The following is a 71738-nucleotide window of genomic DNA, read 5'->3' on the forward strand; positions in this document are numbered from 1 at the left end:
AGCAATGTCTTTCAGCTCTAAAATGATACCCTTCATCCACTTTGATCTGAAGAAGCATTCAGTACAGTGCAGTTCTCATCCTGTGGCAGCACAACCCAGTCTGACTATAGTGGGTCAGAAGCAACTGCTGTCTATGAATTTACCATCCTTAACAAATGAGACTTATTTTAAAAGAAGTAGTATTCCAGGAAGTCATTTGCATGAAAAATGTTGTTATGGCTTTAAAAAAGGAGAGATTGAAAAAGAGCAAAAATATTCTGAAAATCTGCCATTTGTAGCAAAAAGGCTGTTTGAGGGTTGAAGTGAGTACATGTTTGGTACACAATTAAGTAGCCTTGGGAAAAAAAAACTTAAGAACAAAAACTCTAAGCATCTTGCTTCACCAATTTTGAAAGCAGAACACAACCCCAAATACTTCAGGCTGCTTCACAGTGGTCTGCACTGATGAGTGGGTCTCATTTAAAACCAGGATATACAGTCTACCCTGAGCTCTGACACAAACAGCAACTAATTGAACATCTCAGGAAAGGCCAAGAGTGTGACAGAGAGATGATCAAAGATCATCTACAGTCCACAGTTACCAGTTTGGCTCTCCTGACATTATGAAGCTCTCTATCATGAGGGGAAGAAGTTTTCTTAGCAATGCAATGAACTTCCCTAAGAGGCAGGCTCATAAACTTCACCTTTTCTCACTTCATCTTGAAGGCCTGTTTCTTTGGGGTTCTTTGATGTAAACACAAGACTTTTTTTAAAAAAAATGCTTTGTTAAAGCAAAAACTGTTTTGTCATCTTTCCCTCCTCCTGCAAGCAGTGAAGCAGTGGGGAACAACAAACACAACTGGCCAAATATCTATTAATACAGTTAGTTAGTTCCACCTGAACCAAACTGCTTCAGAAAAAATCTTATGAGCAAGACTTCCTTGGTCTCCATCCTTCAGACTCTTCCCCATACTTGTTTCTGCATGAGGGAATAATGTTGGTATATATTTTGATTTTGTCCCTAAATTGCCTTAAAATGTAAGCTATTATATGCTACTGAAGGGAAATTTAATTATTTCTGCTTGAAATAATGATTGCTTAAAATATCATTACGTTAACAACTTAGCTTTTATTTCCCTTGTTTCAAGCAATTATGTAGTTTGCTTCTACTGGCTTATGTGTGAACTTAGGCAGTGCTAAAAGCGAGAAATAATATGCTGGCTGCAAAATGAGACAGTGCAAAAACAGCCTTACGTTTCATTACCAATAATTCTGCTTTGCCACAAGTCACCTTTTCTTCTTCTATGCCTCTTCTGAGGGAACATGTCCAAAGTTATTTCCACAGACTTTTACATTGGCTGTCTCAACTCTAACTATAAAGTAATTTTTTAAGGGCTTGGAGCGGTTTATCACTGCGGATGGCCCATTACCTTTACTTGGTGGTTTCTGCCCACATGGTTATAAGGTTCTTTTTTCCTGAAGAAGTCCACTCCTAATATGATGGGGAGAAATGAAAAAAAACCCCAACATTTATGCTTTTCTTCCCTTAAAATATGGGGGTATTATCAGTACTTCAGCAACAGCTTCATAAACCAAGCCTTTCCCTAAGCAGGGGTGAGACCCTTCCAGGGGAGGGTGGGTGATACCTTTCAGAGTGCTCCAGTTTTCACCTGTCTGTATAAGTCACAATGCTTAGTTATCTACTCATGTCCAGATGTGATTTTGGAGTCTGTGGGACAATGGCACATGAATGAGGGAGAGTGAAGCCTGCTCTACCAGAGTTCAGAACAGCTGACCTTGCACTTCCTTTGACCACTGCTTTCATTAACAAATCATGATTAAGAGGCAGAAGTGTAATCCAGCCAGTGTGAGCTTGGGTTCCCTCTGTAGATTTACTGCTGAGTAGGCAGAATTGTTTTGGAAGAGAGAGAGTGTGTTTTACTGTTTCTCAACATGATAATTTGACTTCTTCAGAGAAGCTTTTATGTTTTTCCTGAAGTACTATATCCATCCCAGAGAAACTGCATATCGCCGTGAGTCCAATTTATGTCACTATTTATATAAAAGTTAATTTGAAGTAATGGATTTTATTTTTTCTACTCCAGATAGGAAAAACACAGGATTAAAACAATCACCATTATATCTGATTTTGCTAAATCAGTTCTATCACTGCTAGAAGAAAAAAAAAATCAGGTTGCAACTTTAAATGTTCCTTTAAACTTCTTCCTGAGCATACCAAAGGGCAATTTTCTAGGAAAAGCCATGGTATCACTCTCATTGCACAGGACATGCTAATTTGTGTGTAAGAGAAAGGAGTTTCAGAAAGGCAGATACACAACTCTGGTATGTAATGTAGATTAGAAGTTAACATGGAAGACTATTTTAATGTCCCTTAGCTATGCAAATGACCAAGTAGAGCAGCAATTATCTGCCTGTGACAATGCAAGTCTTTCCACTACTGCTAAGGATAGCTTTTTGAGAAGGTACCTGCTGCCCCTAAGGGCACTGGGTTGCCTGAGGATCATTTTAACTATCTTTGAACTTGAAAAAAGTTTATTTAAATGTAGTCCTGGAACCTGAAATGCTTCATTCACCCATTCATGAAAAGCTGTCTGTAAGATGATGCAAAATGCATACAGTAAGAGCTATTCTAGTAAAAGTTTACATCCATTTGCCAGTTTTCTCCCCTCACTGTCTCAGATGCTACATGTTGCCATGTTATCACCAGACTTTCTGCTACTGCCCTGCATTTACTAATTGGAACCCATAGCAGGACATATTCTTGTAACAATGCAGACCCAAGGAGAAAGTTGCGTTTTCTCTCTAGTAGTCACCATTTATAACTTATAATATACACTGTGAAAAGACAGGAAAAAACCATTGATTGATTTGAATCTGCCTTCATTTTTGACCAAAGGCAAAACCTCCACACACTGATGCGTAATCATACTTTGCATCAAGTACAAGCATGCAGTTTTCCATACAAATTCCATAAGGTGTTTAATCTGCTATTGCAAAAATACTTATTTGCATACAATCACACCCTGTTGTGGTTTTAAATGTTTTCTGAGAATACATTTTGAGACTATTATCTTAACCTCACTGCCTTTCTACCCACATACAGACTAACAAACATGCAAACCCTTTAATTTTTATTCAGGCCTGACTGTAATTAAGTTGAAGTACATTTGTTCTTTAAAACTATAGGACTCAGCTTATTCCATAAGTATTGCTGATGAGGTTGTTAAGTTGCTGAGCTGTGGCAGGATCTTCAGCTTACAAATAAAAGTTCTTATTACAGGACAAAACAGTGATGGGCAGTTTTGGGTGTTGCTGTAGTATGAATTGTTTGTTCATGCCATGCGTTCCAGGTGTTGAACAGAAGCAGTCAGCCACAAACAGCATTATCTCACTTTTCAAAGATCTTAGCCCAAGTACTAAAAAGCACTGACCCTAGTTAGACATATCAGGGTGAAGAACATCTTTTTACTGACTTTCTTGCTGGAGACAGGTTTGATCCAGATGCAGAGAATATGTACCTGTACAAACACATCATGTGACATGGCAGCACATGGTATGCCAGGTTAACTCTTCCCCATCATTCAGTGTCTGACAAATGAATTATGTCATTTGTTTAAAGAAGACATCGGAAGTAAAAAACCAAAAAGAACAGACAACAAACAGTACTACTAACTGACTCCTGCTATAGCTGCACCCTGACAATCAACTCCTCTTGCTGACATTTTACAAAGTATTTTAATACTTTGTCGAGCCACTAGACAGAAAGTACCATAGCTGACTCTTGCTTTGTTCATGCCAAATCCAAAGGGTCTTAGCCCCGCAATGTTCTTGAATTGAGTTTTAATATGTAGTTGTTAACCTGGAGCAAATACATTCCACTTCTGTCATGAGTATGCCATCTGAAATAATGTATAGCTAAGCACAAGCACGTGGTAAGATCCCATCTTAAGAAGCCAGAAGCCATAGGTTGCAATGGGCCTCTGGAGGCCACTTGGGACAGCTACTGCCCAAAGTGGTACCAGTCAGCCTGGATTGCTCAGGAACATGTCTACTCAGACTCTGAGTATCTCCCTGGAAGGAGGTCACATGCCTCTCTTGGCAACTTCATACGATATTTGACCACCTTCTTGATAGAAAGAAGGACAGAAAAAGACAGAACTAGAGATAGAGAGACTGAAAGAAAGAAAGCAAGAAATATAAATAAATAAATCTCTGAATCTAAGCAGAACTTGGCAGGATGCGTCCATTCCCTCTCAGCTTACCACTGTGCACCTCTGAGAAGAATCTGGCACAGTTTTCCATGTGGGCAACAGCAGTAAGTCCTTCCTGTAGCTGGCTCCTTGAAGCAATACACCATTTTTCCAGCCCCCTGACCATCTCAGTGTCTCTGTCCCATATTAGCTGCCAAATGGCCGTACTGCATCAGGTTACACAAGTATTCCCAACTCACTTCTGGACTTAATGACTAGGACTAAACAGTCAAGGGTAGAAAGAACAGGTCAGGTACAGCACAATCTTTTTTGATATATATTCAGCTTTTTTTAAATCATTGGCTAGGGAAAACCAGAACCAAAAGGCCACTATATTCCATTCCATTTACTAGCTGCTAATGCGCCGCTTTTCTTTTATTTCCTTTATTGGTTTTGCCTGCATTACTTTATTTTAGAAACCAAATTTCCACTTCTAGTCTAAGACCCATGCTGTTCAGCAGAAAGAGATCCTTTTGAAACTCCTTGCTGTCAGCTTTGTTGTAGACTGCTGCACGGGATTTTGCATCAGCAGCAAACTGTGCTGCTGCTTTTACTCAAGTCTCTTTCCAAGACCATTTCTGAGTATGCTAACTAGTGCAGGTCCCAGCATGAATCCCTGTGGGAGTCCAATCTACTCTCCCACATTGTAAAAAAATGACTATTGCTACCTTGTTAACCCTTCTCTTTCAGCTAGTTACTAATTCACAGGAGAGGCTTCCTTCCTAGCCTGTGTCAGCTAGCACTCCTTAGCAGCACTGCTGAGAGACTGCCAGAGGCTCTTTTGAAATCACTACAATGAATGTATCACCCTGGTTTATCAGTTTGTTGATTTCGTCAAAGAACTTAATAATTATGACAAAGCTCCTCTATCTACGAAAACCTATGTTGATTTTTCCACAGTCTGACGTATTTGTCTGTATGCTGAAGCCTCACCCCACCTCTCTGTCACTGGTTAGCTTCTATGACCTGACATAAGTCTTTCTGACTATTCCAACAAGAGGACTCAGATGCTGAAAATGAACGCTTATGTTCTTTAAATCTCAAATTATTGTCTCAAAAATTCTCACTCAATTGTTTTCCAGATATGGAGGTACTTATATTCCATAAATTCATGTACCTCTCAGCAAGATAATTCTATTCCTAAAAGTCCAGCCCACATGATCAATTAAACAATTTCAGTGGATTGATTTCAGAGCTGAAGGAAGCTGTAATAACTCTATGATGGCTGTAGTACACCCTGAGTATGTGGAAAATACTAATTCATAAGTTCACAGATTGAGGATGAAATGAAACCCATGTCCCACACAGGTGAATTTCAGGCTTTCTAATCACTGAACTACAGGAAAAGGACAGGATGGTTTCTCCCAGCCTTGAATATACACATTCTGCACAAAAAGTGTCTAGTAAAAAACGTTCACTAACATTAACTCCTAGTGGAGCAAGCAGCTCTTTCCAGCTCTGTTATTTTGAGGATTTTGAGGGACACACTTTAGGTTTTGCATCTGTACTTTCCTGCCTGCTCTGCGTCTGCACTGAAACACTGAAATACTTGCCGTGTTGGCAAAATGGAGTGTTTGTCAGTGTCCTGGTTATGAACTTGCAGTGTGGACTTAACTGAACATTTCTGAATTAGCATTGTCATGGCTGAGGCAAAGGTGCACAGTCCATCCACAAGTTTTCCAATAGCAGTTGTAATACTGGCTCATAGGGGACAACTGACACAAGTCCAGCATTTGCTAAGATTATTTAGCACTATTCCCCAGTCACTGTGACTTCAGTCACATAAATGTCATTTCACAGTGAAAAGTTTAGCCAGCATCTTTTTCAGAGTGGATCCCAAGTGATCCTTTTGTCCACTTTCTTCCATCACATACCACATAGGGAACCTGGACAGAGAACCAGATGCAATTGAATTCACCCAGCACCAAGGTTATTCAATGTTAACTGCCACAAATCTGAGCTGTGCAGTACCAAGATCTGCTGCAGACCTAACTCACATTTCCTTGTAAACAAAATGAATCTCTATTGTTTCTCTTGCCAAAGAAGCACAGACATAATTCCACTAATGATAATGAAGTATCAACTAACACAATGACAAATGCCCTAAGAATATCTAAGTATTTACTCACTAAATGAATAAGGTAAAAGGCACTTGCTGCATGCAGAGATTTAAAATAACCAACTGTTTCCTCCTGTGAGAGGCCTCTATTCTGTCCCCCAAGAGACACAAAATAGAAAAATGCTGTATTATAGGCAACCTAATTTTATCATACTTGGTGCCCACAAGGAAGTTAAAAACACAGCTGCACAAGTTGCCTGATTTTTAAAAGTCTGCCATTATGATGGTGTTCTTTGGACACTCTTTTGTACATAGCACATAGTCAAGTGTACGGGGTTCTGAGGGCCTTAATTAGATTTATATCCCACTTATTTATTATAGGCGTAATAACCTGGAAACAGACGTGTGTACATTCAACAAACTGATGATTCTCCGGGGAAACAAACACCAAAAAGTTACAGAAACTGCATATGAAAGTCTTTTTGGGAAATGAAACCAGTTCAATTTGGTTACAAAGAACATTAACTTGTGAGAACGGAATTAGTATATATACTCGTGAGGCCCAAAAAGCACTTGGAATGATGTTTTTCAGGCTCTCAATATTCAAATGATAAAGGAGCAAACATCTAGCATCTCTAAGAATAAACTACGTAATACGTCAGACAGCAAGCTCAGACTAAAATGAGGTCAGAGGAGGTACCGAAGTTTAAAGTCACATTTTTGCAACTCATTGTACTACCTTTCAAAGTTGTGACCAACTGTCACAACTACCCTGTCATTCATAGAATATTACTTAGAACTCATGGGTCCTTTAACTTTGTCAGGGGTTTATTTGTACAAGGACAAGACAGTTTATAAAACTGAGGAAAACTGGATTGCAATACAAATAGTCATCAGAAGAAATCGTGAATGACCAGGTCTGCTCCACTTTTCCCTGTATGAGCAGAAAGTTTGTCATATTCCAGCAGTCATTTCAGGAAAAAAATCACTATGTGAATTAAAATGTCCAGCTGCAAGATACCTTTATTTACTATTAGATTTATACTTTCTTTTTTACTTTATAGTGAAATCAAAACTAATGACAATATTCAATGAAGCTGTAAACTACTAGTTTAAACTAGCTCAACCTTGCACTTCCTTCTGAAAAAATATACCCAAATATTAACTATACTGTGGAGATGTGCTTTCATAAGAAGGGCAGGATCTGGCCATAAGTAGCTGCTGTATAGTCCTTACTGTATGCAGGGGGTTTGTTTGGTTGTGAGAACAAAAACTTCTTGATGTGATGTACAAAGGGTTATTCTACTTAACATACCACACATGAGGGGACAAAGAATGTGATGTGACTGGAGTTATTATGTTCAGTTAGCACACTCCCTTTGTAAATTTGTCTTCCAGCTTCTGAAATGTTTTCACAGTCAGAATGTGTGGGTTTTAATTTTTAATGAGAAGGGTTTGTTAGTGTCAAATGGATTTTGGAAAGTGTGGGTCAGAATACAATCACTATAGGTAGCCTCCTATAGCAGAGAAAGTGCACAAGCTTCTGCACTGATTTCAACCAGAAACATGTTTTTGCTGCAGTCGTAAACCAGGAAAGAGTATTTATAATACAGCCCTCACCTATAGCTGTGTTAGGTGGTGCCTACAGCAATATCAAAGGCCTTCTGTGTTACAAAACAAAGCGACTGCAAACTTCTGTGATTTGTCATGAGGCTGTTCCTATGATTTCTTTTAAAGAGAAATGGTATACTCTCCTATGTTTACTGCAAGAGTAGAAGTTATAGTTGAAACATTAAGGATCTGAGTCCATATTCATCTCCGAAAACACATCCAGGCTCTGTGCTGGTGTAGACATATCTCATACCGGTCAGAAAAGACTTCCCTGAGGAGAAGTCAAACTACACATGAAATGCAAAAGGTTCCAAAGTTCTTGAAAAAGAGATGTAAGTCTCCACTTCATGGCTTTGACAAGTTTGTTGCCATGAATCTCTGAACAGCCTATGAAAGGAAATTGCAGAAACAGAAAGAAGTAGTTGGCGTTCTATTCCCCAAGAGTCCTCTCTTTGACAGGTCCAGATATTAAGAGAGAATACAAAATAAATGAGAAAACACTGTTTTAATCTGATAAATCACAGACTCAATTAGGTTGGAAAAGACTTCTAAGATCACTGAGTTCAACCTGTAACCAATCACCAGCGTGTCAACTAGACCATAGCACAAAGTGCAGTTGCTTCTTGAACACCTCCAGCATTGGTGACTCCACACACCACCTTCCCTAGCCAGTCCATTCCAATGGTTAGCAACCCTTTCCATGAAGAAATTCTTCCTGATGTCCAACCTGAACCTCCCCTGGTGGAGCTTGAGGCCATTTCCTCTTGTCCTGTTGCCAGTTGCATGGGAAAAGAAGATGACCCCCACCTTACAACAGGCTCTTTTCAGGTAGTTGTGGAGAACAATAAGGTCTCCCCTGAGCCTCCTTTCTTCCAGGCTAAACAACCCCAGCTCCCGCAGCTGCCCCTCATATGACTAACCCTCTAGACCATCCCCCAGTTCCATTGCCCTTCTCTGGACACACTCCAGCACCTCAATGCCTTGCTTGCAGTGAGGGGCCCAGAACTGGCACAGGACTCGAGGCGAGGCCTCACCAGTGCTCAGTACAGGAGAAAAAAATCTGCTGTTAAAATGTATGTGACTGGTCTGCGCTCCTGCTTACAGAATTGAATACTGCCTAAATCAACACAGACCAAGGGCATAAGCACTTGATCTGCAGAGTCCAGATTTCATTATAAAAGGCACCAAAATGTGTCAGGTATCATCTTGACCTAATGACCTAATTTTTAAATTCTGTTGCCTCAGAAAAGCCATGCATTTAGCATACCCTGTAGTGGCTGTATAACACCACATAAAGAAATGCTGAAGCAAACAATTTGAAAAATTTAGTTACTAAAATAATAATTTTACAAATTTTATCTATGGATGAAACATTTATGGAAAAGCTTTAAAGATAGTAGTAGCACCTAATTTTTAAAAAGAGAGAATGTGAGCTACAATGAAATAACACAGAAGGCTTTTGACTTCAAAGTTGACATAAAGAAAGCTTAGCAAGATCTAATAGAAATGAATATGCCATCAAAGGACGTAAAGCAATAAAAATTCATAATTTACAGAAGTCTGTAAGCAGCTATGTAATCTTTGAAAGACTTGTAATTGATGCAGCATCTGGACAGAGCTGCAATAATCTCAGTTTGGGATGATAGAAATGATTCTAGATAGGAGCAGCAAAAAATATGTCATGGATCCAAAATGTCTGTGTAGTGAGAATGAGAAGGAGCAACAACAGAACAAGAATTCCCACCTGGAATCCAAGACAGCAAGGTCTCAAGAAGCAAGAAAATGCCCTGGAGAAAGATCTATAACAGCCACAAAATGCAGGTCCAGTATCTAAATGCTGAATTGGTCTGTCAGTAAATCTGAGTGAGCTGGGTAAGGTATTGCTCAGGTAAACAGTAAGGATGACGAATTTCACACATGAACAAACACAGCACTTCACCTTTGATGAAGATGTTGAACTTGACTGTCAAAGAGATGCTGTGCCATCCTAATTTAATACAAATCCTGACATAATTTAAGTGCAGCCATTTGAATGAACTGGTGAAGGCGTGGTGAGTGCCAGAGGGAGGAGAAAATAAATAAATTACCCAGAAGAAGAGACACGTCGAAACTTTGTTCTTTGCTCATCCAGCCACTGCTGAAAAGACTAGTGAAAAATTGCAAGGCACAATACTTAGCTGAAGGTGAACTCACAGATCAGGATCAACAACTGCATCTGAACAGACTTTAAGGCAAGTCCTGTGACCTGAAGGTCACAAGGAATCCTGCAGATGTTTAAGAACAGCCTGCTGCTTTGTAGCCCATTGGTATATTCTGTTTATGGCATATGAGCAGATACTGTATGTTAGATGACAGCATTTGCTATGTGACTTCTCCTATTACATAACTCAGATATAGGAAAATCCCATTTGCTGTGCTTTATCCATCTAGTCCTCTGGGTCCTGACTCACACGCACAGGAGCCAATAGCTGCGGTGGTACAAATGTTAAACCCCAGATGTGCTCTCTCCACCCTTTTCCTTCTAGGTATTATCACCTTTCTAGCATGTCCAGCTGAAAAAAATTTCTGCATGGACTTCAGCTTTTTCAACTCTCACACAACCTACAGATTAAATGAATCTTAGGATAACAGAGTACTGTGATCCATTTACTTTCATCATTTCTGCTACAAAACAGTAACTGTCCAGGGAAGGGAAGAAAGTGAGCAACTGTGAAAGCAAGATTTTCTATTCTCCTTATCATGAGGTGACTGAAACAGAGTCAAAAGAGGAGTTGCACAACTCCTGAGAAAGTCAGGGACATAGAAGACCTGTTCTATGAAGCAACTTGGTGAAAGGCATTGTTTGGTGAAGAGTTCAGAAGTTAGATTACAGCCAAAGCAGGCGGATAACAAGAAGAGACAAAGCTGAATTTCATGCAGGCTGCTGGCTGCTCTGACTGTGAGCAGTGTGTTTCTGTGTATGTTGGGACAAAACCTACACATTCAATATTCATTGTAGATCACAGTGTGATCTGTCACACGCATTGGTCTATAAAGAGGCAACGGACACGGTGACACGGAGGTAGCGAGAGCAAGAACAAACGTGTGGGCGCTTTTGCATTGCTAACAGGAGCGTTAAGTGTTTCCACAAACCTGCACAGGTGTGGCAGCTCCTCTGGTTCTTGTTTCCCGCATCAATTGTGCTGTATCTTTGTTTTTTATGTGCACAGCGCCTGCCTTTGCGTTCAGCCGCATGTAGTACAACCTTATTAACACAGCCCAGCTCCGACGGCTGTAGGTGAGGAGTCACCGCGGCAGCGCCTGAAGTAGCAGCGTGACACGGAGTGCTCCAACAGTTAGAGCAAACGGAGCCAATTCTTCCCAGAGCTGAGAGTGCAATTACAGCTTTATTTTTTATTTTTTATTTATTTATTTTTTTTTAACCCGAGGAACCAGTAAGACACGCTTCGCAGCCGCCTCCCTCCCCGCCGGCCCCGCGGCCGCCCCGCCGCCCGGGCGGTGCCGGTGCCGGTGCCGGTGCCGGGACCGGGACGCCCGCCCCGCCCGCCCCGCGGCTCCCCGGGCGCTGCCCCGGAAGGCGATCGTGCCGCGCTCCGGAAGCGGAGCCGGGCAGGGTCCGGCCCAGAGCGCGGCCCTGTCGCTGCCGCGGTCGGAGGCGCAGCTGTGCCCCGGCCCGACGCGGGGCCGCCGTCTCGCCCGTCACAGGCGGCCCGGCCCGGCGGCCAGCGCGGGGCTCATGGCCCAGGTGGGTGCTGGCCCTCGCCCCTTCTCCCGGCTCCTTTCCGTGGGGTGCCTGGCCGGCTCCGCTGCAGCTTCCTCCTAGTGGAGTCCCCCCGGCCCCGGAGCAGCCCCTTGTCTGGCCTGCTCCCCCGGGAGCCGGGCTGGGACGTGCCCCGCGGTAGGACCTGCTTCTCTTTCCCCGTGGGTCCGGGCGCGGGAGCTCGGTGGCGGCTGGGCCCCCACGGGCACGGGGGGCTCCGGCCCGGGGCTGTTTCTGGGCGGGGAAGGCCGGGCACGGAGGGGGATCGCTGCCTTACTCTGGGGCTGGGGCGGGTGCGCGGGTGGGCGAGCGGAGTGCGAGTTTAGAAACAAAAGACGAGGCGATAAATTTGTCCGTGTTGTGGCTGTGTTGGAGGCAGGTCTGGCGCGGGGAGCGGTCCCGGCTGCCTGACCGCCTACTCGGTTCTCGGCGTGTCTGATGGCTGTGTCTCTTCTCGTGTCACCTGTCAGGCCCTCGCACCTTCCTCTAGGGCAGCTCTGTCCGTCACATGCCTCCCAAGACAAGTGCGTTTGCTATTCCACGGCGCTCGAGGTGCGAGCCCTGAGACTCATTGAGAGCTCTGTCGGGTCAGTGGGTTGGCAGACAGAGCCTGCCAGGGGAAGGCGTCCTCCCGGCCCTTGCGAGGGATGCTGTGCATATGAATGAAAGCGATACCGGGCTCACTTCCTCGTCATTTTACACTGCCCTTCTTCTGACATACCGCGACACGTAAATGTAGCAAGGATAGATCTGAACACACGCAGGTGTCAAAAGATGTCTCAGCACTGATTTGGCTTGAGTGCTCATCTAAACTAGAAATTTTGGAAGAAAAACGCATGTTTTTTCATCTTCCTGGTCACTGCATCTTGCTCAAAGTCATTGCATAAAATGTGATAATCATAATTAGAAATCATTAGGGATGTTGTTGGACTGTGAGTTGAAAGTAATGCTATTATTGCAATGAAGAAATAGTGTAGAAATCAAGATAGATTTCAGCAAGTATTGCAAATATTGCCAACTGTACTTTGATATTAATATTTTTAACAAGTATTTTATTTGTCACTTTTAAGTACTCCTGGAATTTTTTTAAGGCCTAGTGACAAAATGATGCTTAGTGTAATGAGCAAAAAGAGTTTTCTGAATAAATCTTTAATGATGTTAACATTAGCAGTAATTCCATGTCATGAGCCTGTCATTTAATCTGTTCTGCTGATTCTACAGTGTATTTGTATTTGGCAAAATGAAAAACTAGTTTTTGAAGATTTATTGCTCTGTTAAAGTGTCTTGGTATTAAGATATGCGGGTTCAGATCCAATAAGCATTCTGGTTTTTTGTTGAAATCAGCAGAACTGCCAGGGAAATTCATTGTCTGTTTTCCTTGGTTAGCAAGTGCATTTGAACAGCACACCTGTCTATGCCTGCTTGAAAGGAAACCTGTATCAGTATAAATCACCAGTTCAGATCCAAGTACTGCTAACTCCACGCTAAAGGGAACAAAATGAAGAACCTTATTCCTTGACAGAAAGTCCCTGAGTGTATTTACTTCCATGTCAAGAATGCTTTGAAAATGCTTGTTGAAACAGTGTGTTAGCAGTTGTATGAATATATGGTTAAATAGCTTTTCAGGGTTTTGCTCACTTTCCAGTTCAGTGTCTTGTGTCAAGTGTTGGTGGTGAATTGTCGTAAAAATGAGCTGTTGTTCTCTAGAATTTTTATAGGCAGAGTACTTTGCAACACTTTTTCATCATACAAGAAATTTCTCTTAAAGAGAAGATCAATTGTCTTATAAAATGCTGTGGTAGGCAGGTGGGTAGTGTGCAAAAGAATCTAGCTTTGTAAGAGAGTTTCATTAACTGGAAAAATATGATGTATGGCACTTGGGAAGACTGGTTTTCAGGAAAAAGCATTTGCTTCTACACTTCAGTTCTTGAACTATAATGTTGCTAGGTCTTATCTTTTGAATTGATATGATTATATTTATTTTCTTTGTTAACTGGATGAAGATAAACATTAATTTACTTTGCATGGAAATAGTTCTCTGCTAAATTTAACAATTCAGTTATAAATCCTATTGTTTATAAGTTAAAAAATCGTTGCTAGCAGTTGTACTCCTACTTATGATACTTCGTTGCTCAAAAGTTAGTTTGAAAGTAGCTACATCAATGTTTATTAGGTGTCTGATTATGACCTCATTGAAATTGATTTTATTAATTTCTGTGATCATTGGGACTTGTAGTTTAAGCAAAACAACTTTTTGAATAAGGGGTGAAATTCACTCCTGAGTGGAGAAGTTTGTTAGACTACTTTAATCACCAGAACCATTTAAATTCCTTGTAAGTACTAAACTATGGTTAAGATAATACTTAACATGACTGCAGTGGTTTTATTCCATGTATGTTCTTTGTATGCAAATATCTGAGGTCACTTAATCAGTGATGTTTAAAACAATTATCTGGTAAAACTATCATTAAGTTAGAGAAAGTAATGCTCCCTCTTTGTTTTATTGAATATGAAGGGTGAAGGTGGTTAATGTAGTGAACTGGCCTTGTTTCTTGTGCCCAAGTCGATTATGGCTGCTTAGGCTCCTGCAAAGATTGGAATAAGGTTTAATTTTAGGAAAAAAAATTGATTAAAATAGTCACATTGAGCTCTGCAGGCAAGTTGAATTTAAATGTGGTGGTGTCTGAGTGTTTCCACACCATCCCAAGCTGATAAAGATTGGACCTCCCATCTTCCCAGCATCCTTCCTTCTCTTCCTTCCTTTTGCTGGTAAGGATGGCACTGGGAACTGGTTCACGAACCTGTACTGGCTTAAAATTAGCAACTTTTTTTTTTTTTTTTCTTGGTAGAATTATTTTTCAGTTGACTCGGCACCCTGAACCGACTCTCCCGGCAGTTGCACAGCTGTCGGTGGCTGTGTGAGCGGAGGGGTGGGATCCCAGAGAGGAAGGGCAAGAGTGGCACACCACGGGCCTCCATCTGTGAGGCTGCTGCAGACAGATCTGTTGGTGTTGCAGGACTCCAGCCTTCGACCTGCTACTGCTTTGCATTGGCCTACAGCTGGCACAGACCAGCTCCACCATTGAAAAACATGGTTCTGTTTGCTTCCACCCTGCTCTGCTGCTTCCTCCTTTGTGCAGGAAATACTTGTATGGTTATGTGGTGAGCTGGGCTGAGGATTGAACTAACCTGGGGGAGGGGCAGGCAGGGAAGGGTTCGCTTTGAGCTGGATCAGTTTGCTGCACAAACATTTGTGCTGGCGCAGAGATGGGGATGGAAGCAAGCAGTAAGGGGAGCAGGGTGTGTCTGTTTCTTTTGGTGACATTGACACATGATGCCAGTTTCAAGTATATTTGATACTGGCCTAATTCTGTGAAGTTGAGATGGTACAGCATTAAGGGTTTGAAGACATCATATGGTTATGGTTCTTCGGAATATTTACATCTAAGACCCCTTAAACCAGAGTTGTTTGTGTGTGTGGTTTCATTCTGTGCTTTGAAGAGATTTTGGAGGAAGAATCTGGCCTTTTGTATAGTAACTAATTAAAAAAAGTTATTTGGTACCTGTTGTTTCATATAACTGATGTTCATCAAATTACTGCACAAATGAATTTGTTTGGCATGTATATTGAATTTTTAAATTTAAAAAACTTAAATAAGGAAAGTTAGTGATCAGAGTGTCCACTAAGAAAATGGCAGGGTATTTTGCAGTAACAAGTAGCTAAAGAGACAGAACAAATATATGAAAATTGTGAGGCTGATGTAAGATACACATTCTGACTTCACACAGTTTCTGGGGAGGCAGTCTGTGACTTCCTAAGTAACTATAATGGATAGTGGTTTTCAAAATCTGTCTTATTCAGCCTGTCGTAAGGGTTGTAGTTAATGTTTCAGCATATGGATAGGCATTGATTTTTATATGTTTTTTTTCTCCCCTAATATCTGTGAAAATTGTAGAGTGTCCCGCATCCATTTGTCTCTCCTTCTCTGCCATGGATTACCATGTGTAATAATCCTTTCCACCAGAGAAGCCATATGCAGTGTTACATGCTTTAGGCATAATGAGCCATTAAATGGACAGTATTAGCTCAGCCTACCTTCACTGGTCAGTTACCTTGATTAATTTTTCCCAAAGTGGATAAGTGTGCTCTTACATGATTCACTCTGTTGCTAGTCGGTATGGGCGGTAGTCTCTCTTTGCTCAGTGGTGATGAGTAACTGGGCAGTAGCTGCTGCTGGAAGAGATGACCTATCTGCAGCTCTTAAGTAATATTTTCTGTAAAAATGTAATGGGTTTTATTTTTGTCTGCTACTGGTTTTTTATCAAAATGATTTGAGGAACTGTTAGCTGAAAACTGCTGTCCAGAGATGTGTAGTTTCATGTAGGGCATGCAGATGGTATTTTGGTTGTGTATGAGTTGTAGAACAGCAGTTGTAATAGACTTTCAGTTTTCTGTTCCTAAACATCACCTTTTGTTGTTGGCCCTTCTGTGTAATCAGTGCTAAATGTGACGATTCTTTTTAAACTTGAACTGGTGATAAATAGGTGTGTGGTGATTTCTCATATGTGTGCATACAAATGTCTGAGTATGTATGTCATGTATTCTCCAAATATAGTGCAATGTATGTATGTCATGTATTCTCCAACTATACTTTTCAAAGCTTAATCTTCACTGCATCTGGCAGGGTGGCAACAATCACGATGGCGAATTTAGTTCACTCTTTATTGATTTCCCTCTTCCTGCAACCATGGGATTCTCCACAATTTCAGTTTTCCCCTCAAGCTTCAAATGACAACAGAAATAATTACCTCTTGGCTTAAATAAAAAGAACTAATAACTTATTTCTGATGTTTATACAATAAAAATTCATGATTATTGCATGCTTGGGACTGACTATGTGCATTCTTTTCTAATTAGTGGAAATGGCATTGTGATTGCTAACTGTTTCCTTCTCATGTCTTAGAGTACTTTAATTTCATGTTTTATTTTGTTATTTTTCTAAAATGCTTTTACGTCCATATGCGTGGTAGTGAGATGAGAAGCTCCTTGTCACAGGAGTGATATATAATATGTCACTGACTTCTCAGGTGGTCCAGGGTAATCCCTGAACTTTTGCTTGAATCCCAATCAACAGAGTAATATTAGTATCTGTGTCAGGCAGTGTGTTCCTCTCAGATACTGCAAATGTAAAATCATTGTGTTGCATGGCATTACAATCATACCTGACCATGCTGGATGGCCTTTATTCACTTCAGCTTCTAGACTCAGCCAGTTACTAGACCTGCTGTTTCTTCTCAGAGAAGTGGGGATTTTTTGTTGGTTTTGTTTGTTTGTTTTTTTTTAATAGATGTTTAGGTTCTGTTTCAGCTGTAGATAGAAAGACGTCTGAGTTGTTATATTTTTGGACCAGGAATTAAAAAAATACCCCAAATGTAGGTTTTAAGCTTATCCTTTTTCTTTCCTTTATTTATGATAAATGTGTATCTTACGGAAAAGATGTTCAAGTATATCTTGCTATTAAGCTTTTTCTTGTACATGTGTTTATTAATTTTCTGTTTATAAAAATCTAATTTACAAATATTGTATTAATTGTGCTTGTAGCAAAAGTAAAATACTATCGGGCAGTTGGCATATCTGAGATAGTGATAGTTTTTCTGTATGGACGCTCAGGTCATCATAGACTAGAGCCCCATGTTGTCAGTCTGAAGAACTGACTTTTCCTTGGCTTTTCTTCATCATGATTTTGGTCCTGGCAGGGTTGAGATGCTGCTGCTGTCATTCATACAGTGGTGATGGTTAGTGTAAACCCCTGATCCATACTGAGTGCTGCTGACTCGGTGGTGAAAAGTTGCTTTAATTTCCTGCCTTTCAAAGGGTAAAATAAACTCTCTATCCTATTTACCTGGATTCCTGTGTTTTTAATGCAAGATACAGATCTTTGATCTCTCATGAGAGCTGCAGTTTAAAATAGTGTGTTGGTATTTTCACTGCTCTCCTTTCACTGCTGCCAAAAAAGTTAAACTGCATAGTAGTTCTTATCTGCTGGGATTGCACACCTTGACACAGATGAAGCATTTGTCTTTCATAAAGATTTTCTTAACTGCTTTGCACAGGGATATTACCTTCTTGTGTGATAGTTTGACACCTGGCACAATATGCAGGTGGGGACATTTAATTCTTACCATTATTTATTGGGCAAATGTGATTGTAGTAATACTGCTTGCTGAGAATCATAAAATATGATTTGGAAAAGACCCAATTGTGTGAATATTGGAAAAATATTCATCAGCACAATACTAGATGAATTTCTGAGATGAAATGTCTTTATTTCATTACTTGCAAGATGTTTGACAGGGTGGAGAGTTGACTGATTTTGCCATGTTTTAGGGCAGTGAGACATTTTTTCCCTGATGGAGATGTTGAAGCAGTTGCTTTAAAGAGGGAACTCACACTATTTCCTCTTTTTCTCCTGCAGAAATGCAAACTTTAGTTTATATTTAAACTTGAAGTGAGAAATGAATGATCTAGTGCTGTGTTCAATCTTGGTAGCAATGTATCAATCTTATGCTGAGCTTGTCTGAGCTGACAGCGGTAGCTTTTTGCTTAGCAGCATGGCAGAGAAAACTGAGTTGCAGCAGTTATCCATCAGACATGGCTAAATTTTTCAGTCTATTTATGAGTATCAACAAACACTTTGTGCATACTTTTGCCATGCATTGAATGCTTCTATTTTCCTTTAATTTAGCTGAAAACTAGTAATGGAATTCCTGAGGTTTCGAATGGAATAGCTCTTGGCAAGCCTAGGGTTTTGAAACCCGAGGCAAATTAAGATACCAAGCAAACACAGGGAGGGCTACTTCTTCAGGGAAGTATGTTAAGATTCTTCTGACATCTTAGCATTTGGTTCTTTTTTTTGGGTTTTTTGTTTGTTTTTTTAATCTCTTTGAATTATTCCTTTAAAGCACAGTTGTTTTTCTTTTAAGAAAATCTTACTGAAACATAAGGGGACCTTTTTTCCCCCTTGATGTCACTCAACAAGTTTAGCCTTTTCAGGCAACCATCACAAGTAGAAGGTGTTAGACTGCTTTGTAGCTGTTGGTATTTTTCAGTAACTCCACACTGATTGAAGCATGTAGTTAGAACACAAATTTCAGTTTAAATAAAATATGATCTTGCTTATAAATCACCACAAAAATTGTAATTGAAGATAGTTGCTGTTGTGCATCTGTCAGGTGGTACAATAATACAATTAAAAAGAACTTAAATTTTCAAAGTGTAGTTGGGCTTTTTATAAAATGTGTAACTGAGCTGCTTTAGGTTTGTGGGAATGAGAGGACATATGATGTTGGGAAACTTGCCTGGCTGTCACAGCCTTGACCCTCTCCTGCCTTTGCAGTGCTGCTTAACTGCAAACATCTTCCCACTTCTGTACCCTCTTCCCACTAATCCCAAAGTGTGCAACATTCATAGAAATCTCTGCATCTCCTGTATTTTAGGTTGCTGTAAATTTTGTAGAGTTTCATGGCTCTTTATGCATCTTCATTCAGTCCTGCATTTCCTTTAAGTGTTCTTTATCATCATAAACATTTTGAATGTTTCAGAGCTCTTTATCTTCTCTCTCAAACTTAACTCATTTGCCTGCCATTTGCAATGCTGCTGACAGTGTAATAATCCTCCCTCACCCAGGGAGGGCACTTGTTTGGGAATAGCCCTTTCCTTTTCTTCGTCTCCTTGAGTCCACAGTCATGTTTTATTAATATACTCCTTCCTTGTCCAAATAGCATTTTCAAGACCACATTTTCTTTTTCTGTCTTTGCAAATGGAGTTTCTGTATCTGCCATCTGGAGTACTTGAAGTACTTTCTCCCTCTGCTGATATTCCTATCTCTGCAATCTGTTCAAAATACAGCTGCTACAATTTTTCAGTAGTCTGACAGCTACTTTCCTCATCAAGCTAAAGCTCACTTATTGTCTTTGAATTCAAAGACCCGTGTCTCATATTTCTGCATCATAGTCATTTTCCTTGCTACTTTTGGCACTTGAATCTGTCTTTTCTTCTCCCCCAAGTCTTTACTTATGTTTCATCTCATATACTTTGATTTACAAAACTTCTGAGATGTTATATGTGTTCATACTATTACAAGAGAAAACGTCTGCACCTCTGACCTTTCTTCTTGGGTATTAGAGTTTCCTGTTGTCTCTTTGCTTATACAGATACATAACGTTTTAAACCTTGTAAATGGTCAGGGATACATAATACCTTTATATCTTTTCTTGTAGGTACTTGGGAAGTGTATATTGCTGTATGTCTTTTAAATCTGATTTATTTGTCCAGTGATTTTACTTTGGAGTAAAGTATACCAGTGGCATGCTTTAAAATCTGTTGTGTGAATACGGTGTCAAATTTTGTGGACATTTAGTATCATATGTGATTTCGGTAAGTAAATATTGTTTTCTGCACTTGGCAGGTTTCTTTGGTGAGGCAGATGTAATCTGCAGCTTTTATTGAAATAATATAAGAATTGAAGTAAACTGGCAATCAGAGTAGTATTAAGTGCTTTGTCATATACTTGTCTTATTGTAGAACTAGTGCTAATATTAACAGAGGTAATACTTTTTTTTTTTGTTGTTGTTATTAAGGAAAGCCAAGTCACTCTTAAATATTTTTTTCATGCTTTGTGAGGCTTTGGTCCCAAGGTTTCTGTGGCTTTTTTTTTTTTGCATTTCGTTTGTGATTTTTTGGGGGTTTATTTTGGAGAAAGGTAAACTGCTGTGGCTACTGGTAATTTGAGGTTTTTTGTCTGGTAATACCATGAAAAAGTAAACTAGTTATAATAGATAAAATAATAAATTTTAATGTATAGCTTGCTGTATGTGTCTTAGAAATGTTTTAGGATAGTATTGTTAAATCGTTGTGACTCTCTTCTGTGTCCTGGCAGTTTCCTTATGTTTTCTTCTCTTAAAATCTGCTGAGTAGACTTTCATGCTTGAAATTGAGAATGTAGTCTATGTGTTGCACATCAATTTGTATTGTCATAAATGTAAAAGGACAAGGGCAGTGATAATTAGGGTGTTAATTCTCTCAGGTGTACCAATGTTTTGCTAAGAGGGATGCCATTATGTTAATCTTTGTTGTTAAAAGGTATTTAGTTAAGACTTTTTAGATCTTAAAAAGAACAAACAAGCTAATATTAAATCCAGGCCAATAAATTGTTCTCTAAGCTTGAACTTTGTGGTATTTATTTAGTATTATATTAACAATATTGTTGTCCCTATAGTTGGAGAAATTCTAAGTAATACATGCTAATTGGTCAGCCCTGCTACTTCAGTCCTAAAAACTGCTGGTCTAGAAAAGAATGTATAGAGGAAATGAAAAAGGGAAGGTGCGACATAGACCTCAGACAAACAATTTAATTTTTTTATATTTTCTTCCCTCCTCTTTTTTTTCAGTAGAGAGGTGAACCTTTCTTGTGCAGTATTTATATTCTCCCTCCCTAAGTTCCAGAACTTTTTCTGATAACAGAGCTTTGGAGAGCATTTCCAGCTTGTCCTGTGGCTCTTTAGTTCTAGAGCAATGTGTGTTTTGTCTCAGAGGTACAACATACACCAGAAACTTAGATAAGCTTCTAGTTTCTGTAGGACTCTTTGGGTTTAAGTGTACATTATGGCTCTTATTTTTAGATACTTATGGACACTTAGGTTCTTGAAATATTTCTACTAGTAAAGCGCAACGAAATGCTCTTCAAAATCTAAAGTTCAAGTTATATGTCTTGAATTTTCGCTGTCTACAGTGTTATGTTGATCATCTGACCTTCACAAATTGTTTTCTTTTGTAATTATTTTAGTCCCTAAGTGTCAGTACATTTGCTTAATAAATATTTATTTCTTTCTGCTTCAGAGTTCATTGTTCTGTTAAGTCCCTATTCACTAGTCCCATAGAGCACAACTTCATGTATCTCTGCTAAATTTAAATTTACTTCTCTTGAAGAGTTTGTATTTCTTATGTCAGCTGTAATATAGAATTCTGTTTGTTAAGTGGATGTAACTTAGTAACTGTAAATTATATGGTTCTAAAATAGTTTCATATCAAAGTGAAAAGCAGTTTAACATTCTCAGTAGTATCAAATTAAAACTACCTCTCTAAAAGTTTGATTGTGTCATTACCATATCACTTTAGCTTTACTGGTTATAAGCTCTCCATAGGAAGGATTGTTTTTTAAGTTGTAGGATGATGTCTGAAGAGAAGAAACATGTTCAGCTGAGGCCTTGAGGACAGACTAAAGTACTTAATGATAAGTGGTGTACTCTGGGGAAAGCTCTAAATAAATGATTAAATGTTGATTACTAGGAGATACTTTATGCTGATAAGTAGAGATAGAATCAGTTGTTATGTGACATATCAGGCAGCTCTTGCATTGAGGACTGGATGCAGTGGCACCATTTCATTGATTATGACTTCTAAAGTGAGCAGTGCATTAAGGAGGGTGCACTGGATTCTTATCAGTAGTGTCCTATCATAGTGTATTAGTGAGCTTTTAAAATAGTTACACTTTAGGTTTATTCTGTATGAAATATTATTTCTTGAGTGTGCTGTACCAGGGAAATGTACCTTCTATAATCATGACTATATCACAGAAGAATACTTCTGATGATGGAGTAATAAAGTCTAGCAGTGGTGAACACTAGAAGTCGTTTTTTAATGTAGTACTTTGAATACTAAATATTGTGGTCTGACAGTGATTTCTGAGAGATTTTGGTTGACATTCATTGCAAAGGCTTTCTATGAATTAATTCCAATACCGGAATATTTCAGCGGTCACATCTCTGATTGCCTTTCAGTGTGAATGAATTGTTTCGAAGTGGGTAGTTGTAGGAAATTTTGTAACTACATAGTGACAGGTAAAAAGAACTTAGAACTAGAAAGAGTAAGGGAGTGTTGTCTTTGAAATACAAGTCTAGAGTTGTGAATAAAATACAACAAAAATTGTTACTAAGAATTGTAACCAGAAATGTTTGACATTAATTTTTGTATGTTAAACGCTATTTGCTGAGCTGCTGATAGGCTAATCCTAATAACAGAATTTATTTAAACTTTTTTTGGGCTTCAAAACTATTTGTGAATATATTGCTCTTATGTTAGTGGTGAAAGTAAAACCATTGTTAAATGGAAATTTGGCAAAAATAACTGAAATCTGGAAGCTGGATTTCCTTTGGTCATTGCTAAATATTGTATAATTTGGGACCAGGGACTTTTGCCTTTTTTTTTTAATATTTTAATAGAAACACTTTATTTCCAAGGCTTGAAAGTTTTATACTGGTGGAGATGCACAGTGAGTAGAGCATCCCCCCTTTCTCTAACTATATTTTTAATTTGTTTGATTAGCACATTTCTGCCCACCAGCTGTACACTTGTGTGAAGTGGTGGCAGTGAGTATCAGTAGGTTTGGGTTTTTTAAGTCAGAAATGGCATATCTGGGGGCAGGTAGTAAACTTTTTTCTATAGTTTGTTTTGCAATCCTTTTGCACACTTATGATTGAACTATTTGTAAATGAGTTTACAGTATGGCCTTATGGTATTTTTTTGTTTGTTTGCTTTACAAGGCCATGGTGTAAACTACAGCAGTTTAGCAGCTGATTCGTGAGTGCCTTGGGGTTTTTCTCCTGAATAAGGTGGGGATTTTGGTGGGAGGCTGGCACCTAGTGAGTACAGTGAATTTATCAGCTGGCTTTTTGGTGATGGTGGTTGCTACTTCCCAGAACTTCATTTTAGTTCTAAGAAGACTGTAAATGCTTTTCTATGAAGTGTCTGCATTCACAGGCCCACATTAGACCTGTGCCTAATGTAATGAATTGTGCTAGTGGGTTTTGTGGTGCATTGCAGCTTTTCATATGGATTTTAAGCATTATTTATAAATCTATTTTAGTATTTTTTTTAACTAACAGAGCTACTAGATGTGCTTCAACGAAGGTCATATTTCACAATTGATGGCATAAGTCTATAGTAGTGACTTGGCAGAGATTTTAAACACTTAAAATATAATAAGACTTCTGATAAGTGTCCACTTTAGAAGATTCCCGAGGGAAACTCTCAAATGAGTCATGTACAGTACCACACAAGTAGCAGACTGAGTTCTTAGAATGCTATGATTGCTTCTTGTTCGCTAAGCTATCTGATGACCATCAAGGAAGCCTAGGTTTGCTAGAGGTTAAAGAACTCAGCTCTTGCTTCGATACATAGTAAGTTACAAAAATGGCATTAACATACGCATACAAATTTGTCCTATCCAATTTGGTCGTAGTTCAGTGAATATAACAGACAAAATGTATTGCCTCAGCAGTCAAGAATGAATGCAATTTAGGTTGAATAATTGAAAAATTACACCATTGGGTTAATTGATTCATGCTGCTGCTGTGTGGGGTTGTTAGAAAGGGCAAAGTTAACATGCTCACCTGTTTGAAGGTGTAATAGGGCTGTCTGCAAAAGTCACTCCTGTAGTAGGAGAATTTATGTCAAGCTGCAGCAATAGGTAGGTTTCAGAATTTGACAGCAGCCCTCCTTGCTGCATCATACTATAGGCTTTTACTTGCTGGCACAGCACAAGCAGGGTATGAATATAATCTTGTTGTGGTTCTATCATGTATTATTTAAAAGTTTTCTAACTACTTCTTTTCCAGTTTGCACTACATTTTGCATCCCTCTCACTTGGGACGTTACAGGTGTGTATAGAATGACTGAAATAATGTAAATTAAAAGTCCTCCTTGTTAAACAGTATTGACTTCCAGCTAAATTGAACAGTTTTCTCCTGCTGTAGTTTAGGGGGTAATGTACAGAAATTGAACTACATATTCAGATAGACAACATAAATGGGTTGGAATTTATATGAAGGAGTGTAGGGATGTTAGTTTACTAATACTGAAAATGTTCAGAGTCAAGTAATTTACTTGGAGTTGTACAGTGGTATCAAAGCACATATGTTAACAAACACAGTAACAATTCACTTATTTTAATGATCAGCTATTAGAGGGAATACATCCAATTCAGATGTAGAACTGGACTTGTGAAAACTTGCAGTGTTTTGCACAAGTGAGCAGCCTAAAGGTTGGTGGGTTAAAACAGAAGTTGTACGAGCTGGGGAAGATAAGGTAAGGCAGTGAATCAGCACGGGGAATTGTATGGGAACTGATAAAGAAAGGGGCCTTGAAATCAGTTAGGAAGAAGCTTGATTTTTGGGAATTTTATGTTCTTGCTTTAATTTATCCTAATCTTGCCTGTTACATATAGAATTTGCATTATGGTGTTTTACTGTCTTAACATCAGATAATTATCATGTTTCTTAGTTCTAAATTGCTTTCAAAATCCTTGCAATATTTTTAGGCAGGGATAAGTGGCTTCTGTGCTTTTGGGTGTCTTCCAGTATATACAGAGGGGTTGCAGTAAGTGGATGGTGTATCTGGGATTAAAGTACACTGTAAGTAGCATAATGGTTATTTTACACTGCTTCTTTAACTGCATCCAAACTTCCATCAGTTCCTTTCTATTTCTGTTCTAGAAAATAACGTAACTTTTGCTGATTTTACTGTTTGGTTGCAGTTTCTGTAACATACTCTTGTTGACTGATTTCATTATTTATTGATAATGTTGCTCTGACAGAAACTTGTGTTTTGTTTGCTTGTGCAGTGTTAGACGCACCATTTTCATTTACTTTTGAATTTTTACATTAACTGGAAAGTACAGAAAGAAAGAATAGGAATCATGGTTTATCTTGGCTATCCAAACTTGCTTTGGGACATTACTGCCAAAGGCAATTACTCTTAGTGATTATTATGTTTACGAAGTTGTTGTGTTTTCTCAAACCACAGTTCTTGTAAAAGAGTAATTAAGTTAAAGCTTGGGCTATTCTTTGCAGATTCTGTGCCAGTGCCAAAATATTTTCAGACAATACGTAGTTATAATTTCAAAGATATCCTTTTAACTTGAAAGTTAAAAGCCAAGTAGTATAAGTTTTTAAACTGGTATTCAGTAAACTAGGACAGTAGTAAGTGTAAGGTGAAAGCAAATAATTTATCTTGTGCTGTCATTAGAAATCAGATATAAAATGTGAAGGCCTAAAGTTTGTTCTTGCTCTGAATTAATTTTTCTCCTATTTATCTTTTGCAGATGCGAGGACAAAAATCTTTCAGTTTATAGCTGTGCTTGCTGAATACTTTAGTGATCAGGTTTAGAAAATGACAAACTTCCAAAGGTTTCATGCTGAGTGTTTATATAAAGTGTAATTTAAAACTTGATATCTGTATTTGACTTCTTGAGAAATGATGGGAATTACTTCCATCAGTCAGCTGAAACAGCTTAACTGTCAGGAGCTTAATCTTAACTTGTACACTTAAATGAGGCTTTGTGTCCTTATTTTAAACAAAATGCAAAATTAAGTGCACTTCTGTAAGAATACAAAATCTGTACCGGCTAAATTGTCACTAATCCTGCTCTTTAATATATAGGAACTTTTGAATCTGTGTTTGTGCAGAACTTTTGACACTTAGACTGTAGTGTAAATGCAAGTTAGAAATAGCGTTGTTAGAAGTTGTAGAATACCAAGAAGCTGTGTGTATAAGTCTAGATTTAATAAGCCTTATCATTACAATTTTTCATGTTGCAACTGAAATACTGTACTTTGTATGTATAAAACTCTTCCCAACTTTTAAACAGATTTACACTTTGCACATAACTTTGCCTTTATATGAACTTAGCTTTGCATAATGTATGTTAAAAGAAAGCAGTTTCAGAGGCTACAGATTAGTTCCTTTTCCCTTGGATTTTCTGTAGGATTCTGTAGCAGTGATACACAGGTTAATTTATTTTGGCAAATTCTGGTAGTATAATCTTAGATTACAATGAAGCTTTATTTTCATGACAACTTTAAGATGGTTGAAGTGTGACCTGCTGTGAAAAAAGAAGGATCTGATTTCTCCTTAGGCATCATGGTCCAGCCTTCCTTTTGTTGGCACTGGTCACAGTGCAGTCATTTGATCTGCAAGACCAGTGCAGTAGTTGGGATTGAAGCCTGTCTGGCTAATTAGAATATGGCCAGAGCAGGAAAGATCATGTGTTTCAGCTGCTGTCACCTTTAGATTAGCTGAGGGGAACACAAAATAGCATTCTGAGAAAAAAAAACAGTTAATTTAATACATCTCGCCTCACAATGACTTTTTAATTTACAAAAGGAAAGCTTTACACTACTTGATAAAATTACAACTATTTTCTATACATGTGAGGAAAAGATACATCCTTATTATAAAATGACTTTGTATTACCTCAGAAACATAGGCTTGGTTTTGGAAGAGATGGGTTTTGTTACTACCTTTTACCTCTTATTATGTCAGTTCTAGTAGACATAACTGCAGTAGAGAAAATTACAAGTTTTAAAAATAATTATTTTTGGCATTTTTGGGCTTCAGTGTCAACATATTAAGAAGAACAAGTGGAGTAGGACATAGGTATGTAAATATTAGTATTGAGTCATTTGGACATCCCTGTGATTTCACAACAGTAGTAAGAAATTAGTTGTTTTTTCAGGCAAGCAAGCAGAGGTTGCCAGTGTAAAAATTTATGGAGTAGCCCAGCTTAATCTTTAGTGAGTGTTACACAACTGTTTGATTACCAATATTCACTGTTTTGGCCTTTTTATTTATTTTTTCTTTTAAAGTTGTACAGTCATCTTGAGTTACTCCCTTAATGCAACTAAAATCAAACACCGTGGTTAAAGTACTTCTTATAATGAAAATTATATTCTGTAGAATACAACTGAATTTTTTCTGTTTATGGATTTTTTTTACATCCTTCTTCCTACCTCACATTCATTTCTGTATCACATGTACTTAAATATGACTTCTAGGACACATTTAATGTCATGTGTGAGATTTTCTTTTTTAATTATGAAAGAGACTATTAAAAAGAAACTCAAAACTTCTGGAAGTTTAGCTTTAATCTTGAGTACAAGGTCAAAAGAGCTTTCACAGTTTCAACTGTTTGAAAGCTGTCTGGCTGTAATGTTTAAATCTTTGACATAAAAGATGACCCATTATTAACATGGGCTTATAGGAGTAGAAAAGGCACACTTTTCTTTTAACCTCTGTATTTCTTTTTTATGTTAAGTACTTGTTGCTACCTGCAAAATAATTGGACTTTTGGGTACATTCTGCCTAGATTAGTATTGTCCTTGGGTGTGCAGAATATATTAAAATGCAAAATTATTTGGGATTTCTCCTGACTTTTAAATTCAGAATGATTGAAATATTAGTACAATAAACTTAAATTTTTAATATTAACTCGTAGCTTTACTGACTGTGAGCAGTGCTGTTAGACACAGCTGTTCACTTATTTTCTCTGTTCTTCCCAGAAACATCCTATCTCTCCTGGTTGCATGAAAACACCAGAAACCCCAGGTTTCTGGGGTTGCAGTGAATCAGTAGGAATCTTGTGGTGTTAATTAGATGTTATTAACAACATCTGGCTTTGCTATTTGTACTCCTTCCTTTTTCTGGATAGATTAAATAAGTAAGACCACTTCAGTATTTTGAATTTGGAAGCATCAGTTTCTGGTAATTGAAGATGTGGCTTTTAAGGAATGACTTGGAAAATACTTTAAGCAATAAATTTAAGGGATGACTTGGAAAATACATTTAAGTTTTAATGGCATCCTTTAATGGTTCATACTGTGTATATATGTAGATTTTTAGGGGAAAATGCAGACAGTGGTATACATGGCTGGGCTATTGTTAATTTGTCTGGTTGTTTTTAAGTGGTGGTTTGAGGGGACTGTCTCTTAACTCAGTGCAAAATGATAATCTTTCTCTTAGTTCTCACAGATCTGGTACAACTTTTTGGGGATCCCTGTTGATATTTACAGGTAGGAGGATTTATCTAGCTAGCACAGGCAGCAGTAGCAGTGGTGAGATGGAGGCACAGGCAGGCAGTTGGTGCCTTGAAGTTTATAGAAAGCTCAAAGAGGCTATTCCTTTTTATGAAGACCAACAAGCTAATTCAGAGTTAGGAGAGCAAATACTGGATTTATCTATGGTGAGACCACATGTAAAATCTGCCCTGCTTAAAATAAGTGACACTGGGTAACAAGGTTTTGGTGTGTAGTAAAGCTTTGGAAAAGGGAGAGTACCTGCTCAGAGACTCTGCATCTGTATCACCATGCTGATGAATACAAATGATCATGCCCTTCTGCTAGTTTATTGTGTAGTTCGGGTAAAGATTGAACGTTTTGCTTTAGAGGCTGTTAACTGGAATAATTCTGTGTATTTTGGTAGTAGGTAATTAAAGGATATTTCAATACAAGTAACGACCAAACGTTTTTGAACCAGTCAAGTATACTTGCCAGCGTGTTTCCAAAACATGCCTATATCCAAAATTGCAAGTTTGTTGGACCACTTGGACAGATTGATGAGATAATTTTTGTGTGTTTGGTAGAAATAGGTCATCCTAAAGACTGTTTATTCATTAAAGTTCTCACTGGTTATTTACAGTGTAATCCGTACTAATTTGTGCTCAACTTCATTTGCCATGCAGTAAGTTTTTTGAAATGTTTGATGGGTACATCTTCTCTTCACTCACCTTTCTCTTTGCCACATAGACTTCCTTTTATATAGCCTTCAGATTGTAAGGGAAGGGCGAGACTTCGTGGCAGGCCTCTTTTACCTTAGTATGTATGAGCAAAACTCTAAAAGTGTTTACAAAAATATTTTAGATACTTTATTAATATTTAATATTTAAAATATTTCTTATTTAGGACATGATTGAGTTTCCTGAATATGGACCTTTGGACTTGCTAGTTGTATTATCTGTAAGAACACAGTTTCTGTAAGAAAAGTAAACTAATTGGCACAGCATGTCTTGAGAGTTTCTTTATTTCAAGGTCGTCCACCATTATGTCTTCTTCCCTTGTCTCTTGAACTATTGCAGAGAAAGTTTTTAAAGATAAAAATAAAAAAGTAGATTTGTCATCTCTCTGCTGACTGTAAATAAGATGTAGCTGTAGTTTCTTAGGAAGCTTTATTTAAGCAAAGTTTACTGACAAACTGTACACTTTCCCTTTTAAAAGCCTGTACCCATCAAATGCGTGTTTGGTGTCTTCACAGTTTAGGGTTAGAAGGGTTATAAGTAGTACAATATCAGGTAATACCTCTGTAAGTGTAGAATTGCACATGAAACCCCCTCATAACTTGTACGCAAATTAAGGATGAAGTACAAGGCACTTTATTATAAGCATAACAGTGTTTTAACGTAATTGAAATGAATCTTCTCATTGCCAGTTCTTGGACGCAGAATATTTTCATTGCATGGGAACAGACAAAAGTAAGGTAGCTGTGCCATAAAATGGGGATACCAGTTTGGACTGGTAGACATGTTCCTGCCAAGGAGCTGATGCTGGCTTGAGAGCTTTTGTGTCTGTTACACTGTGTGTGATGATCAGCTGCAGTCACATCTCCTGTGATGGCTGCAGTATAAATATTAGGGCAGGTGTTACCAACTGTTCTTTAGAGTACAGTCTAAATGAATAAGACAGGCATGCAAAATAAGAAAACTACATTGTATAAGTGATCGTAGATTGGCAGCTATGGTGGTAGCAAATTCCCAGATATGAGCTAGGGATGAGCTGAACAAAGGAAATGGAGAAAGAGGCAGATAACTGAGATGAGGTGAGAGGAGAGGGTGCAAGGAACTGAGATGAGGACTGTAGCAGTAAGAAAACCTCTCAACAACATAGGAAAGACCATCAGTGAGCTGTACAGAGATTCTTTCTGGTGTCCTGGAAACAAAAGGTCCTGGCCTTAGTTGCCTCTGGTCCTGCCACCTGGCTCCAGTTGATGCTGTCCTCACTGGACAGAATAAGTGGCAGTGTGGTGATTATTACTGATCACCCTATTGATTTACTAAACCCCCCTAAGTTGGTGCAAAAGGGTCAGTTGTTATTTTCAGGGTGTTTGCCAGCAGAGGTGTATGTGGAGATTAAATGCTATAGAAAAGACAGGAAAAAGTAACTGAGGTAGACAGAAAAGGAACGAGCACTGTGTTCAGTAATCATGTCTTATGAATCAGTTGTCATATAAAAATCTTACCTGAACTGTTGGAAAACCTCCTCTTAGAGAGTCCAGTGACATTTTCTTCTTTAATGAATAGGTAAAAGTAATTACAAAAGATACCAAAGAAAGTAATTCTAAAAGATTAATAGTTATAATAATGAAACCTTAAAGTTTACATTGCAGACTTTGTAGCTTTGCTACGTAGCAAATGCTGTCATTTTTCTATCTAAACATCCACCTACTTTCAAAGTATTGGTGTTTATTGGTTTTATTTCCATGGTTCCATTTTTTAAGATCCTCAGTAATAGCCTCTGAAATTTATATCAGTCTAATATGTCACATAGTGTTATGCTAGAATTTAGTTCTTGCCAGGAATATATTTCAGCACAAAGTTCAAATGTAGTTTTTATCCTGAAACTGCTTTTGAAAATCAGTAAGTATTGGAGAAAGGGATTTTTTCTTGTTTGGTTGGATTTTTTAATGCCAGTGTTTATTCTTTATTATAAGTTGCTTATGTGTGAACCTATCTTGATTCCTTTGTGTTCTGATAAGACACTACATCTCACCCACTTATTGCAAGCTGTTAACTTTCTACCTAATTATGTATTCCAGAAAGTTTTTTAACCTTGATCTTGGAGCTTTTCAAGACATCGAAGCTCCACCAGTTTTCTTGTCATCTTATTGCAGACATTAATTACCATGTATTTATTCTGTATTTATTTGGTATTTTTTTATAATTAATGGGTTTAAAAGACCTTTTCATTTTCAAACATTCTATCAAGTTTTCTCATCATGAAGTGTAAACTTTTTTTTTCTATGTAGCCAATAATTTTTGTGTGTAAATATTTATTAACTGTAACTTCTAATCCTAGAACTTGGTTAAGATAAAACAGCTCAGGAATCTGGTAATATCCCATGTTTCTTATACACAAGAGAGCATCTCAAAAATAACTGCATTTCTTCACACAATAAAATACATGGGTCTCAGGTGGCGGGGTGTCCAGCAGAAATTACTTTTAAATTACTGTATTTTGTTATGGTAACTAGTAAAAGCCAGTCTCTTCTGTGGACAGTGGTAGTTCAGTTTAGCTGGTTTAGACTTTTTGTGTATCATTCCTTGGACTTCTCTGAGCAGTTGAAATGTGCTATAAGGAGTAAGAATATGCTGTAACTACTTTACAGGATTTTGAATATTAACAGTGGTAAGAAGCAATTTCCCTTATTTCAAAAAAGCTGGTAAAATATATAGTTCACTGCAGAAATGCTAATAAGCTGGAGTAGAGAAATATAACAAAGGAAACCAGTACTTTATATATGTTGCTGCTTTGATTTTTCACCTATAGAGTAAATCTAGAAGGGGCTTAGTAAGTCAGGAACTTGCATTCCTCTGTACTTGAAGTCTAGCTTAAGATGTTGCGTCTTGTATAAATACTACATTTAAAATACGAATCTAGTTCTTAGAATTGAGTGAATTAGAATAGATTTTGTTTTCTTTCCACTCCTTTCTATGTAAGTGCCAGCAAGCTTTATGGGCTTGTTATTTAAATGGGATTTGTGCCAAGTCATATTACATTTCATGTTTTTAAACAAGTGGTGCTGGTTTGCTAGAGACTGCAGAGTTTTTACCCACAAAGGGCTGTACTTTCAGCATCTGCAAATGACTGGGTTTTGTGTCTTTTTTGGTCAGACTTCTAATACTTTGAAACAGCAAATTGGCTGATTGAACTATCTATCTAAACTTATCTGTCCTCTTCTGGAAAATTGTTGTATTGGAGTGCTATCCATTTTGCTTGTTGTAACTGCTTTAAAATTAAGCTCCAATTCCCGTGGATTGGTCAGAACCATAACTTTCTTTTAATTATTCTGTTTAAAAGAACCTGCCTAAATCTGAAATCTTCTTTATTCTGTCCTTTCTTTCAGGTTTTCTGTGACTTATCATTGACAGTAACATGTGACTGATTACTTAACTGGAACATGAAATAAGTAACTACAAAGATGTATCTGTAGGCATGTTTTCAAAGAGCATTTCTCTTTGTGGTGCTGTCGGTGTAAACAGTGCCAGCCCCTGACTTGTGTTTGAGTGTTCATGTGGTGAACCTGATCAGGAAGCTGGTCCAGGTTAAAAAAATAGCTGAGCAAGGAAAACAATGAGCAATTACGAGTTATGAGTGACCTGCTGATGTTTGGAAGTGATGGGTAACGCAAAAAATATTTCTAGAAAGGCAAACCTGAGACAGTTGGAATTCAGGTGGTTATGGGATTTTATTATTACTTTGTATTTTATTTCTCAGTAGTGATAAATGGTATTTTACATACATTTAGGTAGAGATGTATTAGCTGGAGGAGGAGCATAACTCAGTTTATCCCATTGCAATTCTCCACTGCCTCCTGCAATGAGCTTGAACTGCAGGGGAGAAAAAGAAGGATGGGAAGATGAAATGAACCTTGAGATTGTGAGTTTCATTTTGAGGATTGCTGGTTTAGGAGATGGTGGCTAACTCATGAATAGGGACTCTTCATAAAGGAGACAACTTGTCTGCTTTAGCCAATACTGCCTCAGAATCAACAACTCTCATGGAGGTCTGCAGGGTTTTCAGAGCTTCAGTATTCCGTTTGTTTTGGTTTCTTGTTTGCAAGGCCTTTTTGAAGTTTAATAATAAAAAATTAACAGCAGAACTACTGTTTGAACCTTATAAGCTGATGTGCTCTGCCAAGTGGTACTACTTCAGTATCCATTAAATAGCACAGGTGGCACAGAGTGTGATCAGTTTGAGTAGTGATTTGTGAAGGAGAGTGTCATAAAAATACAAAGAATTAATGTAGTGTATTCTACGCATGCTGCCCCCCTGGCTTCAAATGTATGTGTTTTCCTCTGTGGAAGTGCATCATTAAAAAGCACAAATGATGTAGCTGTGGAGGGTAAATTTTGGAGACTTCAGTCCCAGGTAAAGACAAGTCCCTGTTGTGTAACTGATGGCATTTTCAAAGAGTGTTGTGAGTGCTGCTTTGATGTAGTCATGGTTAGTAATGGTAGTAAAGTTTTGGCATCTTCAGCAGTTTATAGAATTCTTTGTGAGAGAAAATGTGCATTCAATATAGCCATCAGATGCTAACAAAACGGATGGGCAAGGGCAAGCTTGTTTATGCTAGCTATAAATCAAATCAGTTTATTTTCCATATGCAAAAGTGTTTGGAATTTTAGTGTGGTATTTAAACTACATCAACCTCTTTCTTATTATCTAGAAGTTACAGAAATTTGCAGCACAAAAGATTGAGTCACAGAATAATACAGAAACATATAACCAGCATGAACTCGCATGTAGCTATCACCGCTGAATGCAGTTGCAGAGAAACAAAACATCTGTATGGAGGCTTAAAGGGCTACAGTGTTTCAGGTGATATTTGACACTCTGCAGTGTTTGGAATTCCCCATGGCCAAGGAGAAGAGAAGGTGTGTGAGGTTTGTCTGAGGCTGAAACTTAAGGCTACTTTGCCTGCACTGGGAAAGTTCAGGGCACTTCTTTAGGCCTTTCACTTCGGAGTTTTTGTTTTTTTTTAACCTAGTTGTATCACTCCTACTTTATTCAGTCTTCACAGGTACTTATGAATCCAAATCTTGGTTATGACTGCTTTGTGAGAGCATGTAGTGCACACATACTGGCATCATAGTTGTTGATTAGAAAACATGAATGTGTTACAAAAATTAAGATACAAAATGTTGGTTTTTATCCTTAAATATCTATCTATTATGACAATAGGAGATCATTTCAGTACAAGACAGTGAATGTGCTTCTAAAGAGTGCTTCTAAATGTCATGTGACACACAAAGTCAACAGTTTAATCCTAAAAACCTTCCACAGAAATTATTTTCTAAATGATACCTATTCAGACTTGTTAATAGAAGGGATCATATGGAAGGACTTGTTTAAACAGAAGCGTATACATATATATATATAAAAACATAAATATACATTTCTAATGTATATATATATTTATTTTTTCTCTCTGGTGAGAAAAGCTTCCTTTTGTTGTAAATGTCCTTTCTTCAAAATGGGCACTATCACTGTACAGTCTTTCAATCTAAATATATGGGTCAGTAAAGTGCCTGAAGATTAAGCTGCAGTAATGTCTTGGGAAGAGTTAAATTTTACAAAAAGAAGAAAATCAGATTTTTTTTGCCTCCCTTTTTCCACCATCTCAAATCCTATCATCCCAGGCTGTACTCTTCTAGGAAATACAGTTGGTAATAGAAATTCAAAAAGGTGATCCAGAGAAAAAAAAAATCAATTATGTAAATAGTAGCAAATAATGAGGTCCACAGCTGATGGTATTGAGGAATTCTAAATAGTGGCTGCATTTGCATAAGCCATATGTTCATTCCTATATTACAATTCATTATATTGAAAAGTAAAAAGGAGCAAATGGTTACTCAGGCTAACTTTGTAATGAAACCAATGGTTCTATGACAGTTATTTTACCATAAGAATCAGAGATTTAATTTTATTTTTATCTTTTTGGGAAGAATGGCATAACAAAATTCAGTGCAAGATCCTGTGGTAGGGCAAAGTGCTATTTGTTTTTCTGATCTTCACGTTACCTGAGATGCATTCTCTGACACATTTAATTTGCTTGCACTCTTGTGTCCACTTGCTCACTTATGCAGCCAGACTTGTGCCTGGGTGATTTAACCAGGATCCCTTGTGAGTGACACGGGACAAGAAGAAAGCAGTAAAATCTTAATGACGTCTCTGGCATCTTTATCGACTGCTAATGTCAAAATGATTTTTGCATGATCTTTTATGTGTTTTAATCATCCTGAGCTGTTGTGATACGCTTTTCTCAATCTTCAGCTTCCACTCGTCACAGGAGGGGCATCGGTGAATTATGTGTTAAAATACGTGTCAGTAGTCTGTTCCAGGGATGTGGTAACAGGAAAAGGAACAATATACACAGCAAGATGCAAACTCGTGTTAGGCTGCAGGCTCTTCCACTGGTGGCTGTTGTGATCAGGCCTTGCTGCTGGGAGCACTCCTGTGGGTATGGTGCTCTTCCTTATGTGGGCAAGCTAAGCTTTAATCTTTGTCCTGCTCCTTGTTCTGGTGTGTGGATATTGACATGCACGTGCTGACATCCACATTTCTGTTGATACATATTCTCCTAATATTACTTTTATAGCTTTTTAAAATAATGAAAGGACAGTTATGCAAAGCAGACAATATGGATTTATAAAAAGGTACGTTTATTCTTTTTTAGAACAAAATAGTGCCTGATCTTAACATTGAACAGCAGTTGTCAAATATGATGTAAATCATCCACAAGAGAATCAATCTTCGTAGGGTTCTGTATTGCGAGAACTAGGCTAATACAGACATTTCTGTAGTGTTTCAGCAGTGATCAAGAAGGACACATTTTATAAGACCCTAAATGGAGCATTTTTAAAACATGGAAGTATAATATAAGGAAGTGGACCTTTTAGGTGTGTTAATTATGGAGGACTATGAATAAAGATTGTTTTGCTTAATGAAACTTTGCTCTCCATTGTACAGGTAGATCAAACTAGTTTTTAGTAGCTTCCTTCTCAAATAGAAAAGTAATTTTTAGGGCATGGATCAACTAGACTAGTGGGGAGGGTGTTAAATCACTAAGAAAGAAGTACTCAAAGATTTAGTTGTTTAATGACATAAAATTAACTGTAAGAGATTCAACAAGGAAAAGGGGAAATAATTGCTTGGATGTAAAAATACGATTATAATTGGGTTTTACTTAAATCTGCCATGCACATCCTAATAATCAGAATTTGAATGAGTTGCTGTAGTCCAAAGCATAGACAGACATCTAGGCAATCAAGTTACCATGATTTAGCAAATCAGCCACATTAACTAAATGTTTTTATGCTCTTCCTCACTATGAATACAAAGAAAATGAATTTAATTTAAAACTGCTTTTTGGCAGATGCAGTTCAGTGGTGACAAATGATACCCTAAGACTGTGGATTTTACTTCAGTGACCAATCTGCATAGTTTTGATGTAGAGGTGTAACTAGCTGTTGTTAGTCTTTCCCTTTTATGTAATGATTTGGGGCCACAGGGTAGGTAAGTTTTAATGATTATTAGAGGGTCTCCTAAAGTGGGAAGGAAATAATGTGCAAGAAGCACATGAGGAGATATGTAAACAGAACTAAGAAAATTGTGAGCCTTTCAAAAGTGATGAGAAGAGTTCTGTGTGGAAAATGGAAAAATGGTAATTAAAGAAGGCAAGCTATTTTTTAATAGCTTTAATGAGATCTTGGGAGGATTCGGTTGTCAGTTTTCCAAGAAATAAAAACCATATATAAAAACTTGATGTTCAGGTAAGGCCAGATTCCTTGTATCCAAGTGCTAAGAACTTGCTGATAGTGAAAGCAATGGATAGATGAAGAAGAGCACATATTGAGAATACATACTAAAATGATATACAAACTGTGTTTATTTATTTATTTTAATAAAACACAGTGGAATGGTCTCAGTTTTGATAATTTTTACTGAATCTGCTTAATATTTGAGTAAGAAAGACCTTGTAGGCTTTCCAAAGTAGTTTCTATTAATGTATTAGAAAATTGTGTGTAAAACTTGTCAAAAACATAAAAGCAGAATGTAACCCTTCCTGAAATGTTTGAACAAACAATATTTCAAACATTAAAATATTGCAAAATATAGACTCAATGCCATTTACTTAACGACAAGATTTGGTACTTTACTGGCTTTGAAAACGTGGCAAGAGCTGCAGGCCTCAAGTTGTACGCGGCATTTGTGGTTAAATATTGGAGAACTGACTCACTACTTAAACAATTTCAAGTCAGGCTTCCTTTTCAAGAATTAAGCTAGATTCTCTCTTCTTCCTTGGCCCCATTACTTAATTATTGTAGCCTTCTACTATATTTTCCCATCTCGTTGCCTTATTCCTTGATCCTGTATCCAAAAAGCATTTCTATAGCACAGCTCTTAAAACTTCAGTCCCATGTCTGCTGGTTTATTGTTGTGTAAAAATGATGCTTTCAGTATATGCTGTTTTGTAGAGGATGTTTTAAAAGAAATTCAGATTTTCCAATAATAAAATAATTTATAATGCTTGCTTGTTTAACCTGATGTCATGGTTTGGAGTTTGATGTTTTGCAATTTCTGTTTAAAGGATGCAGTTAATCTGGCAGACATTCACAGGAAACAATACGGTGGTGTGGATCTGGAAAAATTGTTTTACTAAGAAATTGAAAAATATTTGCATGTGTGTAAGTTGTTTTAAAAATGATACCAAGTAAAACATAAGTCTTGTTTCTCTGGAAGTTTAGTGTAAGAGGATCATTTTTTGGAGAGTGATTAAAGAGTAGGACAAGCAACGATGTCCCACATCCTCAGAGAGACTAATGGGGATGGTGAAGCAAACAGTGTTTGTGCTCCTGTTCAAGATTCATGTTCATTAAAGACCTAGAGTTTTCAAAATGCACTGAGGTGAAAATTTGAAACTCTCTTTAAGGCTGTATGTGAGTCCGTGTGCACTTGTTGAATAGAACAGTTGTACCAATCTAGTACCTGGATGAAATGAGTGATTACCTTTTATATTGAATTGGGATAGGCCAAAGTATGGGGGTACCACATCTCAGGATAAGGGAATGCAGTTCTTAGGATGTCATGCCAGAGCAAAGCGGAGAGGTGTAGGATTGGAGTTACGTAAATTGGTTTTAAATGCCATGAAGTATTTAGGGTTGGCACAACATTGCTGCCTGCTGCAGTTCTCTCTCTGCTCATCTTAGCTCAGCTACTTGACCTGGTCTTTAATCTTCACTTCTGCGGTAATTGTGGTGAATATAAAAGCTTTTCTGTCAGAATGAGCATGTGTTTTTTTAAGGAATTACTGTTGAACAGTGTTCCTGCAAATGTTTAAGTATCTCAACTAAATTTGAGCATTTTGCTGAAATGATCACTTTTAAGGAAAACTGTAGAGAGTTAATTTAATAGTAGCATACTGTTTCTAATTTTTGCATAATGACTCTTCAATATCAGTTGCTAGTTCTGAATTTAAACAAACAACGAGGCTCCAAGTTTGCTTTTCCTTATGTTTAATTTTATTCAATTTTAGTTTTATTAAATGATATTGGCCATATGGCACTAATAAATATGAAATAAAAAGTTGTTATTCATTTTGAATCCAAATATATGGAAACATATACAGACAAACAGGTCAAGTTGTGAGGTGATCTGAGTGTTAAAAAGCAGGAGTAAGAAAGAAAGAAAGTCTCCTGTGAGTTTGAGGAGCAGGCAGTTGGCAGCAGCAGAAGGTGCCAGCAAAGGAATGCTGCTGAGAGGGTGAGTTCTGGTGTGATCCTGCATCAGCCTCCTCAGGGCGTGTTCAAAGAGGCTCCGAGGGCACTGCACTGAAATGGCAAGCTGGCCTGCTCAAGCTGGTGTGTGGTTGCAATAATTTTGTTTTCATTGGAGCCAGAAAGCTTTTACAGTTTAGCTTGGATTATGTCAGTTTTGTTGTTTTGTTTTTGTTTTTCCCTTTGGAAAGGGCTAAAGAGAGAAAAGGGGTGTACATTTATTGCTGTGTTTTAATCATAAGTCTGATAACATGCTCATTTAATAAAAATGTTGAGTGAAAACTGCACCTGTTAGCATAAGCAAAGTTATAAACTAGATTCTGCAGCTTCACCTCAACCCCTAGTACTTTGTTTTCCCTAATTGCAGCCAGCGGCATCAAACTATTTCTCAGCATGTTTAGTTTCTTCCTGGATCACCAGTGTAGTTTTTAACTCTGCTATGGTTTGTTAGTACTGCTTTTTTCATCTGTCTAAGGTATTGAGGTACCTTCAATATTAATTTTCTTAATAATCGTTGCCAAGTGATCGAAGGGCAAGGACTGTGTCTGACCCTAGTTCAGTTTGCTTTACTATTAAAGCGCCTTCTTCCCAAAATGCGTTTGCTTCTTGGGTGTGAATTGTTGTTATGTTGTTGTTTGTCAGACTGTGCGAGACAAGAGCCTTTCAGAACACCTGAAAGAAGATGAGTAGATTTGAATGATGGTGGCAGGCAAGGAGAACATTTTGTGCTTCTTTTGCTGTATTTCTCATGGGGTTTCTCCCTGTTCTTCTGAACATTCACATGCCATTAAACCCCTGTGTTTCCATGGGAGAACATTCCAGCTTTGGCACCCCTTTTGTCTCTTGTGATTCCAAACATTCAAGTCAGTCTTTGCTGATGTACAGATTTTACTTTTTCCCTTTTGGTAATTATAAAGCAAAGAAGTCCTTTTTTTGAACATTGGGGAAATAAGGCTCTTGGATTTTAAGGCCACACACAGTAATTATTAGCTTTATTTTGGTGCTTCATCTCTTATGTGCATGTGAGGTCTGGTACGTAGGAGTCCTGTGTACCAGAAACATTTTGTTTTCCAATTGAAAAACTTAGCTTCATGGCAGCGAAGATATGCTAGCCAAAATAAACAGAAGGTCAAAGTATAGGTTATTTGAAGTCTGAGTAGGATACCAGGATTCTTAAATCATGTAGAATTTGCCAGCATTGATTACATCACAACTCTAAAGACCTAGGATATATCACATTAGGTACAGAGGTTATCCATTTAATCTGTTGCATTAGCCAGTTGTGAAATGGGCAATTTTCAGCTACCAGCAAAATTCAAAAGACTGCAGTACCATTCAGCATCCTTCACCTATATTCTGAAATGAATAGCATGCCAATAAAACAGTCATTGTCTTATTAAATAACATTTTTCTTACATGGTAAATTGGTTTCTCTTATTTGTCTGCTGTCTTACACTTTCATACATTTCTTTTGTGTAGTAAGCTGAAAGCTGCTTTGCTGTAGGGACTACTCTGGTTAATGAGGTGAGGGTGTAATGAGTTACTTAGAAATTTTCTATGTATAACCTGAAATGTTCAGATTTAGACTCTGTTTCAATTTAATCTCTGAGGCAACACTTTCCAGGTGAAATTATCACCTGCTGTAGAAAAACCATTGACAAGTGCTCAGAAACTGAGATGAGAAAATGAGTTATAATGTATCTGTAGGGATTTGGCTGTGATTTCTTCAGGTTTTTCCTATTTGTGTGTGAGATTGCAGGATGAGCAGGTGTACTGATGGTCACCGTAATACTAAATTTGGGATACTTCTCTGAATCCTTCTAGAAATTGTAAACATCCAAATTCTTGAGGGCCAGGAATTTTGAACTTTGTGAGGAAGTTATCCAAGTTAGTTTTGGCTCTGTCAGTGTGTTCAATTGTCTAGCACATTATTTGTGATATTTACTCCTAGTGTCTAGTTTAGATGCAGTTTAGACAACCAACGTTTGGACTCTGTTTCTTACATACTAAATGGAAAGACATAGCAGAGGACCTAGCACTGTGGGAAGCTAGTGGTTTGGAAGGCCAGTTTTTCATTTGAAAAGACTGTGCAAATGATAGGTTAACAGACAAGGCACCCTTGCTTCTCCCTGCCTCTTCTGAGGTGTGCTATGATTTGGGGTTTCTTCTCTCCCTGATTTTTAGGAGGTTTGTGAGAAGAATTTATGTGTATGGAAAATATCTCCAGCTTTTAGATCAGCTTTGCAACCATGAGCTGACTTGAATGGGGTGACTACCAGCAAATGAGGAGTCGGATAGCAACATGTCCAGGTGGCCTTTCTTGTGCGAGGGGAATACGTGCCTTGTTCTCATCATTCCCAGCCTGGAGAGACTTCAGAATTGCAAATGTTAGAATACCTGCAAGCTTTTGACTGTGTTGTTCTTTTTAAAGTATCCACTCTTGTTTACACTGATGTCTTCCTCGACTTCTGAGAGATTAGCATAACTTGTTGGCCCTGCTTAATCAGTGAGGGAAAGAGACACATTTTACTTCACAAAGCCAAGTAATAAATCCTAGTGAAGTTACAGCAGTTCCTACCTTTCACTGCCATTAACAAGGTTTAGATGAGTGTTGGTCCTGCTTTGTCTTGCCTGGGATTTTTACCTTGCAATGCAGTAATAAATGTGTTAGGAACAAGCAGAAGATACCCTCCATCCCTTTCCCCCTCCTTGCAGGACTGCACCCAACCATCACTGATGCTTTGTGAATGGGAAATTACAGCTACTAAATTTGACATTGTAGACATAACTTAGGGTTGTGACTGTGAAAATGTCTACTTCTCCTTGTATGTTTAAGTTTGGGTAAATATTTTGCAATCTGGGAAAATTTTAAAAAGTCCCGAACTGAATAAACAGCCAACTTGTGATTGGAAGCAACTGTTTGGAGAATTTTGTTATTGCTTTACATTTAAAAGAAGTTAAGTGCTGCAAGTTTGTGTGCTTTCTTTAATCCATTATAAAATTCTGTTTAGATTGTTTAAGAATCATTCTTAGGTAGCTGAAATAGGCTACTCTGCTTTAGGTAGCCAAACCATGTAAAAGGTTTAAAACTCTGCTAGAAAAATACAAGGTAAAGACCAGTGCAGACATACCTGCATTATAATAGCTTGCCTATGAACATTTTTATTTTAATTATTTTTCTAATGACTACCTCCTAAGATTCACCCAAGTGGGTAGGTCAGGTTTTCTGCTCCCTCTTTCCCTTTGCCTGTTCTGAAAATTTTAGCAGGGAATTTGGTAAACTTCAATCTCCGTAGTTAGTAAAGTGACTAATTTTTCTGAAAACTGGGTGGATGTGACTAAGGCTGTGATTCTGTCCCCAGCTGGTTCTGGCACTTGCCAGACTCTCTGCTAGCTGGTTTGGTGTGCTAAGCCAGATTTTGTTCTAACCTGACCAAAATCACTGTTTAATGATACCAGCTAGATTGGGTAGGGTCATCCAATAACCAAATCTTGACCTTGCAGAGGGATAGGAGCACAACTGTATGCAAAAGTACATCTCTGTCAAGCGGTTCAATAAGTTTACCTTTTTGTACCTTTGTGAAATCCAGAGTTTAGTTTCAAGTTAAGTATAAGCTGTTAATTATTTCCTTTTTTTAATGTCTTATGGCAGAGCGCTCACAAATTTATGCTGAGTTGATATCATCCATATATGTTAATCAGAATGGCTTTATTGGGTCACACTTGAAGTATCAGTTTGTCCAGTATGTTGTTTCTGACAGTAAATAGTATATTCTTAGAGCCAATTGTAAATTTATAGGGAAGAGAATAGTAAGAAGGAACATGTTACAATCATTCCTTAAGACCCACCTAAGTATCTGCACCTTTGAGACTTTTTGAGCAAGATACGACATCCTTGAGTTTAAAAGTTCTTTGTGGAGTTTGCATTTGTCCAGTTTACTTTCTGAATCTTTAACATTTTGGAACTCATTGCAGATCACAAAGCTTAGCTACAGATCATGTGCAAAAAAGAACTTTTATGTGTTTGAACCCCCCTTAATAATGTCAACTGCTGTTCCCTAATGGTTGCATTTAGAAAATACTTGTGCTTTATTTGTCTTATCTTTGTCACCTATAATTCTGTATTAATTTTTTCTGCTCTGTGTGCTCCTTTATTCAGCCTGAATTGTCTAAGTAGCATATTTCTGCTTTTACTCTGTCTTTTTTGACAGGGGAGGCCTGATGGCATACATTACTACAACTGTAGGTACACTATGGATTAATGCAATAGAATTGTACTTTTGGTTTGGCACTTTTAAGTCTTTCCAAACAGTTATGTTTTGTTTGCTTTATGATAGCCGTCCAGCTAGAGTTTCCTTTGGATTACATGACTATGTGACTGATCTTTCCTAACAGATGAGCTCCTTTGCTAGGACTGTTATTTTTGCATTTGCCAGTGTTGAATTTCTGGTAATCTCTTCCACAATCCCCTCACAAGTGAGAGGGTTCTGCAGCTGATACAATCATGCCTAGGATTTGGGATTAAATTAGGACTACATTGCACGTGATATTATGCAGAAATGCAGAGTGATTTGGTTTGCCAAGAAGATTTTAATCCAGGGGCAAGATAGGGGACAGCTGATGAATACAAAGAATTGCAGCAAAAAATTTATAAGCAAAGCTGCAGTGGTCTCAAAGAAGTTTGCATCGACATAATAATAAAGTATTATTCTGAGAAATTAGCCCATCTATTGAGTTTAATAAGCAGCATCAAAGGAAGCATCAAGTGCTTGTTTGTCAATTTTACAAAGAGAGAACAGAGACTGCCAGCTGTTAGCGTGATGGAAGCAGCAGTTAGCTTTAAGTGTTACATGTGAGTGGATAGCTATTGTGAGAATAATCCAGGGGGTGGGGAAGTAAAAGCAAGCAATTTATGGTTAATGTCATGCAGCAAGCATCATGAGGGAAGCAGAGAAAGGGTGATGTGTTAGCCATATAAGTCAGCATTTGTGTATGTTCAGTAGGATAAGCAGGAGGGAGTTAAATAGAGTGAGTTGTACATGTTCTGTTTGTCTGCTGTGGTTTGGGTTGGGTTGGGTTGGTATGCACTGGGGATAATGGGAGCTTCACATCTGTCATTTCCACACTGAACTGGGTACGCAGTGAGTGGAGAATGAATGGAGTCCCCAGTGTGACAGGCTACATTGCAGAAAGGAATGCCAGATTATTTTCTTCCAAAGCATTGAAATGCCAGGGCAACTCAGAGGTCAGTCTTATCTAAAACATCATGAAGACCTTGTTTGATGTGATACGCACAAAATAATTATAAACAAAAACATGTATTTTTGTTAGTTTGCCAACTGGCATCTTAAAAACAATGAAAAAAATGCTATTTTTATTTGCCCTTTTAGTTCTAGGTCCAATGATTAGTTCTGTGACAAGACAGCATGACACTTTGAGTATGACAGAAGCCCTGATGCTGCAGCAGAGGCTGGGAATATTAATGGCCAAATCTAGGTGAGTGATTTTTAATTCTGCCAGTTCCCTAGCTGTTTAATTTCTTCCTCATAGCCTTGGTTCACATCTCTCCTTTGAAGCAGTCTTTCAGTTCTTGTTTTTCTGAAAAAATAGTGTTAGAACATACTTGAGACAAAATAACAAGCTTGTATGATTATTCATTACATACCCTTTCTTTGTTTTTCCCGAGATACAGAGGCTGTGCTTCAAACATCTTTATATACTACAGCTTTCTTCTTGCAATTCTAGTGATTTTTTTGTCTCCAAAGTGCTTTGCATTTTAAGTTCTGGGGGGTTTTTTAAAGTTTTTTTTTAAGAAGCAGGCACCTGTATTCTACACACTTTGTCAGTTATTTCATGCTTTGTCAGTTATTTCATGCATAGAAAGCATGCAGCTATCTAGTTCTGTTTGCACTACAAAAAACATTTGAGGAGGTCTAAGTCTGGGCTTCATTAAGTGCATACATTTGTACCTGAAGGCTGCTCGAGGCATATGCAACTATGTGGTATGGACCAGAGTATTCACTGTTAATCTGCATTGAGGCTATTGTCATCTGTTGCTCTCCGTAGCAGGGGATTCTCAGGCTAAACAGCACAGCGGTAGCAGGCTGACAAGAACATCATCTGAACATTACCCTGACATTGAGGGTGCCAGGGTAGGAAACCAGGATCAGGTGTTATCACCTGTATCTCCCTTTCTAAACAGAAGAGGAAGAAGAACTATTGCTACTACAACTACTGCTGCTACTACTATAAAAATTTCAAAACTTCACAGTGCAAAAAAAAAAAAAAGGTTTTGTCTACCATAGCTTCTCTCTGCAGCAGTAGAAGCAAACAAACAATGCCCAGTTTAATTTTGAGTTGGGGAAAAAATATTTATTAATGTAATGCATGTTTTCATGTTACAGCCAGAAATTACATTAAAGGATCCATGATTTTGATTAGGTGTCTGGTGTTTTGCCTCTTTATGACTGGATTAATTGGAGCAGTGTTGTTACCTCTGCAGGGGATTCTTGGTGGCTGATTTACACAGTCTCTAGAGTAGGAGTATCTCTTTTGAATGGCTTTTCTGATGAAAAAAAGTGGAAGAGTTAGCTGGTCTTCATTGTATTCTTTACATCTTATCCCTTAACAGACTAAAGAGCTGCATGGACACTACTGCTGCATGCTAATACAAATGCCTGTCTAGAAACCAAGTCATGGTTTTCTTAAGATGATGACATTGGATTTTTTCCCTCTAATCAGGAAAACTTACCAGTCTATACTGTCTTCTGTCTTCTTGATTTCTAGTGTTGTATCTCTTGTTGACTTAATAGCTCTCTTCCAGGATTTTGCCCCATTTTTCATTTGTGTGGTGGAAATTTTAGTTCTTATCCAATATAAAAATTATATGAATGGGTTAAGTTTTCTTTTGTCAGACTTTCTTGTATTTAAGAAATGTGAGACTTAACCCCTTTTTATGGTGATAGAGGATGAAAAAGCAAATTACAAGACTTCATTCTGTGAACATTTTATTAAACTGTTTTGTGAAAGTTTTGCCATAAACAGAGAAATCTTTAAATGAAAATACCAAAAATATCAAGGCGATTTCTTTTGTTTCATTACTTTAACCATGCTGTTCAGTGTTACTTGAGTATTTTACTGTTTAAAAACTAATGTGTAACACAATCCAAATGGAACTGTACAGAAATAAGGAAACTCCAAGTTTTAAGACATTTGTGTTGAATGTGGGGTTTTTTCCTTCCCTTGTCTTTGAATACATGGTTTGATATACACTCCTATATTGGAAATACTCAATATTGGAAGCACAGAGCCTCACTACAGGGCTGCCTGCAGGCCTGGAACCACTCCACCCTGGAGCTACCAAAGCCAGGGCAGCCTTTCAGGGTTGCCATATGGGCTTTTTGTGTTGCCTGTGCCTGGTAACCTGCTACAGCCCAGGGCTTCTAGGGGTGTCTCTAGCGCTGTGCTCCTGAGCCAGGGAGTGCTCATTTAGATGGAACTGGGATCCAGATAGCTGCCTTGTGTAAAAAGCCTGGTTTAGGAAATTAAAATCTCACACAGTAAGTGGTTGGGTTTGGTTTTCTCCCAAGCTGCTACCATGGGAATTAAGGTAACAAATCAAAAGAGTCTGTTTGGTAGTAACCTCAAGCTGAGTTATTGGTAAGACTTTTAACAGCTCAGTGTTGCCATTCCTTACTGTCAAATCCAAATTAACTATCATATTTGTAGTATCTACGTTGACTTTTTTTATTAAATGTGACTGGAAGATTCATCATGAATAATTGTATGTCAGAGTAATTTGCATTGGGTTGTTTGTTGATGATACTTCATTTTTACTTCAACTAAATGATCATTTTGTTGGTTGGTTTTTTCCCCCTTTAGAGATCAGATGGTCTTCTAAAGAAGTCATGGGTAGCTGTTGTAGCTGTCCAGATAAAGAAACTGTCCCAGATAACCACCGAAACAAATTTAAGGTATGCAGCTGGTGTGATGTGCTGTTAACTATTTTGTTGTTTTCTTACAGACTAGGTCTGTGATTTTAAAAAAAAAGGTAATGAAAATAGAGTGCAAATTTCTGAACAGTTGAAACACTGCAGAATTGCAGGTGCCTGTGGCTACAGGTTTCTCTTGCACCTTTGAGAAACCTTCTCTTCTCAACGGTGACAGGAATTCCCTAGACAGGGTAGGCTTTTTATGACAGTTTTGATCTTCAAGAAAGAGAAGAAGCCCTGTGATTTTCATCCAACTCCATTTCAGTTGGTTGAGCCCAAATAAGTGGTGTTGCCTATGGAAGTTTATAGAAGGTTACGTTAGGAAAGGAGTCCTTAGTATAAGGGAATAAATAGCTTTTGGAGAAGTGTGATTATGAACCTAATGTGGGGTCATCAATAGAAAATTTTAGGACTGCTGATTTGACTTGAAGGTCACTACTGATTACACATTTTGAAAACTTTTGTCCTTTATGTGGAGAAATTTTATTTCTAAGTGCCCTTTTGTCTCAAAAATCTCTGGAATTTATAAGCCTGCAAACACTCATTCATGTGCTTGACACGCTAAACATGAAGCAGCTGAAGTCAGTGACTGTAAGTCAACATACCTTTGCATAGGTCACACAAGTCAGGTTTGCTTTGGTGCTCCAAACTGTCTCTGTGAGTTGACGAAGGAATGTAATAGTTCCATAGTGAAAATTGATTCATGTGTTGCGTTAGGGCAACAGTGAAATGATCTTTAAAGCCAGGGGAATTTCTGGAAATGTTTAATACTATCAGTTAAGAAAGCTGAAGGATAAAATATTTTTCTGTTTTCTTGCTCTTTATGCATCATTTTGTGTAACTAGTTCCTATTTTTCTCCTTGTAGAATTCCTCTATTGTTTGTTTAGCAGGGGGGGTGGGGGAAGGAGAGATGAAAGAATGTAATCTGCAAAATTATGAAAATGGGCATAAGCCTCGCAGGCAGATGAAACGATTCCTAATTCTTTTCAATTGACTAGATTTCAAGTTGAAAATGTATTTTTTACGGAGTAACATTAATTCTGTAGGAAAGTTTTTTTGGTAGATTTTTATTGATTAAGAAAGAATCCTACTAAAAGCAGCATTGTGAGGTAAAATAGAGGGGAAATACATATTGTCCAAATTCTATAAAGGATGCAGATGACCTCAAAACTGGCTTAAAAGCAGAAAGAGCAAGAGTTTAGCTTTATACACATCTTTTTACACAAGATAACTATAAGGTATTTGAATTATTTGTTGACTTCAAAAAGGCAGCAAAATGTCTAGATCTGTCGGTTGATTCAGCACAGTGCAAGGCTATACATGTATGTGAAGGAAGCTTTATCTTGGAGCCACTTAGCCTTTCTCATTCCTTTTCCCAACTGTAAACGGGGTTATATGACAAAGCAAATAAATTTTTTTTTTTTTTAGAAATGGGGCTCTGAAAGATTCCATTATCTGAGGTATGCCTTATCCATGTGGGAATACTAGAATATGTACATAAAGCCAGTTTAAAAAAATATTTAACTTGCAAATCTCTTTTACTCTAAATTTCTCATCAGATTTTACAGTAATGTTAGGCAGCCTCATTTGTATTGTTTTTAAATAAGTATTATTTTAATTTTTTAATTCTGGGTTAGCATAGCACAGAAACTGGTTTGAGTTCTTTTTTTGTTTTTTTTTTAAACATTCACTTCAAGGACTTTAACTAATATGATAACACAGATGGAATCTACCAGCCAGGCATTAAGTATTAAAAGTGGTGTTGTTTCTCAAAAGAGTAATTATCTAATGCTTTTTCATTTTGTTTTTATAGGTTATTAATGTGGATGATGATGGTAATGAACTGGGTTCTGGCATAATGGAACTTACAGATACAGAACTAGTTTTGTACACCCGTAAAAGGGACTCTGTAAAATGGCACTACCTCTGTCTCCGTCGCTATGGCTATGACTCAAATCTTTTCTCTTTTGAAAGTGGTCGAAGGTGTCAAACTGGACAAGGTATGTGGAAATGTTGTATGTAAAGTGTTTTGGAAATTTATTTGATGTTGGAAGATATTTGCCAGTCCTTTGGCAAGAGTTATAAAGGCTATAGTTCTATATGTGAATGTGGTTTCTGGAAAAAAATTACCTTATGAGGAATGGTCTTCTGGTAGAATGAGGATTTGAGTTGCACATAGTTTTTGGCATTTGTAGGTCTGGAGGACTTCAAGCTTCTGAGTGAGTTTACTTTTGGTCAGCTCAGGAGGTGCTTTTGACAGGGAAATTCTCCTGCCTCAGAGGTTGACTTGACTTTCAGGGGGAGGCAGTAGAATCTGAAACTGTGGAGGAATCCCCTCAGAATTCAATGAATTCTCTATTTTTAAGGTTTTAAAAGCCTGGGCCACCGATATGAACAGGATGTCCCCAACTTATTATTGTCTTCAGTAATGCACTTGTATTTCATCCTCTTCTTAAAGCGAATACCACTTTCATTAATATCAATGACATAATTCTCAAATTTTGACTTTTTGTATGAGATGTGTATACTTCAGCTATGCTTAATTATTTTTTGAGTGTCTTTCATCAGAAAAAGATGATTACCTTTCCAGTATCCAGACCATGCATGCCTTGGCCAAGGTTGGCTCCCTCTGAGAATATTCAGGTGTTTCTCTCTTCCCCCTGCAGCAGACCCTGAGGGAACAGCTGTTTCTGTTGAGCTCTCAGCCTCATTTTGCATCTTCCTACTGTGAAATAGCTGTGTGTGGCTGGAATTCTTATGCATTCATATGTTGTGAGGTTAAGTTCCAATGTTTTTCTGGATTTTTGGCATTTACCAATGCTCTTATCACTAATTTTGGACACTGAGAAATCACGGGTTTTGTTTTTTTTATTTTACTGTTAAAAAGTCAGAAAGATGGAAGAATTGGATCATATATAAACATAGTCAATATTCACTGTACAAGCAGAGGTAAAGGAAAACAAGTATTTTTTTAACAGGAGTTTAAAAGGCACTCTCTGTTCATCTCCTAATGAGAAATGGAGGTATTTTCAAACATTGAAGTATACTCCATATTGAACTAAATTTTCATAAGTGTTAAAGTAATAAACTTTGTTTTGAAGATAATCACTTTAATGGGTTTTGCAGTTGAATTTACTGTTTCTTCTGAACATTGAAAGCAGATACTAATAATACTTAATTGAAACACTAATTTGAAGGTTGTTCTCTACAGTCTATTAGCAAGTCTGCAAAATCTTACACCAATTCTAATTGACTTCTCCACTTTCCTTCTAATTTATCCTCTTTTTGTATAAACAAGATTAAGCAGGCTGTGTAAGCGGCAACCCTTTCCTCCCTCTTTTGTTTCTTGCCTTCCTTATGTAATACTAAAATACTGTGAATATTGGGAAAAAAGAAATCTGGCAGAAAATGTTCTCTGCTGCCCTTTTGCAATGGAACATTGTTCCTGAGACATACAGTGGGTTTTGTGGGCACAGTTGCAAAACTTCATCTTCACTTCATGGAATGACCAAGAAGTTTTTCATTTGAGAATTCCCTGAATATTGCCCAGCAACTTCTTACATTAGTCAGTATTCTTGTTTCTGTTTTTTCCTTTAATATCAAGTTATTTCTATTGTTAAGTTGTGAGAAGCAATGATGGTGAAACATTGAGTTTGTTCTAGGTATTACAAACCTTGCAGACATGTCTTGGGAGCACATCTAACAGATAATTCAGGATATAGAACCTGGAGAAGTTGGTATGTCACCATGTTATGTGACAGATCACATATGAATGTATTTAAAGGCAGCTGAATTTCTCAGAAACATACTGGGAGCTTTTAAAATTTGTGAACCTAGATTTTAAAAAAATCTGGGTTTTGTCCATTAAGATGGAAATATCCAGTGTGAATGTTCAGAAATATACAAAATATTAAATGTGGACTATTATACATGGCTGGATTAGGGGTCAGGGACATATAGTAATAGAAGTTCTATAGCTGCAGTGTTGCAAACATGAAGCTTATTCAGTGCAGCAGCTGCATATTAATAGCTAAACATCATTCCTTGTAGCCCATTTGGTGTATTCCCAGGTGGGGTTGTGTGAACTTCTGCCATGTGAAGCATTTCTGGTGGTTCTGATCTGTCACAGCTCTGCATCCCTAAATAAATATATGAGGAATTGTAATTGCCAGCATATTCACATAACTGCACTTACAGAAGTGGCTATATAGGTAGATAGTTTTCAGTAAAGAGTGTTTAAAGATTGTAATACTCATTTTAAAAAATGAGCACCTGCACCCACGTTTAACAAGCATGTCAACTTTAACTTCATGCTTTCAATGGAAGAATAATCCAAAGCTGCGACTTTGCTGGTGAGGGTAAGTTGGGACACTCCCTGCTGTTCAAAGGCAAAGTGGCACAATACACACACAAAATACATGGTATTGCTGCTAACTTTGTGTTCTGTGTCTATCCTTTAGCCTAAAGCAATTAGTTTGTTACTGTCTGTTTCACACAGTTTGTCTTACTAGCTTTTCATTTTAGTCTTCTTCAAGAAACTAAACTTGCATCCAGTGTTTAAACCCTTTTCTGTTGTGCAGGTATCTTATTCTTATGGTACATTAATAGAAATCTGATTTAGAAAATACAGCTTTGTAGCACCACTGTAGTTTCATTTAATGCTTTTAAAATATATATTTATTTAACAGGTATCCTTTTTATTAGCTAAAGAAAAAACAACTTGTTTTTTCCCCTCATTTAGTGCTCAAAACTTAGTTTTGCTCCTAACTGAATCAGTTTTCTGTTCTAATTTAACTTTTGGTGCATGGGAACTTTATTCTTCTATTAGATAACCACTTTAAAGGTTGTCACAGTAATTTTGTGTGTTTTGGTGCAATAAAAATTTTGTAACACTTTTGCTTCTTTAACAGGTATTCATTATGTGGATTCCAGTTCCATTCCTTGAAAGTTATATATATTGTAAGGCATGTTTCTGAGTTACAGGACTTTGATTTTTTTTTTTAATGTATTTATAGGAATCTTTGCCTTTAAGTGCGCCCGGGCAGAAGAGCTGTTTAACATGTTACAAGAGATAATGCAAAATAATAGCATAAATGTGGTAGAAGAACCAGTAGTAGAAAGGAATAATCATCAAACTGAGTTGGAAGTACCAAGAACCCCTCGAACACCTACCAGTAAGTATGGTTCTACTGTCAGATGACATACCTGAATGTAATGTGCTACTTAGCTGAAAATACTATTTGATTTGAATTTAATCTTTAAGTAATTAAAAAGAAGGCTAATTTAAAGCTAAGAGGCTAATTACCTCTCGAGGTACTTGCTGAGGATTATCTTCAAGAAATAAGTTTTGGGAACTTAATTGTTGCGTAAGAACACTTATGAATGCACCTACTGAATTGCTTTATGATATGTCAACATGCTTTACCTGTAGCATTTCAGAGAAATGCTAATGTTGGGCAATGTTTCAAACTTTTTATTAGGGAAAAAATACTGTTTAAATCACATGTGCAGTTGGTTTGGAATCTTTCCTTTGCTCTGAGTAGATGAATGGATGAATGAAGTATTCTGGTATTTTTGAAATCTCAGGCAGATGGCTTGATACTTGAAACTAGGAATTCCAGTTTATTGATGATTTCAGAGAAATGGAAGCTTAGGTAAAGGAGTCTGTATGTCAGGGAGAGATGTTAATGGGGGAAAGAGAATTTGGAGTTCACTGGGTGTGTAATACACCCAGTAGGTTTCAGTGGTTGCTTCATAAATGTGTTCTGGTAAATACCAGGATGCTATTCTGTTTTCCATTTCCTTCCTCCATGCAAAATTGGACTTTGTGAATATTTAATATTTGTTTGACATATTTTAGTTTTTCTTTTGAAAATTAAACTTAAGATATAAAGTATCTTATTAATATACAGTAAGATGTTATATTTTAATATGGTTTTGGCTGTTTTCTAATTGAATCAGCTCCTGGATTCAATGCACAAAGTTTACCCAATGGCTATCCCAGATACCCATCTTTTGGAGATGCTTCATCACACCCTTCCAGCAGACATCCTTCTGTCGGAAGCGCACGCCTCCCCTCTGTCGGTGAAGAATCAACACATCCTTTACTTGTAGCAGAGGAGCAAGTGGGTGTTTTTTTCCCTTCGTACAACTTAGGTTTTACATTACTTCAGATTTTTCTAAAGATTGTTCTATTGGCTTTCCCTTATGTTTTTCAGCATCTGGTGTAAAGTATTCCTACAGTATTTTAACTACCTCAGAAAAGTGTTTGCCTTGCCTCTTTAAAAGAATACTTTGTAGAATGGTTTGCTGAGGAATCTATATTTTATATAAAAATAAAGATACAGAAAATATGTGTTTGCATTATACTATTTTCAAAAAATTCAGTAACTATTTTTAAACATGAGTAATTGAAGATTCTAATGAGAGATCCTGGTCAAAAAGCTTCTTTATAAGTTCGTCTTCTATTTGTCAAATAGAAGTCATGGAATAATTTAGGTTAGAAGGGACCTCCAGTCCTCTAGATGAAAGTTTTAAGTTAGAGACGGATGCACAGAGCATTTTCCTGGTCGTGTTTTGAATACTACAGGCAAGGAGATTCCACAGAATCTGAGCTATGTGTTCTAGTGTGTTACCACTTTTGTTGTGAAATCATTTCTCTCTGTGTTACCAGATTTTTGCCTGCTACATCTGGTGTTGGCTGTCCCTTGGCCTTTTGCTGAACATCCCCAAAAAGGGTCTGGCTCTGTCTTTGCTTTATCTGTTAGGCAGTTGAAAACAGCTATTAAGTGGTTCCCTGCGTTCTCTTAAAATGGAACTAAGGTGATGTCCTCAGCTTCTCCTTGTATGTCATGTGCTCCAGCTTCTCTCTAGTCATGGCCCTCCACTGGACTAGCCTCAGTATGGTATTGTCTGTCTTGTACTCTGTAGCTCAGGTTCAGTCTTGCGAGAGCTGAATTGATGGTAATAGTAACTTTCCTTAACTTACTGGCTGTGCTATTGCTAGCACAAACCAGTGACTGTTTGGTTTTCATTACTGCAAGAGCAGACTGTGTACTCACATTCAACTTACCATGCACCTAGGCCCCTGAAGTTTTGCTGCAAGGCTGGTTTCAATCAGTTGGTATCTAGCCTGTACTGTTGGTGTTGTTTCATACCAAGCACTGGATTTTCTATTTGCTGTTGCTGAATTTCATAAGGTTTCTATGAGGTCAGTTCTCTAGGCTGCAGAGGTCCCTCTCAGTAGAAGCCCTGCCAGTCTGGATAGAATGAAAATTGTCAGGGTATGTTCTCTCTCATCATTCAGGTTGTGGATGAAAATGATAGTCAAGTTTAAAAATGTCATGTGGTATAGGAAGACTTTCATGTGTGACAAGAAACAATGTTGGAAACCAGCAAAGATAGCCAGAGCAGAGTGCTGTGAACTGTCTTGTGGGAAAGGATTTGTTAGGAACCCTCACAGAAGAGCTCAGGTATTATCATTGGAGTTAAAAAAATCAGTGGAGGGGTCAACTGATCTGGTAAATGGCACTTCAGCTGGCAGAGCTTGACAGAGAGGTTGGCAAGCTACATGATTGCTGCTGTAAAATACTACTTTTGCTATTTGGGTATCCAGACATAGAATTAAAATTTAGAGAAGGAATCCAGTCTTTGGCATTCAGCCTTGTATTGATTACTGTGGAAATTGGAGGGATATAACCTAGGAGGGTATTTCTGCCTTTCTTAGTGACATACAGTGCCAACTGCTGCTTCTTTTTAATTCTGAGTGCCACACTTCATATGGAATTTTATACTTTTCTATGAGTTCCTGTTCTTAGGAGGCTGTTGGCTTTTGAAGAAAGAATGGATAGTTCTTCCTGTAGACCCAACCTCTCTTTTTGTTCCTGGAGTAGGACACAAGGCAAGAGAGCGAGGGTTTTCTTAGGTCTCTCTGTGGTTTTCTTTTTGGGTTTTTTTTTTTTTAACTTGTATGGACAGTAGATTTCCCTGCAGTATGGAAATTAAAAACGCAAACTTAGCCAAAGTAGTTGTTGGTCACTGGTAAGAGACAGCAAAGTAGAGCTCTCAGTGATCTGCCCAGGTACAGTTATGAGCTAGGCTGGAGCAGCCCAAGGTGGCCTTGATTAGAGCCAAACTCTAGAACTAGAGCACAACTGAGATAAAACATCAAATAAAAATAATTATCAGTGTAAGATATAAATTCTGTTTTTTCATTAGAGGAACATTAACATAATTAATAACAAAATTTCAGGGAAAAACCTGAACAGAAAAACTGAAACTGACTACATTCAGCAAAATGCAAGAGAGGTGACTTTTGCTCTTAAACACCTGCCAGCAGAAGTTTTTCTTTTCAGATACTTTGGTTAGAAAAGTGAGGAGTTAAGAAGCTAATAAATTTGGTGGGGGGGAAGGCACAATAGTGTTTGAATTTCTTCTTTTTTCTTTCCCTTTTAGGTGCACACTTACGTAAACACTACTGGAGTACAAGAGGAAAGAAAAAATCGATCAAGTGTGCATGTGCCACTGGAATCAAAGCTTTCGAACACTGAAACAACTAAAGTGAAAGAAGACCAGATGTGTACTGATGACAGAGATGCTCAGGTTCTCCTGGAGCCTGAAGGAGTGAAGTTTGTTTTAGGACCAACACCTGTTCAAAGGCAGTTAATGGAAAGAGAGAAACTGGAACAACTTGGGAGAGATCAAGTTAGCGGCAGCAGCACAAACAACACTGAATGGGACACTGGGTACGACAGTGATGAACGTAGAGAGACACCATCTGGTAATAAATTGGTGTATGAAAATATAAATAGGTTATCAATCCCTAGTGCCTCAGGGGTCAGGAGAGGTCGCTTGACATCAACCAGTACCTCAGACACCCAGAACATTAATAACTCTGCTCAGAGGAGAACTGCGCTGCTGAACTACGAAAACTTGCCATCCTTGCCTCCTGTTTGGGAAGCCCGGAAGCTGAGCAGAGATGAAGATGACAGTTTAGGACCAAAGACCCCGTCTCTGAATGGCTACCACAATAACCTAGATCTAATGCATAACTATGTCAATACAGAGAATGTAACAGTACCAGCAAGTGCTCATAAAGTAGAATTACGACGTCGGGACTGTACCCCAACAGTCTTTAACTTTGACATTAGGCGTCCAAGTTTAGAACACAGGCAGCTCAACTATATACAGGTTGACTTGGAAGGTGGTAGTGACTCTGACAACCCTCAGACTCCAAAAACCCCCACCACTCCACTTCCGCAAACTCCAACCAGGCGCACAGAGCTGTATGCTGTGATAGACATTGAAAGAACTGCTGCTATGTCAAGCTTGCAAAAAGCACTGCCCCGAGATGATGGTACTTCTAGGAAAACTAGACATAACAGTACTGACCTGCCTATGTGAGCCTGGGGAGCATTGAATCATTTGCACCTTTTGTGAAGTTTATAAAATTGAAGATGCAAGTACTTTGCATTTCTTAACACTAACGCCTTTTATAGACTAATAGAACTTTTTCTGCATACTTCATGTACTTGTCTTACTAAAGGGAATTAATGTAGAGCAAGTATTCATTTTAGGTAACACTATTTCATTCTACAGTAGAAGTAATTACTGCATAGCAGCATCACCACCTTTCACAGTGCCTCTTTAATTGATTAGAGTCTGAGTGACATGCCAGTTTTGAATTTATAAATATTCTGGTCTGGTGCCTATACTCATTAATGGCATTTATAACACTTTTTAAAGCCTCTTGATATGTGCATTATTAGCAGGTAAACCTAATCTTTCAATATACATATCTGATGTTCATTCCTCATTGAAGTGGTTCCTCCAGAATGAATTGTATGTAATGTGTTAATTCACTCAGTTTGACATGCACAGGATATATTGGTTCATCTCAAGGAATATAAACACCACACCTTTTTTGTCTCTGGGCAAGAAGGCCTCTAATTCCTGACAGTTTTCTTAACTTGTGTGATATTTGAGAGGTCCCATTGATGGTTGTTGATCGGAACTATAAACACATCAAAAACCAACCTTAAAGTCCTTCTGTTGGAATAGAATTCCAAGTGACATATCAAATTCCCTCTGAAATCTGACAAAATTTTTATCTCGTTAGAGTTTTGGGGTTTTTTGTGAAGGAATTCACAGGTGGGCTGTATGAATTAAGGCTCTCTTGTCATTTCTTAGTTCAGTGTGCCTTCTTTTCTTTGCGTTTGTGTGTTTCCTTTTTATTTGTTTCATAATGTCTTGTTTTAAAAGTCAAAATTTTGTACATAGCTTTAATTGTTGCGGATCATCTATGTATTTGTCTTACTCTCTGCATTTGACAAAGCAAGACTCTTGAAGGTCAAATGGTTGTCTTCGTCCAGTGTTCTACTTTTTTATGCCTGACAGAAATATCCCAGCTCTCCAGCATCATGCATTATTGCACAACTGGAAAGGTTTATTATGCAGTTATTGTCTTCCTCTAAAGCGTCAAACACAGGTTACATGGGAGGCAGGGTACTGGACTTGATAGTTCTTTATAGGAAGTTGTACGTTCTAGCAATGTGCATCCATAGGTGATAGTGTACTTTAATTTAAAAAGATACGTAGTAAATTATCTGAAGGTAGTATTATCTATGAGCATACTTGTTTTCCTTTTGCAGTTGGTGAATTTGGTTGCAGTGATGGCTGCTCAGTGTTCCAGGTACATCCAGGTAGAATGTTCTTTGTTGAATATGCCAGAGGCACCCTTAGACTTTTTTTTCTGTATTGTTTATTAATACTCTGAATAATTGTAGAATTCTGGCAGTATTGCAGGTGCACCTTGGTACTAGCAGCAGAAGAGATTGCTCTTGAGCCTGTGATTGCAAAGGAACTGACATTTGTGTGAACTGGTATGATGTAAAATAACCCTTGAACTGTGAGGAAAAACATGCAAGAAAAGCCATTTGGAGATCTGAAAAAGCATTAAGGGTCTCCATGCAATATTTGAATCGAAGTTTTATAAGAAACCAAACTACAATTATTTTCTGTCTTTTAAATTGGTGTGTATTTCTCTTCCTACAACTTGTTTCTTTGGTCTTCTCTCACTTAGTAGTGGCAGCAGTAGTAGCAGCACCTGAAATATATGTCTCTTGCCATACCAATGGGTGGCATCAGGCCACCTTTTCACTCTGGCTTTCATTATTCTTTATAGACTGTATGGTACTGAAATACCAGATGGACAAAGAGCATAATTTGCTGAAGTAAAAGATGGGAGTCATTGAGACCATTGTGAGGAACTTAAAAGAGATTTTTTTATAAGAAACTTTATTAATTATTTCATGGTCAGCTTCTGCATACTCTTGTGATAGACTCGCTGACTTGTGAGGAGACCTTGGTACTCAAGAAGGTAACGGCTACCCAGAGCTAGGCATTTTAAAGGCTGTAGCCAGGTGGATGTTGGTCTCTTCTCCCAGTCAGCCAGCAACAGGACAAGAGGACATTGGGTTAAGCTGTGCCAGGTAGATGTTAGCAAGAAATTCTTCACAGAAAGGCTGATTAGGCATTGGAATGTGCTGCCAGGGAGGTGGTCGAGTCACTGTCCCTGGAGGTGTTCAAGGAAAGACTGGACGTGGCAGTTGGTGCCATGGTCTTGTTGACAAGGTGGTGTTCGGTCATAGGTTGTCTTCAGTGATCTCAGAGGTCTTCCAAGCCTACTGATTCTGTGATTCTGTAACTGCTCCCTCACATCTTTGCCATTGCCTCACTGTATGGACCTCCTCGTCTGTACTGAAGAGAAATTACCATGTATTGCAAGATACTTACTGGGTTAATAATACTGGTGTGATTCTCGTTCTTAGCATATAGCTCACTTAAATTTGTGAGCTGCATGTGTTTTGAGGCAAACCTGTTTGATCTAGCTAGCTGCTTAGCAGTATATGGTCCTCATCTGTATAGTTTGGACTAATTAAATGGACCCTTAAAACACACCTGTGAGGCAGGGAAGTAATAATATTCTTAACTACTAAATAGGGAAGCAGAGGCTTTGGGTAGATCATAAGTGACCTGCTGAAATTTCAACAATCAGCCATATCCCTCCTTAGTTCCAGTGCACTGTCCTATGCATATATTCTGAATAGTCTCAGATAAAAAGAATGGTCTGAGCAAATTTTTTACATTGTTGCAAGTTTCACAATGTTTTCTTAGCTCTGGTCCTCAGAATTGAGAACATATTGAAATTTCAACTGTCTGTAGCCTTAATTATATTAAGAAGTCTGATGATATATTTTCAAGGACTACTTTTTTAACCTGTTACGTTTCACAGGTGGAATAATGCTTTCTTGTTTTGTGTACGCTGCAAACATACTGGGTAGTCCCTGTCACCCACACTACTCATCTTCAGCATTCCTTATTTTCTGCCCCTTGAAGTAGATGCAGTTGCAATGCACTTTACCCTTTGAGACTTGGTAAATATTTTTCAATTCAGTCTCTTCTAAAGGCTGTGATGTTAGATTTAGTGTCTGTAATCTAGGATTCAGTTTTCAGCTGAAATCTCTCCATGGTATTTAGATCATATTTATTTTGGGCCCACAGGTGTATAGACTGACAAACTAGAAATATGTAACCATTTCCTTTAGTAAATGTGGCATGTAAAGTTTACATAAACTAGGTCCTATAAAAATGGTAGCATCTCCATCAATTCCACCTTTCATCCATAATGTGCAGTCGGTTGCTGCCCTTCAAACACATTTGACAAGGGGAAACCTTTAACTGTAGGTATTCCTTTAGTGCAATGATTTGGGAAAGACATACATTACTGTATCTTTTAAACAAGGAAACGGAGTTGTTAAAGAACACAAAAAAGTGACCAAAAGTACATAATAAAGATTGTGCTAGAAATACAGGGAATGAGAATTTATTCCATTGTTATATCAGGAAAATAATCTTTTCCTCAAAATTATGTCAGAAGGAGGACCAATTGTTTTAATTTTTGTGGTGTTTTTTGCTGACTTCCTAAAACAATATTGAAAAAGACCATTCTGAAAACCATGACATTCATTAGAACATCTTTTGTTTCCCCCAATAAGTATGTTTTGCATTTAACAGGGGTTGAATCTGATGGTGTGCATTGAAGCACTATTCCTATTAAAGTCTTCAGGGCTTTTATAGCAAATGTAAATGTTGAAGTAGAAATTTCATATAATAAATTGATAAAATGTCCTTTCCTCACCCCCCACCCTCCCCCCCCCTCAATGTTTGTGTACCTCTAACTAGGGCTTGGGTGTAAAAAGGATCTTGAAAATGTGTAAAGTGTACAAAGTCCAAACTAATGTCAAAACAGAGCTGCTTTTTATAGGTGACAGATCAGCAGTTGATTTTGCTGGTTTTATAACACTGTGTATTGGATCAAAATCTAGCTGTTCTTGTTTTTATTTTATATTTACTCGCTTCTCAATGAGAGAGATTCAAGAGAGAGCAGATTGTTCTTATTCATTGTCAGTGAAGTAAGAGTGGAAATTCTGATTCATGTCAGTTACTAGTTTGAGCATATAATGATGTATCTGATTTGGACGTCTCTTTTTAAGCAGTATTCCTCGCTTCATGTAAGGCGAGATCAATGGTGAAATTCCATTTCTGCACTGTACTAATTTATTTAATGGCTGCAAATAAGATGAAACGAATGGAGTAGGAACTAGTAGTGGACTTAAATCTGAAATTCACCTATTTCCCCTAAAGGAGTCTGGTCCTTCATTGTGATAGATAGAGTTAGGTATTTTTGGAATTTAATGATATGATCTTTCCCATCTCTTCCTTGAGGTAGCAATTCAGGCATTTATATTTGACAGTATTTACTTAATATAAACCTAAGTTCATTTATTATATCTTTATTTTTAATTCATATACACTCCAAGAAAAAAAAAATCCAGAAGAAATTCCACCACAAAAAACTGCGTTAAGATGGAGTCAGGTTTGCTGATATCCTTCTTACCGAAGATTATGAAAAAGGAAGTCGTGTTGAGTTTCTTTCACAATCTTTAGGAATTACTTCCTCTTTTGGACAAGATGAGTGAATCAAAAGAAAAAAGAGCAACTTAGCATCTGCAACTCTGACCATGTATACATTATTTCTTGTGCTGTGCTGTAAGGTATGTGAGTAAGTCTGTTATATGTCTTATGAGGATATTTTCCTAACACGGTGTTTACTCCAGATTAACGCAGTATTTTGTTTGGAAGTATGTAGGTGTACAGGTAGAAATAGAATATGTGAAATAAGGTTGATGAAATAATTGTTGGACATTTCTATATTTTTATACATGATGAAGGGCATTTTTGAAATTTTTCTTGCAGTTTTAGTAATTATTTAGTGTGATAATATACATATATTGTGACAATGTTTTCCGCTATATCCATTACTTTGGTGTAATTCTATTTTATGTAGCAATTATGTGTATATAGAAAGGAGATTATGTAAAAGCTATGATTAAAAAATAGGCTCAAGCCCTTCAGACCAGGAACCGTCTTCCTCTGTGTCTACAAAGTACTAAATGCCTTGGGGTCCCAGCCAGAGCTCCCATCTGAGACCTGTAGTGACTGAATTGCCAAGCGAGGAGTGTGGGGGAAGCAGCTCCCTGCTTTCCATGAGAAGCCTTAGTATGAAAGGTGCCGTGAAGCTCGCCCTGCCAATCCCCGGTGCTGGGGCTGTGTGTGCAGTGTACGGCTGTTCCCAGCACTGCCTGCCAAGAGACCCAGAGAGCCCAGAGTATCCTTTGCTCTGGTCCTTCCCCTTGGCAGTAGGAAAAGAAGTCTGACAAGGAGCTTTGGTGTCCTCAGGAAATCTTCCTTGTTAGCGGGGTGACCCTTCCAGAGCTTGTTCAGTCTGCATGCAGTGTCCTTTGAAGACGAAGAAATGATTCCTGTTGACTTCAAGGGCCACTGGATGTGCTCCTGAAAGATCAAGTACTGCTGGCGTAACAGCTCTATTACACCTGAGGACCTGCTTGGTCAAGTTCTTCAGGAATGGTCTAAAAAGATGTAAAAATATAAATATATTTAATTACGTGTACTGAAAACCAAATCCTATTTGTTGTGGTCAGAGTTCAGATAATTATGGGAATTTTGATTTCTTAGTCATAGTTGCATACATATTGCTTTAACTGTTGTGTATGAAAGAGGAAGTGATTCTAAAATGTGTGAAAGGTCAGGATTACACCTGTTTTTTAATGGTAATGTTATTTAGGAATGGATGTCAGCAAATTTAACTCCATAATAATGCAGTTTTTTTTGCATTGGAATATGTGTGTATCTCATACACCCACATTTTATATATAATATATTATCTATTTGGTACTAACTTTGTATTTTGAAATTTTGCCAAATTGCAAACACAGATGTTCTCACTTGTAAGACTTTGGTACTTAATAACTGAATGTATAAGAGATGCTCTGGTATGAGAGGAAAGAGTGTTGTATGGTGTCCCACAGTCCAGATGGCTCGACCAGCAGGCACATTGCCTTTTTCACGGCTCGCTTCATTGCAGCATCACCTTTGGTCTCCTGGAAAGCAGTCTGTGTCCCAGCCAAACCGCAGGCCAGCTGCGCACCGCACTAGCGTCAAAGCTGACTGGTAGTAGTGATACAGTAGTCACCAGTGTGCCACAAATGCATTTATTAAATGCAGAAATAGACATTTCTACAAAGGCCAAAATCTTATGTTGTACGTTCCTTTCTTGTCATTACATTGTATCATATTGTAAGATTATTGTATGTCCTAATTTGCATTATAAAATGTTTTTTCCTACTTAAAGGCATAAATATAGCAACTTTGTATAAAGGTAGCTTTCTAGATTTTTATTTCTTTTATATAAAAAAAAGTCTAAACAGTGGGAGTACCATTGCCAAATTGTTTATAAAATTTCAAGTAATTTTCCCTGTTCAGTGAATTTGTTTTTACAAACATTCCATATTTCTTATACTATGCAGAAAGAGTGTATTTTTATGCCATTCCACATTAATCTTAAAAAAAATAATTTCACTCTTTTAAGCTGTTGTTATAGAGAAAGCTTACCAAATGTGCATTTTAAAAAAAAATGTGTTATGTACATTTTCCCCCTTACCAGTGCCAACTTCATTTGGAAAAAAAAAAAATTGTAGCATGGCAATAAACTATTGATTTTACATTAAAAATTGTCTGTGGATTACTTCGGTTTGCAGTGTTAGTGTCACTGTATTGTGTTTTGTTTGTATAATCTTTTTTGCTTTCCTTTAAATTATTGCTTCATGTGCCTCTCTGTGCCCTCCCCCCTGCCTCCCTATTCCACTCATTACTCAGTAGTAAAAAAAACCTCAGAACTTACCATGGTGATTTGAAGTCTGTAAATCCATCTCCCAAGATTTTGTTTCATTTCTGCTGGTTTTCTGTTACACCTTTGTCATGCATGTAGATTGAGATTTTTTTCTTTTAAATGAGGCATTTTTTTCTTCACATACAGTGAAGAAACATACAGCAACTTGAAAAATTGCCCTTGGCACAAGAGAGGTGAGGGCACGGCACAGAGAGAGGTAGGAGCCCAGAACCAACATTGCTGCTGTGTTCTTCCTATTCTGGTGTCACTACTTCTACACATTGTAAAGCATAACTTGGCAATTCAGGGTCAAAAGCCCCTTAAACCCAATTTATTAATTTGCTGTAGTTCTTCTGTGAGCATTGGATCTTTCAAAGGCTATAACTTGGATAAGTCTGAGGCACTTTAAAATATTTTTTCTCCCAACTCACCACAGTAGAAGCAAATGTGAATTAAAATGAATTATTACTTCAGTGCACATCTTTATGAAGGCTGTGATTCTGAGAGAAGCTATTTATATTGTTTTAATTGTATTATTTGCCCTAGCCAAACCCTAAATAGTTTTCAGCATAATTATGACGAAAACTAAAGATATTTAAATTAAATTAGTGGTCTAGTTTCAGAACAGGGTTCTGGAGGGAAATGTTGTCTAACTCTGTGAAGAAAACAGGACAAAAAGCCTAACGTACTCAAGAACTAATACTAACCAGGTATTGACAAAATTAGCAATGCAGGTGAGAGTTGGCAGAGTTTTAGTCATGTTCTTTTTTGCTGTCTCCATTGGGATGGATTTCTCTCTGGCCAGTTTGAATCTAGAGCAACTTTCCATATATCCCAAGAGTTTAGTACCTAGCAGCAAGAAGACGGATACCAGCTGGAATTAATTCTTGAAGATGAGTCATACAAAATAATACAGCTTGGGTTTGGGTTTTTTTCTTTTTATATGACCAGGTAACAGGCTTTTTGCGTAGAGGAAAACCAGTGACAAAGCAAGGGTTAAGTGTTGTCTCACCCTGGCAAAGCTGCCAGGGGAACAGTTACCAATTTTTCGATATTGAATTGCAGTGTATTGAGTGGGGTTGCGCTCGGCATCTCCTGTTCGCTGCTTGTAGCTGGAGACGCGGTCTAAGAGCAGCCCTCTGGGCTGGGCTGGGCTGGCAAGCGCACTGGAGGCCACGAGCAGTAACTAAAAATGCTTTTGACCTGTCCGAATATCACAGAACCGTAGAATAATAAAATAGCTTTCAGTTGGAAGGGACCTTAACAATCTTCTAGCTCCACAACCCCTGCCATGGGCAGGGACACCTTCCACTCGACCAGGATGCGCAGAGTCCCATTCAACCTGGCCCTGGACACCGCCAGGGATGGGGCACGCACGCTTTCTCTGGGCAACCCGTTCCAGTGCCTCTCAGCCCAGCCTAAGGAAGCTCTTCCTAGCAGGGCTCCAGGTCACAGAACCCACCCCCGCCCCGAGACGCAGCCGCTGCTGGCGCCGGGCGCAGGCCGGACTGCGGCTCCCAGAAGGCCGCGCGCTGCCGGAAGCGGCGGCGGCTGTGACGCCATTCCGGAGGAGCTGGCGGGGGCTGCGGCGCGGCGCTGGTTCTCTGCGGAAGGAGGGGCGGACGGCGGGTCCCGGCGGCACCGGCACCATGGTGAGCGGCGGGGCGGTGGCGGCGGCTTGGCCCAGGGCAGGCCGAGCCGGGCCGGGCTGCGGCGAGGCCGAGCCGGGCCGCGCCTCCACGCGGGCGGGCGGGCGGGCGCGCGGGGCCTGGAGGCCGCGCCCTTCGTTTCCCCGCGCCGCGCCGGGGGCTGAGGGCGGCGGGGCCGCCCCGAAGGTTCTGGAGCCGGGGCGGGGCGACTCTGAGAGCCCTGGTACCTGCGTTCGGGTATTTGATCCTTCTTCATTGAAGGCCTTGGGTACCGTCTTTAAGGGCGGGTATCGGTTATTGCTATGATTAATTTGCGTTGGTATGAAAAAAAAACCACAAAAGGTGAGTTCGCCTCAGGTATCAAAATGCTAAAGGCTCAGTGTGGCCAGTAAATAGGCTTCTTTTGGTGCCTGCTGGCTGTGCCTGCCCTCGGGCTGTAGGGCTGGTTGGGCAGAGCAGCAGCGCACGCCCAGCCGTGAAGGGATGGGCTGCTCGGGGCCTTGTGTGCGCTGCAGACTGCGAGCAGCTGCGCCCGCTCTTGTAGTCCTTCACAGGGCTACGAAATTGCAAGGCAGAGTTTTCAGAACCTTGACTATTTCTTAAATATACCTGTTATCGCAACAAAACGGAGTATGGAAGTAATTTTATTTAAAAAAACAATTGTTTCAGTTGTTAAAAGTCAGGGATTTGCTTTTAGAACACATAGTTTTATTGAAGCTAGAACATGTTCTTACATTAACTGTGTTTTAGGCATCCATTTCCCTTGCTCCTGTGAACATTTTCAAGGCAGGTGCAGATGAAGAGAAGGCAGAAACAGCTCGGTTGGTAAGTTTATTTCTCTGAGAAACTGGTAGTACTTAAGGTAATTAAACCTTGTCTTTTCTACTAGTAAAAATACTTTCACTGTATCATGATACGGAACTTCTGTCTTTAACTGGCTTTTCTTGTTGCACGTCTGTGAACAGAAGGGAGGAGGAGTGTTTATACTAAAAATTAGGGAAACTCTACATTGTCAAAACCAAAGTACCTCTGCTGGAGCTCAGAAGATTGGTGTTTATTGGGTGGCATTTCTTCTGGCTTTGAGACAGACTTACGGTTTCTGGGAGATTTAAGTATATTTGATCTGGTTATTAAAATTTAGCGGTTAAAAAACTTGCCTTAAGTTCAGTAAAGCCTCCACTGAAAGCAGTGGAAGGGTTGGTTAAAATGTCGAAAGCTGTGTGGTAGTGTATAATTCTTGTATTAGAATAGAAATAAATTGTTCCCTGAGGTATATTTATTTTCATTTCAGTCATCCTTTGTTGGTGCCATTGCCATTGGTGACCTAGTCAAGAGCACCCTGGGGCCTAAAGGCATGGTAAGACAGCTGCTGGCTCTCAGTAGTCATGCCCATTAATTTAGCTTTAATAGTTACAGTGCCTTTTCAAGCAGTATGCTAAATCTCGCATCTTGTAGGACAAGATTCTTTTAAGTACTGGGAGAGACAGCTCTGTCACAGTTACCAACGATGGTGCGACCATCCTGAAAGCTATTGGAGTTGACAATCCAGCTGCCAAGGTCTTGGTTGGTGAGTTCTTAAAGGCTTGATAGTTCTTAATTTGTAACTCAGTCGTGGAGTTTTTATTTGTTCTTAGAAAAATGTTTGTGAAATATTGTGAAAAATTGAAGGGAGAAGGAGTAGAAATCTGAAGTAAGAAGGGCAGGGTACTGCAAGAGTCGTGACACTCTGCAAAAGTAAAATTGTGGTGTATGATGCTCCTCAAAACTGTTATTTTAAATTCTTTTCCCTTAACCCTGCTTTGTCCCAGGAGTCAGAAGGGACAAAAGACAGCTGTGTGCCCCTCTTTTCGCAGTGGGAAAATTCGAAACAGAAGTCTGTGCAGCAACAGAAGTTCTCTCTCTTTCTTCCAGATTTAAATCTGTCACTCAGTGAGCACTGTACATCTGTACAGAGTTTACTGTTGTGAGCGACTGTTCTGCTGTGCCAGTGGTCCACTACTGGTGGCAAGCAGGAGCCTGAACTATTGGGTGTCCGGTTTCCCAATGATTTCGTGTTTGCTGTGTCCCAGTTTATCAGCAGTTCATGCAGCAGACCTGGTTACTATAGTCTCTGATCCTGTATCTATGCCTTAGAGCTTCTATCCAGCTGTACTTCCTTTTGGTAACCATCATTAGGATGGGGAACAGAGGGGAGCATCCTGGCCATCACCAGGCTGAAACTGGTGTCTAGGTTGCAAATGAAAAGCAGGAATTTGAGGGATGCCAAATTTCATTTGCATCTCTTGCTTTTCTGGGTTTTTTTAGAGCTCCCTCTTTACACAAAGAGTAAGATCTGTTTTTCTTGTCCAAATTAATGCATGAGAAGAATAGCATTAATACTGTGTTTTCCTTCTTCAGACATGTCAAAGGTTCAAGATGATGAAGTTGGTGATGGAACTACATCTGTCACAGTGTTGGCAGCTGAATTACTGAGGGTGATGTATTACGTTTTTTCAGATGTTTGTCAGTGTACTTCTGTGATGTCACCAGTAGGAGGTGTGTTATCCTATGTTTGTGAAAGGGCGCCCAAAGCATAGAAAGGAATAGCTTGCTCTGTTGCTGGTGAAATTGATAGGGGGCAAAAAAAAAAAGCCCTTGGATATTGCATCATCACTTTCTGGGTATTATTTTAGCCTATTATTCCTTATATTATTTTTCATAAACCCTGAAGTATTTTAAGTTGACTCTTACATCTCACTTCCTGGCTATTGCACTGAGCAGCGTGCAGCACTGCTTAGTTGTGAGGCTCAGTCCTGAAATCCATTTCCATAAAAAAAAAATATTGTGCCAAATTCTGTTCTTTGCTCGAGGCCTGAATTCATACTGTTCATTTACTGCTCTGTATGGATTTTATGGTTATGGAAAAATTTATACTGCCAAACTCTAAACCTGAAATTACTGTGAAAGAGATTTAAGAAATGCGCAGCTCTTCCTTGCAGAGCTGTATCAGAAAGCCTGATCATCTGAGGTCCAGTAACTGGGATCAAGAGCATCTTAAGGAATGATCTATCAACTTGCCAAGTTCCACAGAAAAATAAAGATAGCTTTTTTCAACTACACTTTAAGTTGCATCCATAAATGAACATGTCTTTTCTAGTTAGTGAAACTGTACATTTTTGTGGGGGAATGATTATTGATTTCATTTAAATAGGAGGCAGAATTACTGATTGCGAGGAAGATTCATCCTCAGACCATCATTGCAGGCTGGAGAGCAGCCACAAAGGCTTCAAGAGAGGCACTTTTGAAAGCAGCCGTGGATCATGGGTTAGTAATGTCCATTTGCTGTAACTCTCAGTGTACTTCTGAGTTCATTAATTTTAACAGTTAAGAAAAAAATAATGATGTGTTTTTCAAATGAGTTAAAGAAGGTTCAAAATTACTTGTGATGTGCAGAAATTAAATACAAGCTGTAATTTGCTCCCTGGAACAAAGATCTGAGCTGTTATTTCAGATTTTATACTCACATTTTAAATATAACTATTTCCCATGCCCGACACTTTGAGAGTACAAACTTTCTAAAGCTGAATGCAATAATTCTCCTAACATAACTTGTATTTCAAATAGAAGGAAGGTTGTGTTCTGGGAGAGTGGAGGGATTCTGTGCAGTGTTCCTCAAAATATGGTACCTATAGATACAGGCTAGAAGAAGTGGGCAAAGACTCATGGTGGTAGCTAGTGGTAGTTAAGGCTTTCAGACTTTCCACTTTAACTGAACTGTCTTTATTTTAGTAATGATGAAGTGAAGTTCCGTGAAGACTTGATGAACATTGCGGGAACAACTCTTTCATCAAAATTACTTACTCACCATAAGGATCACTTTGTCAAGCTAGCTGTAGAAGCTGTTCTTAGGTTGAAAGGTTCTGGTAATTTGGAGGCTATCCATGTCATTAAGAAACTTGGTGGAAGTTTGGCTGATTCCTACTTAGATGAAGGTAAGTTTTTGAGTGTTGACTGTGTATGCACTTGAGAAATAAAGCTGCAAAAGGTTATACATCTGTGTAGATTTCTTATGGGAAACGCCGTTATGTTATTATTAAATTGAACAGTAAAGATGGGGGATTTTGTAATAAGTAGTAATTACTCTCCTTTTTTAATATGAAGTTTTACAAGACCTTTCTGTTACTACAGGCTTTTTACTTGACAAGAAGATTGGAGTAAATCAGCCAAAAAGAATTGAGAATGCAAAGATTCTTATTGCAAATACTGGTATGGATACAGACAAGATTAAGGTATGTGACAGAACTACTGTTGAGAAACTGTTTTTGTAAATGGAATTTTGAGGCTGAGCTCTTTTCTCTTTGATTTAGATTTTTGGCTCTCGTGTTAGAGTGGACTCCACAGCAAAAGTGGCAGAAATAGAACAGGCAGAAAAAGAAAAAATGAAGGAGAAAGTGGATCGTATTCTTAAACATGGAATAAATTGCTTTATTAACAGGTACGTATTTCTTGGGAAAAAGGGAGAGTTACATTACTTTCCGTGTTGTTCTAGTTCACTCTGCTAGAAGAGTCATACAGGTGCCCAGCAGGCACTTAGGCTCAAAGGACTTAGACCTTAAAGCCTATGCTTAGTGTGGTAGTGTTTCTTCAGAGAAAGAATATTTTAAAAAACGTCATAGTTTCATTTTTTTTCTTTAGCTTTGCATGTTTTCCTGTCACTACATTTTCTTCTGTGTTGTGTAACATTCCATGTGTGACAGATGCCTCATCCATTGACTGCTTTAGTAGCTTTCTGAAATCTGTCCTGTGTTCATGCTACTGAGAATCTGGTGTCTTTTGTTGCTGTGTTATTTTCAAAGGTTTGTTCTGTGTGTGATGGTGAGATCTATTTCAATTTTAGACAGCTGATCTACAACTACCCTGAGCATCTCTTTGGAGCTGCTGGTGTCATGGCTATTGAACATGCAGACTTTGCTGGTGTAGAACGTCTGGCTCTTGTCACAGGTATGTAGAGTTGTTGTATGAAACTTGGAGAGGCACATTATTTGTTTGATCATTAGTAAACATTAAACTTAAACATACTTCTTCAGCATCTGTGAATAAAGGCTCATAATGCAAAACATGGGTTATAATTTAGCAAGTTAGTGCCAGTTAATAATTTTTTTTCATATTTTAAAAATATTTTCAGTTAAGTTCCTGCTTGATAAGATTTGGCTATGTTTGTGTCTTAAGGAAAAGATGAAACGTAGCAACAGAAAGAATAACTCTACAAGTTAGTATTAACAGTTCTTGATTCTGTTCTAGCAATTGGTTCTAAATGGCTGTTGTTTGACGATAGAGAAGACTAAAGAGTCATCCTTTGTTAAAAATGCGGGCCTGAGTTGTTGATTTGAGTTGGACCTCAAATGACACGAGCAACCTGGATATTTTGAGTAGTGGTCAACATAAATGTGATTCTAGTAACTGCTGAAAATTAAAGTTGTGGAATGCTACAGATAATTCTCATTGCTGAAGTCCTAGATAGTTAACTGGGACATCGTAGTTGATTTTGAAAGTGATCAGGAGGATGAATTTGCTTTGCAGGAGAAAGGAAAAGACACTGACTTGCTTGTCTTAGCAAAACTGAAGTAGCAAAAGTGTATAACTGTCAGTAGGCACATTGACAAAGGCAAATGCTTGATTGAGAGGAACATTGCTTACATTCTGAAACAAACTGAAAGCAAACTTTCTATGCAGAGCAGATGGGCCTTATCAGACCACACTGGCTTGAATAGTATAGCTGAAAAAAGGACAGGTTTTTAATTTACGCAAACTCTCTGCTACAAGTATTAGTTTTTCTTGTGGTGCAGCAACTACACAGTGCTGCAATCTACTGTGGGATAATTGAGCATGAATTGGGAATGCATAAATGTAAAGAGTTTTCTAATAGGAAGAGGAAAGAATTAGTACAAGAACTAGAACGATGTTGTTTTCAAAGACATTTTGGTCTTGGTAATGCTTGTTTTATGATATGGCACTTTACAAGTTGTGCAGAATATTGCTGCTGCAGCATGGAATGAGACTTGGGATGCAGGAAAATGGTGGCCACTGGTTCTCAGCCATCATCAGGCAGGCAAAATGAATACTGTCGCAAGCTCAAGTTTTAAAGCATAAGAGACTTCATTTAGTATTTTCTAAATCCTTAATCAGTAAATACTGTGAAAACTTGAAACATTATGACATTTTAATCCTAGCAAAAATGAATGTTTATTCTGCTATCAGAAGCAATTCACAAGCATTTTACTCCTTGTGATGTGAAACAAAACATTGGTGTTTTAAGGATTTATCAGCATTGGGTAAAGGTTCTGGTACCACATGCTGACATGAGAAAGTCTTGACTTATCAGTATTGTTAATTTAAATTTATTTTGGGGCAATTATGAAGATCATGTTTTTCACACACAGCCCCCCTGCCCTTGGTTAGACCTTGCCTAAGAGCATGCTTTCATTGTGAGCTCTGATTTCTTTATGATCTAACACTTGTAGGTGGTGAAATTGCTTCAACCTTTGATCACCCTGAGCTAGTAAAACTAGGAAGCTGCAAGCTTATTGAAGAAGTCATGATTGGAGAAGATAAACTCATTCATTTCTCTGGAGTAGCAATGGGTAAGTGTTTTATCACTAACAGTGTATTGTAACATTTGTGTTAACCCT

General features: G+C 38.2%; 2 protein-coding genes across 3 annotated transcripts in view; both read left to right on the top strand.

Moving 5' to 3' along the window:
- The first annotated feature begins 11486 nt into the window (after positions 1–11486).
- On the top strand, positions 11487–58396 carry FRS2 (fibroblast growth factor receptor substrate 2). 2 transcript variants are annotated; one of them, XM_068190187.1, is made up of 7 exons: positions 11487–11665; positions 44511–44616; positions 47002–47093; positions 48926–49112; positions 52128–52286; positions 53074–53237; positions 55567–58396. In XM_068190187.1, the coding sequence occupies exons 3-7, from the start codon at positions 47028–47030 to the stop codon at positions 56512–56514; spliced, it is 1524 nt and encodes a 507-aa protein (XP_068046288.1). In that variant the 5' UTR covers positions 11487–11665; positions 44511–44616; positions 47002–47027; the 3' UTR covers positions 56515–58396. The 2 variants fall into 2 exon arrangements, with proteins under 2 accessions (XP_068046288.1, XP_068046289.1); XM_068190188.1 differs by lacking the exon at positions 11487–11665 and adding an exon at positions 20804–20822.
- Positions 58397–64979: 6583 nt separating this feature from the next.
- The window catches only part of CCT2 (chaperonin containing TCP1 subunit 2), a 9883-nt gene continuing 3124 nt past the window's right edge, over positions 64980–71738 (top strand). Inside the window, exons 1-11 of the mRNA XM_068190189.1 lie at positions 64980–65073; positions 65821–65895; positions 66362–66427; positions 66526–66637; positions 67468–67544; positions 68261–68373; positions 68839–69041; positions 69238–69338; positions 69417–69544; positions 69947–70050; positions 71571–71690. Coding sequence (XP_068046290.1) covers positions 65071–65073; positions 65821–65895; positions 66362–66427; positions 66526–66637; positions 67468–67544; positions 68261–68373; positions 68839–69041; positions 69238–69338; positions 69417–69544; positions 69947–70050; positions 71571–71690 — 1102 coding nt within the window. The 5' untranslated portion in view covers positions 64980–65070. The remainder of the gene's footprint in view (positions 65074–65820; positions 65896–66361; positions 66428–66525; positions 66638–67467; positions 67545–68260; positions 68374–68838; positions 69042–69237; positions 69339–69416; positions 69545–69946; positions 70051–71570; positions 71691–71738) is intronic.

Source organism: Anomalospiza imberbis, chromosome 5 (assembly GCF_031753505.1).
Source record: "Anomalospiza imberbis isolate Cuckoo-Finch-1a 21T00152 chromosome 5, ASM3175350v1, whole genome shotgun sequence".
In the NCBI taxonomy this organism is placed as follows: domain Eukaryota; kingdom Metazoa; phylum Chordata; class Aves; order Passeriformes; family Viduidae; genus Anomalospiza; species Anomalospiza imberbis.

What these genes read in the sequence shown, in the direction of transcription:
- FRS2 (XM_068190187.1), top strand. Translation starts at nt 47,028, where the DNA reads ATGGGTAGCTGTTGTAGCTGTCCAGATAAAGAAACTGTCCCAGATAAC. An exon ending in ACCACCGAAACAAATTTAAG is followed by an intron (nt 47,094 to 48,925) that starts GTATGCAGCTGG and finishes TTGTTTTTATAG; the next exon opens with GTTATTAATGTGGATGATGA. An exon ending in AAGGTGTCAAACTGGACAAG is followed by an intron (nt 49,113 to 52,127) that starts GTATGTGGAAAT and finishes ATGTATTTATAG; the next exon opens with GAATCTTTGCCTTTAAGTGC.